The sequence below is a fragment of the Macaca thibetana genome, chromosome 3 (genome assembly GCF_024542745.1).
Source record: "Macaca thibetana thibetana isolate TM-01 chromosome 3, ASM2454274v1, whole genome shotgun sequence".
Taxonomy (NCBI): domain Eukaryota; kingdom Metazoa; phylum Chordata; class Mammalia; order Primates; family Cercopithecidae; genus Macaca; species Macaca thibetana.
Window position 1 is genome coordinate 124539542 of NC_065580.1, and position 72089 is coordinate 124611630.

General features: G+C 36.5%; 1 long non-coding RNA gene and 1 other non-coding gene across 2 annotated transcripts; both read left to right on the top strand.

Moving 5' to 3' along the window:
• Positions 1 to 402: 402 nt before the first annotated feature.
• On the top strand, positions 403 to 19662 carry LOC126950290 (uncharacterized). The gene is made up of 3 exons (XR_007724151.1): positions 403 to 524; positions 17398 to 17469; positions 18721 to 19662. It is a non-coding gene; the product is annotated as an uncharacterized LOC126950290 (long non-coding RNA).
• Positions 19663 to 29667: 10005 nt separating this feature from the next.
• Positions 29668 to 29771, top strand: LOC126951859 (small nucleolar RNA U13). The gene has a single exon (XR_007724702.1). It is a non-coding gene; the product is annotated as a small nucleolar RNA U13 (small nucleolar RNA).
• The last annotated feature ends 42318 nt before the right edge of the window (positions 29772 to 72089 follow it).

The window sequence follows — 72089 nt, forward strand, 5'->3', positions numbered from 1 at the left end:
TCATAAAGGACATTGCAAAGGATTCAAGTGCTAGACAGAGAGAGGAGATGCACAGGGCAAGCAATGTGGGGAGAAGCAGAGCTTCCATGCCCTCTTTTGGATTGGAGCCAACTCCAGGCATCTCTATGTGTTCAGTAATCCATAAGCTTCCTGAACTCAGCCTTTCGGGTTTTTATGGAGGCTTCGTTATGCAATCATAGTTGATTAAATCATTGTCCATCGATGATCAACTCAATCTTCAGTTCCTCTCCCCTTTCTAGAGGTTAGAAAGTGGGGCTGAAAGTTCCAACCCCCTCATTACACAGGTGATTGGTTCCCAGGGAAACCAGCCCTCATGCTAAGGTTATCCAGGAGCCCACTGAGAGCCACGCTGTTAGAACAAAAGGTGTGCCTGTCACTCAGGACATTACAAAGGAGCTCTGTGTCAGAAACTAGGGTTAAAGAACAAATACAGAACAAATGATTCCTTCAGCACCCCTACTGCAAGGATTTTAAGAACTCTATCTCAGGATAAAGATCTGAGGGTAAAGACAACGATATTTATTTCTTATTACAGATACCAAGAAAATAACACATTAATAGTAAATTAATACTCAAACATTATGCAAAAATAGCAAGGAACTGTCACTTTAAATATATTAAAGTGAGAAAGGTAGAAATATAAATATAAATACACAAATAAAATATTTAGCTTGAAGCAAACTCTTTTTAAGATACTTTATATGTAAAAAAATCTTTTATATGTATTTACATATATTTTATATGTATATGTTATATTTATATTTATATGTTTGCATATATGTTTATGTATCTATATTTACATTCATATATGTTTGTTATATATTATATATCAATGTTACATTTTAAATGTAAGTTACTTTATTCTGTCATTATGCATATATACATACATATTCAAATTCAGAAATATGCATATAGATATCCACCTACAGGATTTAAACCTTATTTTCTAATCAAAGTTTTGTAAGCAGTAGAGTTTAGTAATTGTAAATACATAAAAAGAATTTTCTTCTACTAAAGGTCATCATTTCCATATAGAAAGGATCAAAATCCTCATTTTTTTCTAAATACAGCTAAGAAAAAATTATTGTTTAATAGCTAAGCATTTTGAAAGTCTGTGATGTTAAGCCTACTTAGAAGTTACATTAGTACATCAGCTAAGGCTGTAATGAGCTGACTATGCCTGTCTCCTTTGACTGATGGTAGCCATTTGAACAAACAAACAAACAAAGCCTCAAGGCAGCTGTTGAAGTAGACACAGTAACCCATTAAATTATTTTAAGATAAAGCCATAATAAATGTTTCAGATCATAGACTGTTCACATAAGATTTCTCTTATTTTGTTTTAACCGGAAGAAAATTACATACTTCAAACCATTATGTTAAGAACATAGTTTTCATTAACTCTAGATTTTATTTTGAACCAGTTAGCACGCCGGAAAGCAGGAAACAGAGCTAAGTGCTGATCACTGAAAAATTAATACACGTGAAAATGAATAAATTCTGAAACTAATATTGTAATTCTTAATACAAATAGTTTATGATTTTATAAGCATATTAGGTCAAAATACAAAACAAATTGTTCATTCAAAACCTGCATCACATTGTCAGTAGTTGGCTTGTAACGCCAAAAGTGCACTATATGTTTCTTAGTAACTTGACATGAGATTCTATTCCAGGAAACTCTGAGATTCTGCCATTTTAATTACAGGTGCAAGAGCAAACCCTCATTCTCTTGTCCCACCTTAACCTACCTTGAAGCACATATATAAAACCAAATGATTACTTGGGACATTTCAAACTAAACTGCTTTCACTTCAGGCTGTCTCTCAGGAATACCTCATTTACTACTCCACATCTCTAAAATCATTTTAGAAATTGTCTTCAGGGCAATAAGAATAAAAAAGGAATGAAGGCCCATAAGCTGCAGATATTTAACAGATAAATATGCTATTTATAAGCAACAAATTTTTGCACTCCGGAATTTCAAAGTACGTAATGGCTTTTGGGGAGAGATATGCATTTAAGCTGAAGGATCCGAATGCTTTGAGGGACGTATACTCCAGAATGTTCTGCTTCAGAAAACACTGTTTCTAAAAATCACTTTCAGGGAAAGGGCCTATTTTGGCTCACTGTTAAATGATTGCATTTCCAGTTCATTCATCTGACATCCACCGGAATTCTCTGTAGAGTCAGAGAGTGAAGCAAGCTTCAGTTAGTATCTCAGAAGACACATGAGATGTGGATGTCAACTGGGCCCATTCAAATCTACGAGTATGACCAGGAATATCTGGAAATTATGTATCAAGCCAAGAAAGGTAATAGCTTTCTGAAAGCAAATAGTTTAAATGCTTAGAGTACAACATGGAGGAAATAAAGGAAGTGTTTATCTGTGAGAGAGGACACAGTTAATCCACTTAATTTGAATTTGAATTAAAACCACTCTGCAAAGGTATTCCAGATCATTCAGCCAATTGTGTAAGCAAAATATTTTTTATTTGTCTTTCCTTTTGAATAAATTAAAAATGCTTTGAATTTCAGAACAGGAATGACTATAGGGGCATCTTAATAATATTGTAATGACATATGGAATAACTGTCTAAATTGTTTCCTTCAAATGTCCTCTAGCTTTTATTATTTTTTAATTATTAAACATACCAAAATTACAAAATATTTTATCTAGTGTATTTTAAGCTTAAAGAATGATACTAAAACCAATGCATCCATCTTAAGAAATGATGTCACTGTGAGGCCTCCGAGCCCAAGCCAGGCCATAGCATTCCTTGTGACTTGCACGTATTGGCCCAGATGGCCTGAAGTAACTGAAGAATCACAAAAGTAGTGAATATGCCCTGCCCTGCCTTAACTGATGACATTCCACCACAAAAGAAGTGAAAATGGCCGGTCCTTGCTTTAAGTGATGACATTACCTTGTGAAATTCCTTTTCCTGGCTCATCCTGGCTCAAAAATCTCCCCTACTGAGCACCTTGTGACCCCCACTCCTGCCCACCAGAGAACAACCCCCTTTGACTGTAATTTTCCTTTCCCTACCCAAATCCTATAAAACGGCCCCACCCCTGTCTCCCTTCACTGACTCTCTTTTCGGACTCAGCCCGCCTGCACCCAAGTGATTAAAAAGCTTTATTTCTCACGCAAAGTCTGTTTGGTGGTCTCTTCACACGGACGCACATGACAGTCACCAATTCTTTTAAAACCTGCCCTGCACACCTTACATCATATCATCTCCCCACCCCCACCGTGGGGCAAATAGCTGCTAGCCTAGGTTCCTCTAAAATACTCCCTTGAATTTCTTTAAAGGTTTTACCACCTATGAATGATTCTCTAAACAATATGTTGTTCAGATTTGCCTGGTTGGACTTTACAATAAACCAGTCATTTTGTGTGTCTTCTTTTCAAGTCAGGATCTTGCTCTGTCACCCAGGCCAGGCTGGAGTGCAGTGGCACAATCAGGACTCCCTGCAGCCTTGACCTCCTGGGCTCAAACAGTCTTCCCCAACTCAGCCTCCTCAATACCTAGGACTACAGATGTGTGCCACCATGCCTGGCTAATTGTTATACTTTTTTATAAAGAAGGGATCTTGTTATGTTGCCCACGATAGTCTTGAACGTCCGGTCTCAAGCAATCTGTCCGCCTCAGCCTCCCAAAGTGCTGGGACTACCATGCCCAGGCCTTCTGTGACTTTCTTTTTCTGTTCCCCAACATTCGATTTCTGAGTTTGTCCAGGCTGATGTCTAGCTCTGATTCACTATTTTCCCCTCTGGATATATTATGTCAATAAGCCAAAATTTATTCATCAGTTGTTAGACATTTGAACTGTTTCCCCTTGAGGCCATGGCAACCAATGTTGCCACAAACATTCTTTTGTATTTCCACTGGGACACAGACACAATAAATCCCTCACACTAATTACCTAAGAGTGGCATCTTTTACATTCATAAAATTGCTGAGTATTTTTGTTTCTATTCTCTGGAAGAATTTACACAAAATTCTAAGTATTTGTGTATTGGATGTTTGGTTTAAAAAAAAATCACCTATAAAACCATCTGGGCAAGGTATTTGTTTTGGGAAGAATTTTAACTTTGTTTTCTATTTTGATAATTGTGCTGTTTGAATCTAAAGTTGAGTTTCTTGCAAAGCAGACTCAGTTATATTCCCTGTGGATATGAGGTGTCTGGCCCCTGCTTCCAATGTCCAGCACAGCTAAATTGGGGCAAACAACAACAGTTGCAGTGTTGAAGTACATTTCCCAGCCCACAAGTGGAGGATGCATTTCTCATTTGATGTTTCTCCCTTTTCTGCGGCCCCCGGCTGTCATCACTACCGAATAACAAACCTCTTTCCCAGAACCCACATAGGGGCATTCTACCTCAGCGTGGATTGTGAGCAGCCATAGCAATGGCTTGATTTAGCATGTACTATTGATTTCCCATCTAAATGTTGCAGATATTCTCACATTTTAATAAAGGGTAATGTTTTTGTCATATAGCTTTTTCTAAAAATTCCAATTTAATTTTTTCTGCAGTAATGAGTGACTCACAATTTGACTTAATTGTTCGTCTGTTAGTGATTTGCTATGTAGTTATTTCTAAAGGCTAACAGAGCCAATGAGCCATCGTTAAAGAAAGCTGTAGCTTTTAAATGACATTTAAAAAAATCAGTTGCTGATTCTTTTTCCTCATATTTCCTTTTTGCAAATGTATTTTCTGTTTTCCATGTTCTGTTCTGAAAACTGAATATATGTTTGCTAAGTTAATCATCACCACATTCTTTGGAGATAGGAACTAATACTATCTTACACAGATATTAAGACGAAGACTCAGAATGGTCAACAAAATTTTTCAAAATCACCTCACTAGTAAGTGGAAGGGTCAGAATTTAATTCTGCGGGCAGAAATTATGCACAAGACTTTCCGCTGAGGCAACTGTAAGGATATTCTATTTTCAGTGTGTCTATAGGTTTTTCTTTATGGTTGAGCATCACAGAAGGTCTCTGAGTGATCAGTTATAGATTATACAGTAAGTTTCCTTAATATGATTTTTAAATAAACAAAGGTTTTGACTAAAAATGAAAAGGCAGACTAGGAATTGAGCATAGCAGAATGTCTAGCAATATAATAAACAGCATCTGAGACAATTACTGAATTGGAAGTTAGTGTTGAAGAAATTATGTAGAACGCAACCCAAAGATAAGGAAATAAGCATATAAAAGAGAGATGGAAAGGTATAGGAGAGAAAACGAAAAGGTCAAACATACTACTCATCCGAGTTTTAGGAGGAGAGAAAAAAGATAGGGATGGAGCAGGATGATAGTCTAAGAGGTAACATGTGAGATTTGTTTAAAACTAATGAGCAAAATGAATCTTTAAATTCAGGAAAGCTAGCAAACATCACACCAGGTACATGAAAGTACAGAATAAAACTACAAAACAAGCAAAGCAAAGAAAATAATTTAAAACAGCCAAGAGAACAGAGATTTCCTGTAAAAGAATGGTGATTAGACCAACAATGGGCGTCCCCATATACTAATGGAAGCCAGAGACAGCAGGATAATATTTTCTGAATTCCTGGAGCCAGCTGAGAATTGCTCAATGAGATATCCTAGGGATGTTTTGCACAAGTGCATCAGGGGGCATGTACCGGGGTATTTTTTGCAGCATGGACTTAAGCAAAATACTACATCATTTAAAATTCATTGAAGGTATGTAGGAACAGCAACATATGAAGATAAAGGTAAATGGTTAAATCTGGAAGATTCAAAGATATTGGCAGGGATTCAAGAAATTTAGAACAGTTGGTTCCTTGACAGAAAACGAGGCCATGTCACCAATAAGAAAATGAGAGAGAACCTTGAAATAGAGTTTTAAAAGGCAGATTCTCAGAGAAAGAAAAAGATGATTTCAGAGATTATCTAGAAAGACAGATTTTACTTAGAACCTATGCTACTGAAATTACAACCAAACTGAAAGTTCCACTTATTTTGTTCGAGAACGAAGTATTATTTACCATTACTTTGTGATAGGGCCTGAGCATGCTCTAGAGTCTTCAAATTTGACCTTCGTCACCTGATTCTTCTATGCCGATGTTATAGTAAAACTAATATGGCTAGAAATTTACAAGCCAAGAAATAACAATTCTGTTTTTATGTCAGGTGTATGTGTTTGTAAATCTATTCACTTTTTTCCATACCACTTGTAAGTACCTAGAGCAAATAGCTACTACCTTTCACAGAAATTACACAGTAGCTTCTTAATTGTTCTTTGTACTTTCGATCTTGCTTTGTCACAATTAATCAATCCTCCACATAGCAAACATAATTATCTTATAACATAACTAAGATCATGTCATACCCATGGTCAACACATCTCATAAAATTCAACACACCAGCATCCCATTACCTAAAAGTCCTTGCGGGAACTGAATCGACCTCCTTCTCCAGCTTGCCCTGGGCTCCTCTTCTATATCTCACAGCTTCTTTCTATTTCGGTGTCTCTCATGAGGCAAAATGCATGGTACTTGATACATTCTCTCGCTTCTGCTCACAACACTCTTCATAGCTCTCCATCTGGCTAACTGATGCATCCTTCCAGTCTCATCCTAAATACCCTTCCCTGGAGAGGCCCTCCCTAGCCACCCAATTTAAATTACTTCTCACTGTTTAACTCTCTTACAACACCTGGCACATGTTCTTATGTTAAAGGACTATTATAGAGACATTCTATTTTACATGTTTTATATGTGTACTAGAGTATTATATTCCTAATTCCTCCTTCCCATGCCATGTATCATTACCCTCATTCATTTCACTTACACATAAGCTATAATCATAGAATGTATCAGTTATTATTATTTTGAACAATCTGTTGTCTGTTAGCTCAATTGAGAATAAGGCAATGGAAGATTTTATTTTATCTTCACTGATTTCTTCCCTAAAGCTTCCCTTTCTTTATGTAGCTCCAAGTTTCTGATCCGTATAATTATTTTTATCTCTAAAGAACTTCTTTAAAAACCACTTTTTTCAAGGCAAGTCTACTGACAATACATTCCCTCAGTTTTTGTTTATCTGAGAAAGTTTTTGTTTCTCTTTCATTTTTGAAGGGTAATTTTGCACGGTACAGAATTACAGACTGGTGGTTTTTCCTCAATACTTTGAATTTTTCACTCTCTTCTCTTCTTGCTTGCCTGGTTTCTGAGACATCTGATGTAATTCTTATAGTTACTCATCTATAAATAAGATATTTTTCCCTCTGGCTTCAGTCAATATTTTTTCTTTATTTTGAATTTTCCGCAGTTTGAATATTATATGCCTGAATATAAGTGTAGGGCTTTCTCCTTCTCTCCTCTTGTCCTTTTTTTTCTTTTTGGCATTTATCCTACTTGGTGTTCTCTTCACTTCCTGAAATTGTGGTTTGGTGTCACATTAATTGGTGAAGTTCTTAGTCATTATTATTTCAAATATTTCTTCTGTTCCTTTTTCTCTTTCTTTTTCTTCTTGCATTCCCTGTGTTTGTATGTTATGCCTTTTGTAATTGTCTCAGATACTTTAATATTCTATTTTAATTTTTGCTTTACTTTTAAATTTTGGAAGTTCTTATTGACATATCTTCAAGTATGGAAATTCTTTCCGCAGGCATGTCCAGTCCATTAAAAGCATTTAAAATTTTTCTGTGACAATGTTTTTGATTCTAGAATGTATTTAATTCTTTCTTAGAATGTCCAACTCTCTGCTTACATTGCCCATCTGTTCTTGGATGTTGCCTGCTTTTACCAAAAAAGCCTTTAACATTATTCTTTCATATTCCTAGCCTTATAATTCCCACATCCCTGCCATATCTGAGTCTGGTTCTGATGCTTGTTCTGTCTTTTCAAGCTGTATGTTTTGCCTTTTAGTATGCCTTGTAATTTTTTGTTGAAAGTATAACATGAAGTGTCTGGTACTGTTTCCTGCAGAGATTTCTGCTTCACTATGCTGTGATTCTCATTATCTGTTTGTCTGTTTCTCCACTTTTAGGCATAGTGGTTCGTCCTGAGACCTCACTTTTCGGTGGGTCTAAGAAGGACTGTTGATTTTCAGTTCATTCAGCTTTTCACTTGTTGTTAGGATGGAGTAACAACTTCCCAGCTTATTCTCAGCCAGGCAAAAGGCCAGAATCAAATTTCCTTTTAAGTACACAGTTTATAAACAGTTATTTTTGTGGCTTTCTTTCTGTTCTTTTTAGCTTTCTAGGAAAGACATTTAAAAAATAATCACCCTACACTTAGCAACTTACGTGTAGTACTACTCTGAGTCTGAAGTACATAGTAGAAAATCTGTCAATATTTCAGATTTAAGGAAAAAGAAATTAGGTCCTGGATATATTTAGTCACTGCAGCAGATATGTGCTACTACTTTTGTGATCATCATTCTGCTTAGACATTCTCCACTGAGTTACAGCTTTTAAAAACTCCTAACTACTAGTTAAAACTAAGAAACTTTTATTTGTGCTTAGATGCACTTTGATCTCCAGTGGGTGTTCACATGAATAACAGTCATTTTTGAAATTCATATACCAAACTACTCTCTCTTAGATGGTGTTTACTTGTAAGAACACCAGGCAATATGTTCTAATCATTGCCTTAAGGTTTACGGTGGGTTTAACTTCTGTAAACATTAATGAGAATCACTTGGCTGCTTCTATGCATAAAGTACTAGAATCCTGTCCCTAGGTTATGTCGCTTTTGCATTTGTATGGCTAACACATGTCACTAAAACATAATGGTAAACATAACTACTTGGAAATCATGTTTCACCTTTTCCTCCTGTGGATCCCAAATCAAATTGCAACCAATTAATTGTGGTTACAACACCACTGCAGAGTAATTTTCAATAGGAATATATTAAGAGAGCCTGCATCATTTCTGAAGTTTTAACTGATAAGAAGTGACAACTCTCAGAAAGGCAATCCTTACAAATCCACAATATACAAAGATAGGAAAAGTAAATATGATCTTCAATATAATTAGACAAAGAAATTGGCAGATATAGTTAATTCTTAAAAGTTCTGCCAGGACCCTATGCTTAAAAACTGCAGGGTAATTTAAAGTATTCCAATCAAGTTTGGATTCCATTTTTGTGGCTGATCATCCGCAAGTACATTTTTCCTAAATAAAGAAATAATATTTGTAGAACTTTAAAATATCATCTCATCTCTCCTGGCTTTCATGTGCTCTGTGAGAACTTGATTAGCCCAGGGAAGAAGAAGAGATATTTGAGTGGCCTGGACATGGCATGTAAAAATGACTCAGCCAATAGCTGGAAAGAAGCTGCTGGCCTGCAGGTCAGTATTTACTGGGGTGTGGTGAATTAAAACCAAATGTGCAAGCATGGACAGCTGAGGAAATTCTTCTCAGTGCTATTTGCCAGCCGTGTTCCACAAAGCGGAGATAAAAGAGGTGGCAGTCAGGCAAGGTCCCTGTTCTCATGATCCTTACCTTCTAATGGGGAGAGACAGTGTATTTGGCCAGTGAGTACTGCTCCAACTCCTAGGACTGAGGGCCACTTTATACTCTTAAAAATTGAGATCTTGTAAAAACTTTTGTTTATGTGAGTTATATCCACTGATATTTACTGTAGTCAGAATTAACACTGTGGAATTTTAAGATTTTATTTATTTATTTATTTTTAAATAACAAGAAAGTCATTACATATTAACATGAAAATATTTTTATGAAAAAATAACTCCATTTAAAGAAATTAAAACAATGAAAAGAGTGTCATTGTTTTACAATTTTGCAAATTTTTGTAATATCTACTTTCATTGAAGATGGCTGGATTCTCATATTTGTGTCTGCGTTAAATATTGTTATATGTTGTTTTGGATGAAGTATATAAAGAAAATCTACCTTGGAAAGGGTAGGCATATTTTAATAACCTTTAATAACCTTTCAGTTATTATTTGATACTACACTGAAGGGTAGCTTCATAAAGATGAATTGCTATGTGGGATCTGAAGTCGTATCAGCGAAATTTCCAGACTCCTTTATATACAAATCCTTTCATCTTGCACTTTGAATGGATCTTTTACCCATTCATGATTCTGTAAAATCATGTATTAGTCATTTGAAAAATAGTGAATCACAGGTTTATGAAGATCTTCCAAATGTTGACACATTTAATTACACTATATATATAATCGGATTTGTTAGTATCATCTCAAATATCATCAAAAAGACTTTAAATCTTGGGAAGCTGTCAACGGTAGCAAATACAAAGCTTTAATTTTATTATTGGCAACAAAATACCATCAGTTTTATGATAGGCTCGCTTTATTCATTTTCAAAAAAATAAAGAATCTTCAGTCATTTATTCAAGCAAAGATGATTCTTTATGAAAAAGTCTCTAGTCCAGTTCACAACTTAATTTCACGAGCACTTTTCCTCAAGAATTCTGTCATACTCTGGTATGCTGTGGAAGTGCTTAACACAGACTTCTATTTCATAGCACAGGACATTAATAATACCGGTACTAATAGCTCAAAATACAGTGAAGTTAACTTTTTGTGCTTCATCATGAGACTTTTTTTTTTTTTTTTTTTTGAGACAGAATCTCATTCTGTCATCTAGGCTGGAGTGCAGTGGTATGATCTCGTCTCACCACAACCTCCACCTCCCAGGTTCAAGCGATTCTCCTGCCTCAGCCTCCTGAGTAGCTGGGATTACAGGTGCTCACCGCCATGCCTGGATAATTTTTGTATTTTTAGCAGAGACAAGGTTTTGCCATGTTGGCCAGGCTGGTCTCTAACTCCTGACCTCAGGTGATCCACCCACGTCGGCTTCCCAAAGTGCTGGGATTACAGTCGTGAGCCACCACTCACAGCTAACAGACATTCTTAAGTAAAACTGGCTTTATGTATTTATTTATTTGTTTTACTGCAAGTATTGCAAATGAAGAGTTCAATGAGCTGCTAGTACAGCTTGCTGCCACTGCACAACATGCACTGAGCCATCGCAGAGTGCGATGGCTTAGTATAATTAAAAATTGTTTTCAATTTTTGTAAACTTGTTGAAAGTGTTGTGAATACATGGGATACACTTTGAGAACCATTGGAGTAAACAAATAAATTATCCAAATAATCACAGATATGATAAGGGTTGCAATTATAATAAAATATGATGGGGGATGATTGATCACTGGAATACAACTTACTAAAGAGTTCTTTCTGCACTTCCCAATCAAAGCTAGTAATATGTCTGCTAAGTAACCTGGATGACTATTACTTGTCTTGATTAGGCTTGATTAGAACACTCCACAATACAAATTATTTATCAGAAAAGTGACTGATAATTTAGTTTTGTGTAAAAAAAAATTATAAGCTCCATGAATGCATATTTTGTTCTATTAAACTTTTATTCTTAATAACTTATTCTGGATCCGACATAAGTTATATATGTGTGCGTGTGTGTGTGTGTGTGTGTGTGTGTGTGTGTAGAATGAATAAATTATTGAGACCAGAGAGGACATAAATTTGAGAGAAAGAATTGGTTGAGTTCTGTTTCTCCATTATGAACATGAAAGGGGTCTAGGCTGTCTACTTGGCAGATGGCTAATGCAAGGTGGAATATGTGAGACTGGCCCTTAGCAGAGAATCTGGGCTGGAGATAGAGATATGGACACTCTCAGCTTACAGCTGCCAATTAAGACTAATCTCACACAAGACTTGCTAATAGTCTGTAAAGGAAAAATGGCCAGGGATAAAATCCTAAGGCACATTGACATTTGGAGAGTAAGTGAGAATCTTAGAGAATAAATTGAGAAGTGCTTCCCTACACACCTGCCCTAACCCAAAACTATCACTTTTCCTACACTAATTGTTATTTTGCTTATTTATCTAACTCTTCAAAGAACAGATTTTAATTCATTTTACTTTACAGGTTTAACAGATTTTAATATGAGTTTATTTTAATCATCTTTGTATCCCTAGCAACTAGCACAAAATACTCATCAAGTTCGATCTATTTTTTGAGTTACTATTTCAATAAATGTAAGTTTATCATTTAAATTTTTGGGGTTTATTTCACTCAGATTTTCTTTCATTCCTGTTAGGAAACAACCAAGATAAGATTGTTGTTGTAATAGGATTATCTCCAATCATCGGATTGATTAAATGTTCTCTAATCTGTAACTTGCAGTGTTTCTTGAAAAACATCTTTTCTTAGTCCTCGACTTTTTGAAAAAAAAAAAATGGATTTTAGTCAGTGAGCATTAGGAGTTGAAGAAAATGAGTTCATCTTTGGCTGACAAGTCAATAGGATTCTGCTGCTTAGTTTTTTTTTTTTTTTTTTTTTTTAATGTCTCTAAAACTTTCATTCTCAAAATGCATGGGAATAAACCATTCAGAAAGTGCATCAATGACAAAATCATATAGGGCTGTGTATATACATACTTGGTAAAATCTACCTATGATTTTTGAAAATATTTATTAAATTCCAAAACCCAATTCTCTAAACATGTAAGGTCAATATTAATAATTTTTGTTTGATATCAAGAAACATCTTATATCAAACTTGATAAAGGAGTTACTCTCTGAACTACAAAAATCAAATCTAATTTTCAGTGACCTAAAATTAAGAAAAAATAGATCACCATTACCACTAAGTTTGTGTAAAATACAAAATGTCAAATGTATGAATCAGCCTGATATAATTAAGACCTCTGTTCCATGGAACTATTAAAACAGAAATACACTAACATAAGTCAACAAACAAATTGTACAGTGTAAACTATGCATACCCATGTAAACTATGCACATCCATGCATACACACACACTCATATGACAATGTTCCAGAGAAAAATACACTCTTCAATGAACAGCAAATCATGAAATTTAGTTTGCTTTTTCAGTAGCAAATGAAAATATATAGAACTTCAGGAAATGAGAAAGTTGGAGGATTCTTGAAGAGGCCTTGAGCTGTCTTTTAGGGATGAATCATCCCACAAATGCATGAACACAGAAATACCCCATGGATTTTTTACTCACAGTCTGCTGGCCACACAAGGGAGAAGGAGACATGAGATTGTAGGATAGTAGCAGGTACAAAATTGGTACAGGTTGAATAATCCAAATCCAAAAACCCCAAGTCCGAAATGGTACAAAATTCTAACTTTCTGAGTACTGACAAGAAGGCTCTCAAAAAAAAAAAAATACTCATTGGAACAATTCAAATTTTGGATTTTTGGATTCAGAATGCCCAATCAGGAAGGATAATACAAATACTCCAATATAAAAAAAAAAAATCCAAAATTCAAAATACTTCTTCTGGTCTTAAGCATTTTGGATAAGGGACAGTCAACTTGTCCTTTAAATTTAATATGGAAAATAAAATGTTTCATCTAAATTGCTCAGTATTGTACATTATTTTAAATCTGCCATTTCACTGTAGCCTAAAGTCCTCAAGCCAAGGTTGATAAAAATGGTAAATATTAACTTAAATTACAGAATACATTACAGATAAAGTCAATGTCCACATCATGTCTCTGTAGAAGCCAGCTGTTTACAGGCACTAGTGGGATACCTTGCCCTTAAGAGGCTACAGTCTGATGTGAGTTGCTTTATTCTCATCCCGCAAACACTCAATCCTCTCCAGACACATGTACTCAGGGCTGTATCTAGGTTTAGGGGATCTGCCGAAGCTTACACAATTTAGAGAAAACAGCTTAAAACTGGCCAACAAAATTATACCACATCTTAAAATATGTTGCCTTTTGAAACCTAAGCTTCTGGCTGCATGCATTTCCAGCTTTGCGACTCCTCCTCTCCATGTCTGTCCAGCCCCAGCCCTGCAGGACACATCTTCACTGCCATGTCATCTTCGGTTCCTGACCTAGTGACACCAGCTTACCCACTCTTAGTCACTCGATCTCCTCTTCAGCTTTGCCTCAAACTTACACAGACAATTCTGGACTTTCAGACATTTGGATTTTAGAGTTTTGCACATTAGAACTCACAGATGCCACCAGCTTACTTTCTGTTTCCTGTTGTTGATTTCATACGACTTCCTGCGGACCTGAGGGCCAGACTCCTCTCTGATGGAAAACATCCAACCTCAATTGACTGAGCAGGAATGCCTGTACCTGGCAGGGTAGAACATGCGGCCCAATGCTAAGCACGATCTCTGCCTGTGGCTTGTGAAGAATGCTGTTTGGGATCTGATCTATTTACTGGTTGTTCCATATGAGTATATGCAGTTTTCCTTCTCTGAACCTGATGTCATTACTTTACCACCATAGCTTTATCTGGCTGGCTGCCTCCTGTCACACTACCCCGTGCGCTGGTCACAGAAATACACTTGGGCTAGAAAAAAACCAAGGCCTTGAGTGAGCAATTGCCCCATTGGCTAAATCTTGGGCAAGGCTTTCTCCTGGGACTTATTGCTGGAAAATTACACCAAACGTTCTCTACTTGGCTTTGAAAACATTCTTTTGATTTTCATTTTTACCACTATTTAATAATAATTCTGCTCCAAACCAAAGCAACTCAGTTTTAACAATCTGTTAGTACTGTAAACTCGTATACTTTTAAAATGTCCAAAGGTACCTCTTTCATGAGTCAGGCAATAACAAAAAGTCTATATCTCAATATAATCAAATATGTTCTTTAAAGAATTTTAGAAAAGTTACTGGAACAAACAAACGTATGCTCTTTTCAATAACGTTGTAATGGAAGTTGAACATTTTTATAGTTTCTTTTTTTCTAATAGTGATTCCATCAATAGCATCCATGTATACCGTCTAACTTAATCTTCACCTCAACTCTGGGAGTCAGTGAAGGATAATATAACCTCCAATAACATCATTCTCTTGATATTTTGAGAATAATATTTTGGAGATATTATCTGTGCAGTTCAACAGCTTTAGCAAAAGATTTACCTCTTTCAGCAAAGCAGAAATTTAGCCTGACAGAAGTGGGGAGGTAGAGAATTGATGTCAAAAAAGTTTTCCCTTTCCTTTCTCAATTTAGAGGAAGGGTCATGGAATGTGGGTCTGAATGAGAGTCACATAGTTTTGAATTTCATGTGGAGCCCAAAACACCACAAGCTGTATACCCTTCAATCAAAATGAAAATTGTAGTTCTGAGCTGCATTTCTATCAGAGAAAAGCAAATGTTGTGATTTTTGCACTGAAATCAAATTTAACTAGAATGATTCAATAAAATGATAGTGTCATTACAAATGTTGCACTCTTTCTTAAAGTTTGATTAGTCTAGACACCTGAGTTGAAAAATGACTGTTGCCTGATACTTCAAAGCACACTTGACAACTTTGATTAAATATTTATGTTAAATGTAGATGACTTAAAATGGAGTGTGTTCCAATCAAGACACTAGCAAGCAGAACATACGTAACTAGTCAGCACTAGAGTTCTGGTTTCAGGCAGTTTGATTTGAAGTTCAGCCAACTCCAGAGGTGCAGTTCTCCAACTTCCACTACTTAAATGGGGGTCATGGCAGGTCTGCGTTTCACATGGTAGTATCCAAGCAACTCAATATCCAGTAATTCCCTGGAATTGTCGAAAAGAATAAAGAGTAAGCAAGGAGCAGCTTGTGGTATTCTCTCTTCCCTCTTCATATTACAGCCATAAACCCCCAAATATACTCTCTCGTAAACAAAATTTTAGAGCACCGTTGAGGGCAACTCTCTTAATCTTTTAAAACGTTTTAAAAACGTTTGTAATTCCAGTTCTTATTCCTAATTACTTGAGAATTTATATGTGTTTGTTCAATTCAAAACAACCCTATTGCCTTTTCTTTTAAAGTAGGCTATCCATAACATATTTGCATTTATGTTCTGAGAGAAATAATTAATATCGGCTTAATTGCTGAAGTCAGGAACTTGGAAGCCATGTTTAGCTTTCCTTTGTCATTCCTCCCACACTGTAGCTGATGGAAAGCATCATGAAGCCTACCTGACATGCTTTGTATCTGTCATCGTCCACACCAGCCCTAAACGCAGACTGGCTCTCCATGGCCTTGCGTCAGCCTAGACTGTGGTGCCAACTCTAACTCATGCTTTGGCTTGTGTGCATCTCTACACCCCCACAATCTAGCCACACATTCCAGAAAGATCTTAAGCAAATCCAGTCTGACATTTTGGTTGCTTTGAATCTACATTCATTAATTCTAAAGGCATTGCTTACATTTTTACCATTCGACTTTTTTGCTTTTTACCTTTGTATCATATTTTACAAAGATAAGTACATAATTTTTGTTTTGATTGTATTTACTTAAAAAATACATGCTTACTTCACAGAAAATCCAATGACAATTTTTTTTAAAAGTGAAAACTGAGCCAGGCACAGTGCGTCACGCCTGTAATACCAGCACTTTGGGAGGCCGAGGTGGGTGAATCACTTGAGGTTAGGAGTTTGAGACCAGCCTAGACAATGTGGTGAAAACCCATTACTATTAAAAATACAAAAAATTAGCTGGGCATGGTGGGGGTGCCTGTAATCCCAGCTACTCAGGAGGCTGAGGCAGGAGAATCGCTTGAACCCAGGAGGTAGAGGTTGCAGTGAGCCAAGGTTTTGCCATTGCAATCCAGCCTGGGTGACAAGAGCAAAAGTCTTCTCTAAATAAATAAATAAATAAATAAATAAATAAAACAAATAAATAAATAATTTTTTTAAGTGAAAACTGAATGACCTCTACACTGTACTCACTCAAGATTAATCAGTGTCAGCAGAGTATTGTGGCTTCCTATTGCTGACAGCATAAATTTTACCATCCTTAGAATTCTTTTTTGGACCTTCTCTCCCTTTTTCCTTGCGAAGTGGAGCACAGACTGGAATGGGAGAAAAATGCACAATGTGTTTGAACTTTTGCCTCTGTTTACTGCACCCATTTGTTTCTCAAACATGAGATTAAACAACACTTAATCTAGCCAAGCTTTCCTATTGGCTTCTCTTAGTTAGCGCTTTTTGTTTAAAAGAAAAGCAGATACCCAAGCCATCACTAGTTGGGCACTAGCGGTTGCTTTCAGGATATACAGGTTATTTGAAAATGAAGCTTCAGTTATGATAGATTTCATGGAAGCTGCAATTAGCATTGAGACAGCATCATCATCCTTCTTTCTGGTATCTCCATTTTTACCTTACGTCATCTCTGATGCTCTCTGAAGCCAGGCTCTTTCCGGTAGTTGAACACCTTGTATTTGCTGCTTCCTCATAATGCCGATTGGTACATAAGTTTGATTGTCTTGGTCCTGTCTTAAAGTTACACAGGCTTCTGCCTTTTGCCTTCCTGTTTGTTTACCCAGCTTTCATATTTCCCAGTTGAAAATTACTGCAAAAAATACTTTGGGTAAAACGTATATTTTTCCTTTTAGGTCACAAGATGTACATCACCGGCCCTAGCTGGATTTTCCCAGGGTCAGGTGCCCATTCCTACATGATCAAAGGTAAGGATGGAGTTGGCCCTCTGTGTGAGCTGGTGGCGGAGGGGGTGAGATGGTTAATTTCATGTGTCAACTTGTCCAGGTTATGGTGTCAAGTTCTTTGGTCAAACACTAATCCAAATGCTGCTCTGAAGGTATTTTATAAATGTTACAATCAATTGACTTTAAGTAAAATAAAAATCATCCTTGATAATGCAGATGAGCTTCATTCAACCCATCAAAGACCTTAGGAGCAAAAACTGAGGCTTTCGAAGAAGAAGGATTTCTGCCTCCAGATCTTACCACAGAAATCCTGCTGAGTTTCCAGATGTCAGGTTACCTTACAGATGTGGGACTTGCCAGCCCCATAGCTACATAAGCCAATCCAATCCTTAAAATATCTATCTATCTATCTTTCTATGTCTATTTGTCTATCTATCTATCTATCTATGTCTTTTTATGTCTATTTGTCTATCTGTCTATCTCTATCTATCTATCTATCTGTTTTTCTCTATGTTTATTTGTCTATCTGTCCATCTATATCTATCAATCTATTTATCTATTTATCTATCTGTGTCTATTTGTCTATCTGTCCGTCTATCTCTCTATATCTATCTCTGTCTATCTCTATCTATCTCTATCTAGATCTATATATATATATCTATTTATCTATCCATCCACCATCTCTATCTGTCTGTCTGTATCTAGTTGTCTAACTATCTATCTATCTCTGTCTATCTATTGGTGTGTCTAGTTGTCTATCTATTGATATCTCTGTCTGTCTGTCTGTGTCTAGTTGTCTGTCCATTTATTTGTCTGTCTATCTATCTATCTATGAAAATCACATCTATCCTATTGCTGCTGTTTCTCTGGAGACTTTTGACCAATATGTGAAGTAATCTCTGTTTCGAGGCAATAGTGGGTTGGCACCATAGAGCATTCCTTTGACAGTGTTCTGTTGTGTTAACAAGGTAATTTTAACTGCTGTTACAAAAAAACCCGAAAGGTCAGCTCCAACAATGGAGATGAATGCCTTGCACACATAGGCCTACTGCATGTGTTCCTGGTGAGGACTTGGTTTCCACACACTGTGAGGTGCTCAGGCCTCTCCCATCATGGGATTTTACCTTCTCCTAAAGCCTTGGTATCCTTCCATACAGCTGTTGGATGAGGAAAGAGGGTGGAGCCTAACGGAAGAGCTTAACCTTTTCCGTTAGGCTCCCTGGCACAGAAGTGATATTCTTCAATTCTCTTCAAGTTCTATTGATGTAACAGATTATGAGTCCTCACATGTTTTCAAGAGTTTGGAAAATAATCTCCCTTGCCAGGTTGCCAGTCTTCAAAGGGAGGTCTATACTGTGGAAGGAAAAGGAAAAATTTATGTGCATTTACCCTGTTTAATACACTCATCATATATAGCATTTTTCCAACAGCAACAATAATACTCTTGATTTAGTATATAATAATATGTCATATACTTAATATACAAAATATTTTCCTTGCTAACCTATATGATTTCAAATGCCTGGAACAATAAATAATTCATGTCATTATTTGAGAGTATGTAAATTTTAATATGTTAAGATATACTGGCAAAGTTCTAAAAGTCGTGATTTTATTGGAGGCCAAATAATGTACATATTTGTTTGTCTGAAGACTTGAGCCAAAAGGAAACTAATACAGTTTTGAGCTACAATATGGACATAATGTCATGAAGCAGGAACATTACGCTTCATTTCAGGACACTTCTGCTGACCTGCACCTAGAATGCCCTGTTCTGTGCCAATGCCTCAGATGTAAGAATGATGAAGTGCATGGGTTGGAATGCAGAGAACAATGAGAAAAAGAACTGAGTTGTGGGAAGACGTGAGGAAAGGATGTGAGGCTCTTAATAACAGCTGCCAAGTACTGCAGTCGGGAATCCGGAGCAAAGCGATTCGTTCTGACCACTGCCTATAAATAAACGGGATTTTATTTTTCAATACTTTTGTTTAATAGTACCTCCTTCATTACATGTGAACAGCATTCCAGGATAGTAAATCATGAAATGGGAATAAAGCCTGTAATTTTAATTAACATATTTTAAAATGTTTCTAATTTGTATGCATTTGATCAAATTTTCATTTGCATTGAGCTATTTTTTTCTTTCTCATATAATGTTTGACATTACCATTTCTTTCTTTAATGAAATACTAATATTTAATAAAATATTTTACAGTCTTAATATGACTTGTCAGGAATTTTTCTTCCTCAAACATTTGTGTGATGAAAACGAAACCTCACTATGTGTGGAATCTCAGCTGACAAGTAAAAAGAAGCATTTTTGTATTAGCGATATCTTGTTCCCTCTTGCAATGTTTCCTTCCTCTCACCTCCATGTGGCCAAAATAAATGATCAGAGTGGCTCATCCTCACTACTGTCTCCCTTGCAGTGCAGCGCCTGTAATCATGCTCTAGGCAAGCAGGTACTCATCTGGGGACAGGCTGCAGTAATGGAGCATGCAATGCAAAAACTGGCATTAAAACTACATCGGGCACAGTGGCTCACACCTGTAATCCCAGCACTTTAGGAGGCAGAGGGGTAGACCACCTGAGGTCAGGAGTTCAAGACCAGCCTGGCCAACATGGTGAAACCCTATCACTACTAAAAATACAAAATTAGCAGGGTGTGGTGGCAGGTGCCTGTAATCCCAGCTACACAGGAGGCTAAGGCAGGAGAATCACTTGAATCTGGGAGGCAGAGTTTGCAGTGAACCGATATCACACCACTGCACTCCAGCCTGGGCAACAAGAGCAAAACTCTATCAAAAGAAAAAAAAAACAAAACAAAAAACAAACAAAAACTACATCACCTGCAGACATGCTTTCTAAATATTCTTTTTTCTGTTTTTGTTTTTTTGGTCAGATATAAAACATATGTATCTGCTCATTTCATTGCAAATAGAGGCTCTAATTGGTCTCAACTCTGTGCTCGGTGCCCACAAAGGCATTCTGCACTCCTCTGTGCACAGGCATCAACTCCTCATTCAGTCAGCCAGCCAGGCATATTAACAGATAGCTCACCAAACAATGTGCAACACACTGTCCCCACCAGGAGATCTCTATGAGCAAGGATTATGTTGAATTTTCTTAGTATTCCTTGCACTTAATGGGTGCTCAGTTAATGCCTTTTTGCCATAGTGGTAGTTAATAAATGCACCTAAAATTTCAGTATAGAAAAACTACTATTCTTAGGCTTTTAATCATAAGCTTCCTCAACAAACCTTCCCTCTCATCAGTGAGTGCTTCCCTCTGATCTACACCTCTCAGAGTCTTGAAAGGAAAAAGAGACTGACCAATTGCCCCCACCCAAAAGACATTTCATCCCACTTAACATTTCTGCAGAGTTTGCCAAATGCAACTATTCGTTTTCCCAAAGCAGGGTGCGGGAGGGGACGTAAAGAGAGATTAGAAAGAAGAAAAATATTCCTACCATGTTGGGGGACTGGATTTATGTGAAACCCAAAGTGAATCAGTCATTACAGAGTCTGGCCCATAGTAATTTTTCCAAAGGTGTTACCACTATTAGTATTTTGTGATCATTAAAGATGCCAAAAACAAGTATGCCTCCTTGCTTTTAGCCATGTGGATACTAGCGCTTGAGTTGCACTTTTGCTTACATTTTACGTGTTAAAAAGATGCTTCTCTTTAAAGGAACAATCGAAATGTCACTTCCTTTGGTTACTTCCTTGATCCCCTTTATGGGGAAAATCACTGGTTTCTTCCTTAACTCTGTTGTTTCCAATGGAAATAATAATGCTAAACCTTCAGCAATGAGAAGTGAGGTATAAAGTCATGGTGATTTACAATATCTGTCTTCTCTCTAGATGAGCATTAACTGCAGGAGGGAGAAAGTCCAGCAAGGAGGCAGGCTTGGTCTCCCAGTTGCTGAAACACAAAATGTTGAGGTCAGATTACAGTTTTTATTTTTAAAAAGTCAGAATTTTGCTTTGTTTTTACATTACATGATGCCATATGTTCAATGCATAATAAAAATACAAAATTTTAATTTTCAATTTTTTAATGTTTTTAGATTAATTTTAAATCTCATTGCAATTGTATGTGTATGTATATGTATATGTATATATATTTGGTATGTACATATGAAATACACATTATACATTTGTATTTATTACACATATGCAATTTATATTTACATATACTATGTATGAGATATATATATACATTCGAGTATTATATATTGTACATATCTTGTACATGTATATTATATGTATATGCTCATGCATATTTGTATGTGCACCAACAGCATATTGTCTACATTTCTGCATAAGCTTTTAAAAACAATTATTATGGGCCAGGTGCAGTGGCTCACACCTGTAATCCCAGCACTTTGGGAGGCCGAGGTGGGCAGATCACACGGTCAGAGATCGAGATCATCCCGGCCAACTTGGTGAAATCCCGTCTCTTCTAAAAATACAAAAATTAGCTGGGCATGGTGGTGGGCGCCTGTAATCTCAGCTACTCAGGAGGCTGAGGCAGGAGAAACTCGTTTTCAATGTGGATGTTGGGCAAGTCTCCTTCCGGTTTTTAGTGGCTGGGTTGGTGGTGGGCACACTGAGTGGGGAGGACCACAGGCAGGTCTACCAGCCACCCAGGGATACTCATCTCCCTGTGGTTTCCCAGTGGAAGTCAGTGTATTTGTCAATTAATCTTCTACTTATCCATTGATACATCTTTGTTGAGTCCTGTTCTCTATGCTAAAAAGTTAGCAGTGAATAAGACAAAAAATCTCTTTGTTCAGATAGTTTATTTGAGAATTAAGTCAAGTGAGTACTGTGAATAAAAGTAAATAAAAACAATCAAGATAATTTTAGATACAAGCAAAGGTCATGAAGGAAATGGTTTCAGGGGCCATTATCACTCCATGGTGATAAGGTGAGAACTAAAAGGCATTGAGAAAGAGTGTTTTAAATAACATATTTTAAAATAATTTTTTAAAGGCTGATTCTACCTGCTAAGTTACAGCTTACAGTGAAAATTTGATGCAGATAGCAGAGGAGAACTCAAAGAATATCACCAATACAGAAAGCAAATAGAGTTGACCTTTGTGGGCTGTTGTCAGGACGTCTGGTTAAGTGAAGCCTGTGTCCTCTGGACTGTGGACCACGGAAGACAGGAGGACTTGTGAGCTGCAAATAAAACCCTTATCCCCCACCCACTGAATGGGCTCCCTCTTGACCAAAGGGATCCCATAGAAACCTTAAAAACTGAGTTCCCAGCCATGATGGGAAGGGAGGTTGGATACAGCTCATTATAACCCCTCCCTTAAGGAGCTTAGACAAAATTGCCCAGAATTAATGTTAAAATAAATATTATAAGACTAATAGAATGGATTTCATGGACAATAAGATACCAAATTAAAACCAAGATGTAAGGTGATGCCAGACCAGGGTAAGTCCTGCCTGCAGGCCATCAATCTGGCTAAACAGGGCATTTTGACCCAGCATCTTGTGGCTGACTCTGACATAGCATCCTAATCTTAGATATTCCTTTCTGCTGACAGCAATTTTTAGAGAGAGCCGTACTCCTTTAACCAGCTGAAAATTAAAGAATTTCTGAATCCACTTACAACCTGTAAGCCCCCACTTTTTTAGGGCAAGCCAATGTATACATTCCACATACTGACTTACATCCTTGCCTGTCACTCCTGCTTCCCTGAAATGTGTAAAACCAAACTGTAATCTGACCACCATATTTTAAATATGTGTATTTAAAAGAGGTTTAAAATAAACTTTTCTAAAATATTTTAGAGTATAGCTTTCCTGTTAACAGACCTCACCAAGAAGGAAAACTAAGGAGATAAACATTGTGATGATGATACAATCAGTTCAAGTTCCTACAGACAGCACTGTGTATGTTAAAGCTGACAAAATTCTATCAGACCCACCATGGCTTAGTGCAGGCAATAAACTCTTCATTTTGAATTTAAACTTGTGCCTAGAAAAATATATGTATTCGGTTGATCATATGAAGTTTCCATTACTGTAGGTCAAAATCAGTCCGACACTGGTCACTTCATGTGACTCAACCTCATTTATTTGCTCTACCTCATGTAAATGGCTCCACTGCCTACTCAGAATGGTATCCCCTAGCAAAGGCCAAGTCCTTTGGCTTCATAAGTAAGCCTCATATTTCCTAGTTACTCCCTCTTTTTAAAGACATACCTAAGTAGGGCTGGAAGAATGCAAAATTTAGAGCTGGAGACGGAAACATAGTTTAAATTACCCTTCTTTGGAAAGAAGAAAATCTGCATGGAGTTGGTGAGGGAAGATTAGGAAATGAAAGAGATGGGTCTAGAAGGCTTTGACGGCTTTTCCCTGAATCCAGAGGCAGAAAGATGACAGAACTGGCAGCTAAGAAGCTGAAAGGAGCAACTGTGGAGAAGAAAGACTCCTAAAGGAGATGTGAGAAGAGAGGCGCTGTGGTAGCTGGGAGGTTAACCCCCTTCCTTCCTCCCTTTGAGATCTGTACTCAGTTCTGCATGATCAGGGATGCTCTTGTGCAGGCTGAGCCTGGTTAGGAGAAATGGAAAGAGAAGGTGGCATGGCCATGTGCGATACACACATAGAAAGAGGGATTCACTTGCATGGACAGAGTATCTGTCTCTTTCTGGCCCTACCAATGAAATATGGGAGCAGTAGTTTTGATAGTGCCTAGTTATTTGCCTCCTGGGACATTCGCATCTCACAGTCAGTACAGCTTTAAGGAAAAAGATGCAAGCCGCTTTACTTAACATTATAAACTGGATGTCTAAACATGCATTAATTAATAAAAAGAGGAATTGACTAAGCTTGTTTTTCATATATCTAGAAAAATAGATAATTAACATTTGGAATGAACTAGGATTTTATTCGAGTAATTGCTTATTCACAATGCATTATACATCCTAGAAGTAATAGCTCCATAAAAGCCGTTCATTTCCGCTTTTTGCCTAGGTGTGTGACTGGCTGGCTGCTGTTTCCAGTGGGCATGGGTGTGTCTGGATGCTCATACGTAGAGAGGGCTGCTTATGACTCGGGAGAGGCCTCACCTCCCTCCTCTTCCTTCCCTCTTACTTTCCCTTTCCCTTTCCCTGCGTTTCTCTTCTCCCTCTTTTACACTTAAAACAGCCACTACTATTCTTCTAACTTCTTGTACAAAGTATCCGTGAGCGTTTTGTATTTGTGTTTTATTTATTTGTTGCCCATTCAGAGGAAATGAGAGAACCTTATCTTCATTTAATCATGTTAACCAGTGAAGAGTGTTTAGTTTTTTTTTTCAGGGCCATTTGATTATGAAAAAAAGTAATGACATGATTTCACCTATTCTGTATTCAGGGCCACATTTACTTCCCCACTTGCATTGCTATTTTTGAAAAAAGATTGATAATTTTAAATTATTCCTTGTATTGGAGAAATATCAACAATATATAATTTTTTATTCGGCAAACAACATTTAAGTTTTTATCTAACCAAGAACGAAAAAGACGATTACAAAAATCTCAGCAACTGAAAAGGGATGTGCTATTATATCAGTGATCCTGGGGAGAATATTGTGTTTTCAATGGCTATTGTACCTTACTGCATATAAAATGTTATTACTCTTTATTAAAAGTTACAAAGGATGTGTTCAGTTGAAAGCACTATCAACTATCCTTTGACAAATCTGGTAGATCATACCAGTATTTTGCAGTGCGCCATGTTTGACACAAGGGGCCAAACAGAAGTTGAAATATAAAGATATGTTAATCTCTTTTAGTGTAAAGGAGGTGCAAAATAAAATAATTTACTGAATAAGGTAGCCTAAATGAAGTAGCCTGAAAGCAATCCAATAACCCCTGGAATTTTTGTGTTCCCAATTTACTAAGTAGTTCACAAGGTCTGATATTTAAGAAAATGTAATGTAATTATTAGCATTTTGAGATATCTGCATTTGAGTTATTAGAAATCAAATGTATTTAGGGTAGTAATCAAATAATTAAAATATGACTGCATAAGTGGGGACTATTTCATGACTTAATATACTGCTTTGAAAATGTACATATATGCATACCATAGTCTCTAAAATATAAGACATTGAACTACTAAATCTTTCATTCATACATACACACATTGATTCAGTGGAGTGTATCTAGGTACCAAAAAAGCTATGGTGAGCAAATTGTACATTCTCTGCCTTCATAAGGCTCACAGATTTATTATGGAGACAGTAATTTAATAGTGCTATAAATAGTAGTGTTACAAAAGAGAAGTATATGGTGCTGCCAGAACACATAGTGGAACCTCCTACTCATGACATGCAGCCTACCAGACACCTCCAGCTCAGCTCAAAGGAGGAAACCTTTAAGTTCCATATTTCATATACCCATTACAGTATTCAGTCACTCAAACCTCACTGTTGAGCCAACATTGTGACAACCCACAACCCATCAGAGGCAGTGGGAGGATAGTCAGAAGAATCAGAACAAGCCTTCAGCCTTTACTTGCAACTGGGAGGAATGATATTTGGAATTTCCAGCCACAGTGTTTGCCATGATCTTGTAGGCTCCTGGGAATCTTATGAGATGCAGCGTTTGTCCACTAATAGTGAGAAAGTTTTCAGATAGATCTTAAATACGACCTAGATCTAACTATATCTCACCCCAAATGCCACAAGAATACACAAATTTGAAGAATCTCAGCTGAGACTGTAAGCCTCCGTGATCGTTGTAAATGGAAGCTATAAAAATCATTTAAGACAAAAGAAGATGCTTGATATCCCTGGGAGGTAGACATATGGACCATGATGAAGACTACCTCCTTGACAAAGAGAGAATAAGACTGATGGCTGCAGTAACCAGAGGAAGCCGCTGGACCAGTGTTCCTCAGTGGCACACAGGAAAATGGCCTGAAATTCCACTCGAGCGCTTTTGTTATCAAGCTTCCCCAACAGAAAGCACTGTTCTGGGAGAACATACCGCAACCATTTTTCTTTATAGAGGACATCTGTCAAGATTGACCTTGTCAGAGGCTACATTTTGAAAAATAATTAAGATAGAGAAAGCTTCCTCCATTATATAGAGATAGCAAGTGAAAAATTCTTGCTAAAATTATAAATTGCTGATCTCTTCTCCTACCGAGTTAGGCCGTTAGTGAATTTACCACAGCTTTATATATTTTCCCCCCATTTATCAGATTGTGTGTGCAGTGTGTGTGTGCGGGGGTGGGGGGATCTGTCAGCATACCTTGTCAGTCAAGTAGTTTTACTGTCAACTCAGACAAATTCCAAACATTGTACAGATTCACAGAGAAGCAAATTGGTTTTCTGGCCCCAGAAGACTCCCTGGGTTGTATTATATGAGTAGAGGCAAGGCAGGCTCAGGTTGAGCGATTAGTGGGAGATTGCAGGGGCACTTCTGTAGTGCAGACTAAAACAAGAACCTTCCTAGAATGGCAGGGAGCTTGTGAATCAAGTCTTCCTGGATTAAAAGTCATCACAGACTATAAATTCCCAGGACCAGTTCAAATATGTGAATATCATATAATTCATTAGAAATGACTACTGGATCATTTGGTTTTATGGGCGCCATGTTAGTTAGGAAGGTACACTTTAAGAGGAAGATGAAAGTATATATCAATTTCTTCATTTATAATAAAATAAAATTTGCAAAAAGTTACAATATTTTATGTTATATATTAGTCACTGAGTACCCAATAAAAGAAAATTTTCAAAAAAAAAAATGTTTTACAAGTAGAAATAGACTTTATTTGGAAACATGAAATACATACATTTTGCCTCTTACCTGGAAGTATTATCAATATTTTAAGATAGCATTTTAAAATGTTGTGTGTGGTGCCTACTTTATCAAAGTTAAAGGTGTTTGCAAGAAATACACTACTTATTAGGCAGGTTCTAAAGAGTAAAAATCAAACAAGTAAACAAATAACACAATTATGTTGAAAAAGGAAGGGTATCTAGTAAAAGAGAATAACTAGGTATTGTATTCAGTCTTATTCAGATTAGTGAATAGTTTTATTTTCAATTATTCAATGATATAATAAAACAATAATTTTAACTTTAATCATGTGTGTTTTACATGCCATTTCAAATAATATGAACATTGACAGAATTAATATAGAAATTTCTCTCAAGCTATGCTTACTGGAGATGGAGTAATATGGAGAACAAGTTCATTTACTATACTCATGAGATTAAATTCTTCAAGCTCTAAACCTACTGCAAAAAGCCCTTATGTTTGATTCCTGGTTATAGTTCAAATCAATTAAATTAGTGGATAAATAATTAATGCTTCTTGTAAATAATGCAAGGGATTTATTTGGCTAGTATCACATTTCGTCTATGTGAGTGATTCTCTATGTTGTTGGTTATATGACCAAATTCTAACATCTCACAAGAAGAAAACACTTCTAGAGATGTTTCTATTAACAATAATTCAAGTTATTCTGTCCAATATGTATAAACTTGTATATTTTTCTTCATTAATGCATTTATTAAGTTAGTACCTCTACATATATAAATGAACAGTTTTAAAGACAAATATCAGTCTATAGTCATATACTTGTCATTGATTTACCTCAAAGAAAATAAAAAATAATTCTGTGTAAATTTATTATACCTATACTTCTAATATGTGACAAAAAAAAATCCAACTTCATTGATCCCCTAAAAATCACCTCTTTTTTATGTTTTTATCATGTGAAAATTTGTTAAATAAAATATTACTTGGCTACACAAATCAGATACACACTTGGATTTAAGGAGGGGAGAAGGGTAACAGCTGCAATCCAGGGAAAAGAAATTGTATAAACAACAACATAGGAGAGCATACAGGTAGATACATCCAGGAGCTGCTGCATAATAACTGTCATGGAGTCTTGGGCTGCCAGTTGATTCCAAAGCCTGCGGAAGGAATGGGCCAGCTTGGTCTCTTCATAGGATGGCCTGAGTGCTATCTGCTCACTGGAAAGCATCCAGAGGAGAAGCATTCCTAGGACCCATCAGTCACAAATAAGCTCTGCCTCAGAAACCTGCAGGAGGTGGATTCCATGAAAGAGACTGACATTAGCCAAAAGAGGTCAGAAGGACCCTAGGTGAGATAAGTGGCTTCAAGTATCTTAGGCCTAGTGTAGGAATCTGATTTCGAAAAGAAGTAGATACAGTACATATTATACAGGCTTTTCCAGGGGTGAGTACAATTCCTTCTCCCAGGATTGCAACTGTAGTGACAAAGAAATACATGATTCTTAGTCTTAGTTTTGGTTTATTTTTATTTTTATTTATTTATTTTTGAGACAGGGTCTTGCTCTACCACCCAGGCTGGGATGCAGTGGCGCCCTCATGCTTCACTGCGGCCTTGACCTCCCAGCTCAAGTGATCCTCCCACCAGCCTCTCAAGTAGCTGGGACCAGAGGTGTGCGCCACCACACCTGGCTAACTTTTGTATTTTTTGTTGAGCTGGGGATTTTTCATGTTGCCCAGGATAGTCTTCAACTCCTGGGCTCAAGTGATCCTCCCACCTCAGCCTCCAAAGTGCTGGAACTACAAGCATGAGTCACTGCACCTGGCCCTAGTCTGAAAACTAGGGTGTAGACCACCAACTGTGTCATTCATGTCAACAAAGCTGTTCACACAGTAGCTATCTCCTCCCTTCTTCAACAACTGAACTCTGGTTTTCTTCATCTTCCTCTGAGTACTCATGTCCTTTGTGGAAAGCAGGAATCTGCCCAGAGCCACAAGCTGCTTACTCATTAGCTTCGGCCAATTCTGAATGTCTCCTTCTTCAGTCTAGGTGTGTGGTCTGTGTGAAACACACTCTGTCTAATAGATACCAAGGAAAGTTTGCTGGAAGGCTCAGAGAAGGTTTGTCTCATTCATGGTATTAGACAAAAGATGAGTTTTCTCTATTCTGCCCCTTCAGCAGGTGACCATTAGAAGGGGAAAAACCATCCCTGGACTATTAAGGGAACACCAAGAGAATTGCAGAGAAAGTAAACAGTCATTGCCCTCCTATTTTCATACTTCCTTTCTGTGATGTAATAGAGTCTTCATTGTTGATGCCACTTTTAATAAGCCGTCTGTAGTTTATAGACGAGGCATTCTCAGATGTATATTAGGAGGTCAGATGTGAGATGGAAAGACATTAAAGGCAAGTTGAGACAAGATTATGAAGGAGGCAGAAGTCTGATCCTTTCGTAGTTTATAAGCGTGATGATTGGGTTTTCATGCTTATGTGTGAGAAGTGCCATCCTCAAACCTTGTTATGATGTTGGTGCATTACTCATCTGATGAGAAAAAAAGGAGGCAGAGGTCAGACCAAGGGGTATAGGCTTTCCTTGCTCTACAGTGGGGAGCCACTGATGGGGTTTGAGCAGAGGAGCGACATGATCAGCACTGCACTTCAAAGCATTATTTTAAAAGTTGTGCGTGGGAAGGATTTAAGACAAGGCTCAGAACATTTTGCCACTTGGAAGGCATTGTTGAATATTCATAAAAAACTAGTTTATGGCTCAGCATAAATAATTTTTAAACACAAAGTAAAATACAGTATGTGTTGCCATGGAAGTGACAAAGCCTAGGAAGATAATGACAAGCAGAAAAAAAAAACCGGTGCCATTGTAATTTAAATCATTATAAAGCTTTCTAGAATTTAAGTTTGTTTTCAGTCAGAGTATTTTGAATACACAAGGAAAAGATTATGGTTATTTTATCGTTCTTGCTGAGAAAAGAAAGAACAAAAGAGGGGTGTTTCCTTTGTGCACATGAGACCTATAAAGCTAAACAAAATCAAGCTCATGGAATCAAAAAGCTAACTACTGTTTGAAAGACTGAATGAGTCAATTAACAGTGAAGCTCCAGTGCAGAGCACAGTCTGGTGAGGTGCCATTGTTAGCATTGGCTGCAGTCCCCTCATGGTGATAAGAACGGCTAACAGGCATTGTGTCTGATTACATGCTAAGCTCTGCACTGACACACAGGCACGAGGCCTCTCTGTATTCCTCACCATCAACCACATGTGCTGATGGTGATAGTGTGATGTGGGTAAAGAAGACATTGCTGGCCGGGCGCGGTGGCTCAAGCCTGTAATCCCAGCACTTTGGGAGGCCGAGGCGGGCGGATCACAAGGTCAGGAGATCGAGACCACGGTGAAACCCCGTCTCTACTAAAAATACAAAAAATTAGCCGGGCGCGGTTGTGGGCGCCTGTAGTCCCAGCTACTCCGGAGGCTGAGGCAGGAGAATGGCGTGAACCCGGGAGGCGGAGCTTGCAGTGAACCGAGATCGCGCCACTGCACTCCAGCCCGGGCTGGGCGACAGAGCGAGACTCCGTCTCAAAAAAAAATAAATAAATAAAAAAGAAGACATTGCTAAATTCAGAGATATGATAAACACAAATAAATACAAAATAAAGCCATAGAAGAAATAAATGGTTAATGCCAGAATTTCCAAAAGTATGAATTAATAAAAGGTATGAAAAGATGATGGGTATATGGATGTTAATATAAAGGAGATAAGTGTTTCAGAGCTTAAAATTGAAAGAAGTGTTAAGCAATTATTCAAGGGAGAAATTACTGTATGTAAGAGGGAGAGACAGGTTATACAAGCAAAAAAAAAATGCCTCAAATAAACTGAGTGCACATAACAAAAGTTATATTAAGTCAATGCAAGTGAGATTCGAAAGTAGAGAAGAACAAGCACACCAAAAAAAAAAAAAAAAAAAAAAAAAAAAATCAAACTTCTTCTAACATATAACTGAAGACAGTAAGCTCCCAAAACTATTATGGCAAGAAGCTTCGCCTTTCTTAGACTCACCCACTACTATTTCTTGTATGGATGGCAGTGTGGGTACACTTTGCATATCTCCCTTTATGAAACAGCAATAAATGAACTAAAGGCATTAAAACTTGGGAAGGAAACTCCATCAGGGATGAGGGCTCTTCTGACTATAGTCAGCCTATTTCTGTAAACCTGAAAGACTGTTCTAGGACAGGGGATTTTTAGGCTCCGCCCCCACAGGTTCTGATCAGTAGGTCTGAGGCGGGGCCTAAGAATTTTCATTTCAACAAGTTTCCAGGTGCTGCTGCTGCTGCTTCTGCACACTGAAAACCATTGTACGGTATTAGAGGACTCTGAAGCTAGCTGTGTCACCCTCCAAATAACCAGCGGCTGTTCAAACTCCCTCTGTCTTTGACAGTCGCCCTTCTCAAAAGGGCTGTCTAATAACAGAACATCCAGTTCCTTACTCCCATTCCCTCCTCGGGCCACTTGAATCTGGTTTAAACTTTGGACTTGCATCAGAAGTTCTAGTCAGAGTCACCAAGCTCTCCAACATCTAGTTAACCTCTTGATCTCAAGGTGCCTTGAGGACCACTCGACTTTCTGGCTCTCAGTAAGGCACACTCTTCTTGTTCCGTTTCCTGATGCCAGTGCACTGCTTTTCAGTCTCTTTTGTTGACCCAAGATCCTCACTGGTTACCATGTTGTAGCTATATTTACTTAAAAAATGTCAAAGAGATCATAGGAATGCCCTGTTTAAATATTTGAATGACTTCTCCCTTCACTTAGGATCCTTTCACTGTACTGCATTCACAGGACCCCTACAGTTAACCATCAATCATTCTTCAGATCGATCTCCCGGTGGAAAGCAGTCCTTCCTCCTTCTAAGAGCACCTTGAACTTTGTATTGGCTTGCTAGGGGTGCCATACAACAGTGCTACAGATGGGGTTACTCAAATACAGAAAGAACCCCAGCTCTAGAGGCTGGAAGTCCAAGATCAAAGATGTCAGCAGGTTTAATTTCTCCCAAGGCTTCTTTCCTTGGCTTCCAAATGGCCTTTTCTCTGCATGTGAGCATCCCTGGTGTCTCTCAGGATGTCCGTATCAACTTTTTTAATGAGGACATCAATCAGATTGGATAAAGGCCCCTCCAAATAGCACCATTTTAATTTTACCTCTTTAAAGACCCAGTCTCCAAATACAGTCACATTCCGAGGTGTTAGAGGTTAAATTAAGGCTTCAACACATCAATTTGGGGGGAACAAAATACAGTACATAACACACTTCTGCATTGCAGCTTTTATCAGATAGAATTATAAATAAGTTATTGCTGAACTTCCCTGCACTCTCCACTGTGGTGCTCAACACTGAGTCTGCAGCACCTGCCATGTGTCTGCCCCATGGAGAGGTCAAAGTTCACTTGTTTCCTACCGAATGAAATCATAGTCAGAAAAAAACAAGGATACAATGAACTTGGAACCAGTTTTCCCACCACTTGCCTGGAGATTCCCAAACAGACTCACCAAACAAAATGTCTGTGATCCACACAGCTTAGCAGTAACCTCATTTCTCCCCAGAAACTGGGTGACTAGTCAGATGCAAAAGGCAATACCCTACCCCTTCATGGGACAGATGCAATTCCAAGGCAGAAAAGTCGAACAATTCAAGGGGAAGTGTTCAGAATCTAAAAATCCACTTACTGGGCTATGCGAAGTTGATGACCAAACACAGTTCTCTCCCCAGTTCACCTTCTCCAGCAGCTAAATACAAAGAATGCAAATAATCAATATCCAATCTCCTAGTCCAGGTTCTCATTATTGGATCTAATAATGCCAAAGCAAACAAGGGTAGAAGGAAAATCTATTCTTCCTGTGCTGCTGCATCCTTTCTTCTGTCCTTGGTCAGGCTGAACAAGACACACTTCCTTATGTGCAGGCTGTTGTCCAACACCAGATTGTTAGATGTTATGTAGCAATCATATAAAATTAATTTAACTTTTTACTTTATGGTTAAACACAGTTACTGTTCTTTGGAAAGAAAGAAACTTTACACAAATACATATAAGGTAAAAAATGTTGTCATTCAGAAAATTGGCCCTGTTGTCATATTTCCCATGTGTGTCTAATTTTATATGCATATATTAAAATACACATGCATATTTTATGCAAACATATACATTAAACGAAAAGGCAAGTACTCTAGTCAGTGATTTTTCAGATGCTTTATCTTTATAGTGATCTTTCTAATTGTGAGAAACCCTTTAGATCTTTTAGGTTTCACCATTAGATCTATCTCTTGTGTCCATGTACTACTGGTTTTGGTATATTCTGTAATGTAAAGAATATAATTATTCTTTCTTTTTTATCTTTTTAAAATTAAAAAACCTCTTCCTTTAAACGTTTAAAATAAAATATTACTTATTTAAAAACATCAAGTGATTTGATGAACTTTTGGGTAAAATGAGATGATGATCCATTGTTTCCTCTTTCCTCATACGCTAAACCCACCCCTCAGAGGTCATTACAGGTTACATTTTTCATGTAGATTTACAGACATTCTTCTTTTATATCTCATTAGTAGGCTAGTGTCATAGTACCATTCAGGCTGCTATAACAAAGTGCCTTAGATTGGGTAACTTATAAACAATGGAATTTATTGCCCATGGTTCTGGAGGTTGGAAAGTCCAAGATCATGGCCCAGCAGATTTGTATCAGGTGAGGGCCTTCTGCTTCAGGTATGGTCCCTGCTAGCTGTGTGTTCATGTGGTGGAAGGAGCCCTTGGGCCTCATTTATAAGGGCATTAGTCCTATTCTTGAGGATAGTGGTATTATGACCTACTCATCTCCCAAAGGCCCCACCTCTTGATATTATTGCATTAGGAATTAGGTTTCAGCATATAAATTTTAGGTAGACACAAATCAGATCGTAGCAGCTAGTTAGATCTCCTCTTTTTTAATCAAATTTGATCAATAAGTTTTGCTGTAACTTGCTTTTTCATACTTAACACTTGCTTGGTCATTTCATGTTTCCAATGTAATTTATTTCATTTTTCTTTAAAGTTACATAATATTCCAACATCATAGTGAATTTAACTGTGCAGCCATAGATTGGTATTAAATTTGTTTCTAGTTTTGTTTTTTTTTTTTACTATTATAAATAATATTGCAAAAAATATTTCTGTGCATGCTTCATTTTACACAGTGTTGTGGGAAGTCAGGGACCCTGAATGGAGGGACTGGCTGAAGTCATGGCAGAAGAACATAAATTGTGAAGATTTCATGGACATTTATTAGTTCCCCAAATTAATACTTTTATAATTTCTTACACCTGTCTTTACTGCAATCTCTGAACATAAATTGTGAAGATTTCATGGACACTTATCACTTCCCCAATCAATACTCTTGTGATTTCCTATGCCTGTCTTTACTTTAATCTCTTAATCCTGTCATCTTCATAAGCTGAGGATAATGCATGTCACCTCAGGACCCTGTGATGATTGCTTTCACTGCACAAATTGTTTAAACAATGTGAAATCTGAGCACCATGAAAAAAGAACAGGATAACAGCGATGTTCAAGAACAAGGGAGCTAACCATTACGTATGGCTGCCTGAGAGCCAGGTGGAACAGAGCCATATTTCTCTTCTTTCAAAAGCAAATAGGAGAAATATCGCTGAATCCTTTTTCTCAGCAAGAAGCATCCCTGAGAAAGAGAATGCATTGCCAAGAGGAGGTCTCTAAAATGGTCGCTTTGGGGACATCTGTCTTTTACCATTGTAGATAAGGGATGAAATAAGCCCTGGTCTCCTGTAGTGCTCCCAGGTTTATTAGGACAAGGAGATTCCCGCCTAATACATTTTGGTCAGACCAGTTGTCTGCTCTCAAACCCTGTCTCCTGATAAGACGTTCTCAATGACAATGTGTGCCCAAAACTTCATTAGCAATTTTAATTTTGCCCCGGTCCTGTGATCTCGCCCTGCCTCCATTTGCCTCGTGATATTTTATTACCTTGTGAAGCATGTAATTTCTACGACCCACACCCTATTCGTACACTCCCTCCCCTTTTGAAAATCATTAATAAAAACTTGCTGGTTTTACGGCTCAGGGAGTATCACGGAACTTGCCAACAAGTGATGTCTCCCCCAGACACCCAACTTTAAAATTTATCTTTTTTGTACTCTTTCCCTTTATTTCTCAGACCAGCTGGCACTTAGGGAAATAGAAAAGAACCTATGTGAAATAACGTTGAATTATTGGGGGCTGGTTTCCCCCAATAACACAGATGCAATGATGTATGCTGGACTAAATTCTAAGATTTAAATTATCAATTAACTTTTGAAAAAGACTTCCAAACTGGCTCCAAAAAATTTGTATCAACCTACATTCCCACCAATAGTGTATGAGAGTAATCTTTTTTCCTACCTCATCTCAATTCAGCATATTTAAAGTTTTCTTTATTTTTTCAGAATGAACAAAATAGTATCAATTGTATACTTTTCAATCTACCAATGTTTTCTTCTTAGTTTTTTAAATTCTTTGTTTTATATTTGTATTATGTATTCTTATTTCATCTTCTTTAAATTAGGTTTTCAGCTTTAAATTATTTTTCAACTATTTGAAGTTTTTATATTCATTTGTTCACCTTTTGCTGAAAATTGAAATCTTTTTCCTGCTTTATTGATGGCAAATACTTTCACCTGTATATTGTTGCCTATTTACTTTTTTTTTTAAATTCTTTTCACTTTTTATGTAGCTCAGCTTCTTAATTTCATTCTTTGCTTAAAAAAGTCCCACTGTAAGATATACATACATCCCTACATACTTGTGTCTAATAGCTTAAAACCTGTAATTTAAGTTTAGACCTTTTATCAAGTTGGACGTGGCTCTCTTTGCCATGTATGAGTCCAGATGGACCTGCTGTCAGGAAGAGGTCACGCCTGCTCACCCAAGGCCTCTCCTCCCCTTCATGAATCCACTCTAGTCAGGTCTACCAGCTTCTCCAAGGATCTCAACATTGCCAAATCCGATGGTTGCATTTTACTTCCCCTCACATTCTGCCTGATAGGTGTGTTTGATATTGGCATCCTTCCTTTTTCCTGGAACACTTGCTTCACTTAGTGTCTGGAGCTGCACTCTCTCCATTCTGGCCACTGTTCTTCATCTCCTTGGCTAGTCATTGGCCCAACCTCTAAACATTCACATGCACAGGGCTCAGTCCTGGACCCTTTCTCTGTGTCCACATGCTCTTCCTGTGTGAGTTCATCCAGCAAAATGTCTGAGTCTTGGCATATCCAAAAACATATTTATTTTCACATTTGAATTATAGTTTCACCTACATAAATGCATTTTCCTCAAGCCAGTCCAAAGCACAGACTTTGGAATCAGGCTTTCTGAACTTGAATCCTTTCCCACCACTTACCAGCTGTGTGTCTGTGGGCAAGTTATTTAACATCTTTGTGTCTAAACTTCCTTCCCTGAAAAAAGAGGCTAATAATAAATATCTACCTCATTGAGTTGTTAAGAAAATTCAAAGAGAAACATGTACAAAGAAGTTAGAACAAAGACTGTGCTAAATATGTTAGCTATCATTATTATTTGATGACATTATTCTTTAAAATAGCTGGTGTTATTCTGTGCATTGCTACTTTATAAGTAACCTTTCCAAGATTTTCTACTTGGAAAGATTTTATCATTTTTCTTGAAACGTAGACATTTCACTAGGATGGCTCCAAGCGTGAATCTTTTTTCTCCCAACATATTTCACCTGGGTATTTGATAAGCCTTTGGATCTAAAAGTCTGTCTTTCCTTAGTTCTTGAAATGTTTTAACAATCAATTCTTTGAGTTTTGTTTGTTCTCTACCCCTAAGGTTTTTCCTACAGAACTCCTATTATGTAGATATTGAAGTTCTCAATAGATGTTCCATGCCATTTACCTCACTTTTATTATTCAGTTTCTTCTCTTTTTCTTTTTACACTATGTTTTTGAATACCTTTCTGTTTAATCATCCAGATCACCAACATGTAAATACTACCTTTGAATTGTATTCTTTTGGAAATTTTACTTATGATTTCTTAAATAACTTAGGTTGCTTTTTGCATATTACTCTGCTCATTCAGTATACAGAAAAACATTCATATTTTCATTAAAGCCTCTGCTTTTCTGTTGTCAAAAATGTACCAGATAATTAAGGAGATGACTTGATTAAGACTACTGTAATAGAGAAAATGTTCATTAATAAGGAATCTTTCAGAATAAAAGAAAGAAGATCTAGGATTTTGTGGAGACAGATAAATGAGTGAGCCTTGAGAAATGGTGAAGGCAGGTCTTATGTCAAAATATAGAGTGGTCTTTTTAGGTTAGCCATCTCAGAACACAAGAGGGTGAGAAAATTTCTCATCCTTTGCTCCTGCTTTCCAGGAGCAAAGAATTCAGATAACATTGAACACTGTCAACCATACTCATTTTGGTTTTTTGTTTATTTCATCTGATAGTTGAGATTGGTAGCTTTCTTTCACACAAGTGAGTTACCATACATTTATGATAATTCTTTCCTCTATGTCCACTGTGTGAACGTGTGTAAAATGAGAGAATGCTTATAACACCATACCCTTCAGCTATTTTCATCAGTCACACAAATCATCATAGATGCTGCCACACTTTCCAACACCAATAATATGGCTGGCCAGCATTGATATTTTCATCAGTGTCTTCATTTCTTAACTTTGTCACAGTTTCTCTTACTGAGCCCATTCCAGTGTTTCTGTGACAGGCTCCAGTGCTAAAAGTACTGTCAAACTAGCAGCCCAGTGGATCATAGAAATTGTGAGATCCTTCTCTTCCTGTTCCTTTTAATTTGAGTGGCCGTATGTTGTTAGTGAAGTGGAATATAAGTAGAACTTTCCAGATGTCTTTTCAAAAATGCATTAAAATGCCATACACAGGACCGCATTAGTACTGTTCATCAAGCTGGTTGAAGGAGTTCAATTGTATAAATAATAGTCTTAATTTGGTTTCCAGCTTATTTTAGTATTCAAATAAAGACAGTCAAAGATTTCAGGGAGTCATCCTGCCTAATTGCCTCTACCCTACCTAGTATCTGAAAGATACAGACTGTAGATTTCTGTTAATCTCACAGCAGTTCTAAAGGTTGGACTTGTTTAAAACCATGATGACCAGGAGCACATTATGTGTTTATATTTACAGGTGGGCATCCCAATAATTAGTTTCTTGGAAGTGAGTTAGGAAAGTTACACTGCAATGAAAAGTCCACCTGGGAGCCTCCAGGATCAGAATACCCATATTGATTTTTTTTGGTTGTTGCAATCTAATACTGCTGTTAAAAACAACTTTCAAATCCAGATGAAGTACACAGAGAAAAACTTGTCTGAGGGCATTGGAGAGATACTGAACCAGCCAGCACCTAAAAGTACAAAATTCCAGAACAGGAAACTTCCAGAGAGGTAAGCCAGTATTCCTTCAGGGCATTTGCCAATTCTAGGCCTAGTAAAAAAAAAAACTGAGATCCAAAAATAAGGACAAGAACCAGAGAAACCTGAAAAACGTTTACAGGGTGGCAGAGCTAGAGGGAGGGGTTGGAATAAAAACCATTGGAGAAGATAGGATTCTAGAAGCAAAGAGGAAGCTCAGAGAACTCAACACTTAACCCACTCCACAATCTCATTCTCATGTCTGAAGTTGCTTGTTACAGAAGACCAAGAAGTTAAAGAAACAACCTGACATTCTTGAGAACTAAGGAAAAAAGGATTAGCATTATTCAGGATCACTTGAAGGGGAAAAACCCCAGAAACGGGAGAAAATTAGAGAGTGACAGAGTGCTATAAAACTTTGCCTTAACTCAGGGTCGAATTGTATTAGGGTAGTTAACTCCATTGTATCTGCAGGAAGAAAACACTTTATAAATCTCTACAATTTTTCTAATATAATGCACAGCATTTAGAAAACAAATCACTCCAATAAATAGGATCAAATGATCAAAAAAGAAGTATAAAGAACAATTTCAGAGAAACAGTTTCAGAAGTGGTCTAGTTTGTTATTGAAGTTTTGAACAAAGATCTTTAAAAGCTATGTATTACACATTCAGAAAATAGAAGAAAAGATATTTAATTTCTTTAAAAAGATATAGCTAACAATCTAATGGAGGAGTAATGTTGCATAAAATATCTCTTGATTAATCTAATAGAAGAAAAGAAAAATGAAAAAAGACAAATGGTTCAAATATAAAATAATATAAGCTGATAAAAAGATAAATATATCAGTAATTATATTAAATAAAATGCCCTGGTTTAATTAGAAGACTAATACTGTCATGCTAGATTATTTTCAAATGCACTGCTTACAAGAAACATACTTTAAGTATAAAGATTAAAAATTACAAAAGTTTAAGTAAAGATTATAAAATTTAAGTAAGTTTGAAGTAAAGATAAAACTATACCATACAAGAACTAACCAAAAGAAAGCACATGATGCTTTGCTACTGCCAGTAAATAGATATTTTAATGATAAGAGTCCATGCACAAGGGAGATATTATAATTCTAAACTTATATTAACTCAAAAAACATATATACCTTAATACACACACACACACACACACACAAACCCAAAAAAAAGAGAGACAGAGAGAGAACATATAAAACTGGTAGAATTTAGCTAAACATTTGTTTAGGAAAAGTTTATTTTTAAATACAATATGAGAAATTAAAGAAAGTTAGAAATCAATTATCAAACTCTTTGTCTCAAAAACTTAGAAAACAGCAGTAAATTCAATCCAAAGAAAATACAAGGAAGGAAATTATGCGTAAATTTCTTGTTTTTAGAAAAAGAAAACATATAATATAGAAAAATTCAGAAAACCAAATCTGTTTTTTCATAAGACTAACAAAATGTATAGGCTTATATATAACAAACGGAATTATTTAAAAGCATAAATTATCAAAAACAAAAATAAAAAACAAAACATCATTAGAGATCCATTGACATTATACAGTGAGACTATTATGAACATTATTTGAGCAAACACAATTTATGAAACCTGAAATTTGAGGGAATGAAAAATATAAATAGACATCCTTATTTTAAAGTAATTAAATTTGTAATCAAAGACCTATTCATCTTATGAAGAAATCTATATGCCCAGATGACCTCACTGGTCCATTCTTTCAAGCATTAAAATAAAAAAAAAATACACAAACTTTTACGACAATGAAAATGAGGGCAGTTCAGCATTCTATGAGGTTGGAACAAACTTGACACAAGAGATTATCAAGGACATAACAGAAGAATTGTAGATCCATTTTTGTTAAGAACGTAGAAACAGAAATACATGTATATAATATTGGATATCAAATTTAGCAATATAAATATAAGATAATACATCACGACTAGTTGAGTTTATTCCGGGAATACAAGGTCAGCCATCAGTTGAAATTCAGTTTATTTCCACATGAAAAGTTAAATTTTTAAAAAAAGAAAAAATACATAATTATTTCAATATATGCAGTAATATATTTAACATCCATCTATGACAAAAAAAAAAAAAAACTCTTAGCAAACTGGAACTAAAAATTGTCCCTTAGTTGGATAAAAATATTTATAAAATGTTTGCACAAATATACTTAATGGTGAAATAGTGAAAGCTTCCCCCTAGAATTAGGAACAATTCAAGGAGGATCACTATGACTGCTTCTATTCTGTTCTGCAGGAGACTGTAGCCAATGCAATAAGACAAAGAAATAGCAGATGTTGCTTATAAAGAAGAAATTAAGCTGTCACTATTTGCAGAGATTATGATGGTACATATATAAAATTCAAAAGACACTGAAAATAGTCAATTAGAATTAATAATTAAATGTAGCTAGGTGGCTGGACACAAGATCAACACACAAAAATTAATCAATAAATCAATGTATGTATATATATTAGTGACAAACATAAGGAAAAGTTTTCTTCTATGTATCATTTTTAGTAATAGGAAAATATCAGAAATATCTAATGCAAATGTTTTTTTAAAGTATAAGACTATTACTTTAAAATTACAAGACCGTATTAAAAGAAACTTTAAAAAAACTAAATAAATGAAAGGATATGCCAAATTCATGTTTGAAAGGTGGGTGGCAAGAGTGACCTGGACTAGGATGCACCAAGAATATTGTAAACATATGCTTTGCCCCAAACTTGTCTATTAATTCAACTTAATTTTAATTACAATCCCAGCAGGTAGTTTTTGTTGAAGTTGGCAAGCAGATTCTTAAACCTATATGAAAAAAAAAAAGAACCAAGACCACCTAAGGCCAATGTGTGGAAGAATAAAAGTGGATGTTTTCCAATGCCATATACTGAAACATCCTAAGGTAACTAGAACTGATAAATCCACATTAAATTATACATTGTACTATTGGTGCAAGTATAGACAAAAAGACCAAAGAAACAGAACAAGGACCCCAAGAACAGAGCTTGTATATACATGGTCACTAGATTTATAGCAAAGTGACCCTTCAATGTAATGGGAAATGATTTTTAAAAAACTGTAATTAGGTCTACTAGATATTAATATGAAAGAAATGAATCTTGACCCTTCATATCATATGCATAATAAAAACAACAAAGAAAATTTAGGTCTTCAGGTGAAAGATTTAAAAATATGAAGTTTTACAAGGAACAAAGATAATATTTCCATGCCATTAGAGTAGGCATATATTTTTCAAACAATACACAAAAAGCACTTACTAGAGATGAAAATCTTGACAAATTATATTAGACTAAATTTAAGAGCACTCATTTATCAAAAAAGCACCATTAAGAGAGCAAATCAGAGTAGACAAGATCTTTGTAATACACATATTAACAAAGGACTCATAACCATAATATGCACAAAATATCTACAAAAGAATAAGAAAAGGAAATCTAATAGAAAAATGGCAAAAGATTTGAACAGATTTTCACAAAAATGTATATCCATATGAATAATAAACCTAAAAAAGTTGTTCAACTTCATTAGTAGTCATTAATAGCCACTAGACATCCATTAGAATGGTTAAAATGAAAAATGCAGATAATACCAAGTGCTGACAAGAATGTGCAGTGACTAGCATACTTATGCACTCCTTGTGGGAGTGTGTATCAATGCAACCTATTTGAACAGCAATCTGATCACAGCCTCTACACCAAGCGTGTGCAAATCCTGTTATCCAGTGGTTTATCTTCTAGCTGTGTTCTCAACAAAATGCATGCAGCAGTTATTTAAAAGGCCTACACAAGAATGTTCATAGTGACACCATTTATAAAAGACCCAAATCTGAAATATCCTAAATGTTCAATGGCAATGGAATGAATAAATGAGTATTGGAGTGTTCGTTCAATAGAATTCTATAACAAGAATACTATAATAGACCTGTGCCCTGCAGGCCAAATCTGGCCCGCAGCGTATTTTGGTATGGGCCACAACCTAAGAATGTGATTTTAACATTTTTAAAGGTTTGTTTAAAAAATACGTCTTAATAAGACATTCAACAGAGACTGCACACGGCCTGAAGAGTCTAAAATATTTGCTACCTGACACTTTACAGAGGTTTGTCAACCCCTACACAGCACTGACATTGAATGAAATATTGCTGTATACGCTAATCTAAATGAATCTCACTGACTTCATATTGAGGAAAGAAACTAATGACAAAGATACATACTATATTATATACTCCATTTATATGTGTTTCAAAAGCAGGAGAGACTAATCTAGGAGAGCAGATGGTTGTAATAATGGCTAGCTGTGTGGATAAATTCTGGCTGGGAGGAGGTACAATGCAGCCTCTGAAGTGAAATGCCCTGATTTTCCATCTGAAGATGGTTACATGAGTGTGTTTCCTACCTGGGAATTCAATGAGATCCACAATTGGTTTGTGGACTTTTTGGAGGCCGTTTTAATTAAATCAAAATTTAAAGTAGCCTCCTAGACAAATAATGGAGCCTCACTGTCAGAATGTGAGGAATTCAGGGAGCTGCCCACAGTTACCCCATCACTTGCCTAGCACCCCCTTCTCTGAGTGCTGCCTTCTGAAATGTCAGGTTTTTCTGTAAAAGTACACTTTCTTGGAAACCTATCTTCTTGAAGATCTATTTTTGTCCACATAGGATTGCAGGTTCTTGGGTTCCTTTGGGCTTCACGATTAGTTTCGTTGTATTTGATTTATACTTTTCAAAAATTCTTCTCTGTTATAGTTTTCCATCAGCTCTCATATGTACTTTACAACTTTTATATTTTTCTCTTCTTAGCCTTTATTTTGATAAAATGATTTTCAATCTTTTGTTATTAAGTAAAAGATTTGATGTCACTTGAAATATCTTTATATTTAAAATATATATATCTTGTGGTAAGTAGTACTTTATGCTTCACGACTGTTTCATATACATTATGATTCAGAATTCAAATAGAAGAGTAAATAAGAATTGCCAAAGCAGTTTTGAAAAAAGCAAACTGAAATATGTGTGAATGCTGGGAAAGAAGGCTTGGACTAGCATAAAGCAAAATATGTTAAAAAGTTATTGTAATAAAAACAGTATATCTGTGGTATAAGTATAGGCAAGTAGAAGAATCAGACAGAATAAAGAGTTCTGGATGAATTAAAGGCAAGAGGTCGGGGGAGAAATATGAACTTGTTAAGAAAATTGTCTCATCCATTTGAAAAGGGAAGCTTTCCTTAAATATAATTCCAAAGGCCAAAGTATTAAACTTTAAAAAAAACAAAGTAACTAAACTTAGTCACACAAAACAATACCATCTATAAAGTAAAATACACGAAATAGACTAGAAGCTGAGCACGAAGGTTCACGCCTGTAATCCTAGGCCTTTGGGAAACCAAGGTGGGTGGATCACTTGAGGTTAGGAGTTCGAAATCAGCTAGGCCAACATGGTGAAACCTCATCTCTACTAAAAAAAATACAAAGATTAGCTGAGCATGGTGGTACATGCCTGTAATCCCAGCTACTTCGGAGGCTGAGGCAGGAGAATCACTTTAACCCATGAGGCGGAGGTTACAGTGAGTCAAGACTGCACTGCTGCACTACAGCCTGGGTGAGAGAGCAAGACTCTAGCTCAAAAAAAAAAAATAGACTGGAAAGAAATTCACAACATAAATATACATATATATGCCTATACATATATACATAAACTACAAAAGATATGTGCTAAGAATATAGAAAGATATGTCAAAAACTCAAATAAGATCCCACATTTCTCTCCTCATGTGCGGCAGTCTAAACTCTGTGGGAAACATAAGTCCCTGTCTTTGGCCCTTTCTTCCCTCTCTCCCGTTCCTAAAACTCTTCCAATGATCCCTATGTAATACAGTTTGCACAGTCCCCCATATCGTCCTCCTATTTTCTCAATGTTCTGTTCACCTTCTTGATCTAATAGAGTCTTATCCCTTCCCTGCTTTACCTTTCAAACATTGGCTGTTTTTGTTTTCTTTTCTATGACCTCCATGTTGCTAAACATGTAGGTAGAATAAGTGCCTTTCTTGATTTTTTTTCTTTAATTACAGACTACTTTCCCTTTGTGCTCCAAAAACAAGACATAACAAACCAAATCAAAACAAAACACAGTTTTGGATATGTTATCGTATTAAATCACCTCTACCTCTTCACTGTGGCTTTTCCCGGCTGGTTCCAACGGCATCCCCTTCATTTCCCTGAATCGCTAGGCCTATTTAACTCTTAGTAATTTCAATATTCAATGCCTAGGACTCGGTTCTTTGTCCTTGTCGTGATTCTCTCGTTTGGTGAGTTTTCTCCCCTTTCTGCCTCAGCCATCCTCCCATGATCTTACCCTAGCTCTTTCCATCACTGTAACCCTCCTTAGCTTTAATTTAACGCATCCCATTATGCACCCTACCTCCTATTTTTTGTTGTTGTTGTTGTTGTTGTTGTTGTTGAGACGGAGTCTCGCTCTGTCGCCCGGGCTGGAGTGCAGTGGCCGGATCTCAGCTCACTGCAAGCTCCGCCTCCCGGGTTTACGCCATTCTCCTGCCTCAGCCTCCCGTGTAGCTGGGACTACAGGCGCCTGTCACCTCGCCCGCCTAATTTTTTGTATTTTTAGTAGAGACGGGGTTTCACCGTGTTAGCCAGGATGGTCTCGATCTCCTGACCTCGTGATCCGCCCGTCTCGGCCTCCCAAAGTGCTAGGATTACAGGCTTGAGCCACCGCGCCCGGCCCCTACCTCCTATTTTTAACGTATTTCTTCCAGTACCTTAAGCTCAACAATCTTTCAACCTCATGGGAACTTTTCTTCTACTGATTCTACCAACATTTTTCTCAGGCAATTACTCTTTAATGGTCTCACTCCTCTTTCTACCCAACTTCAATTCTACAGCAGGGGTTCCCCAACCCTAGGGCCGCTGATTGGGACTGGTCTGTGGCCTGTTAGGAACCGGGCCACATAGCAGGAGGTGAGCAGCTGTGGGAGAGCATTACTGCCTGAGCTCCACCTCCTGTCAGATCAGTGGGGCATTAGATTCTCGTAGGAGCATAAACCTTATTGTGAATTACACAGGCCAGGGATCTAGGTTGCACGCTCCTGATGAGAATTTAATGCCTGATGATCCAAGGTGGAACCGTTCCATCCCTGACTCCTGGTTCGTGGAAAAATTATCTTCCACAGAACTGATCCCTGGTGCCAGTGAGTTTGGGGATCGCTGTTCTATAGGCAATTGTTAAAATCACTCTTTTTCATAATCCCTTGACAAAACTACAACCCTGGCTCACTCTGTATCTGGGACTACCCCTCACTTGAGCCTGTGTGCTGAATGAGGCTGGAGGAGAGACAACCAAAACTAAGCAGACATGCACTAGCTCATGACCATCAGCCTCAACTTCCAGACAGCTTCTAGCTATGTCTTTTCTCTCTCTTATACATCTATTTTACACTTTCTCCTCTCCCCTGAAATTTTCAACAGCTTCATCTGTTGAAATATCTCACTCTAATATTTCCTGTTGAGAAAATTTAAGGAATCTTAAAAGAATTTCCACAAGCCTCATTTTCACATCTCTGGCCTACCGGTACCTCCACCTACACACGCTGCCTTTTTGCCTGTTACTGATCCATGTTTCTGTCTAAAGCTAATCCCTCCCAATGGCCATAAGGTTCCACCTTCATCAATTAAAAAAAGTCTTTATCGAATCATTCTGCCAGTACACACATATGTTTTTATGTCTCCTTTAAAAAAAAAGAAAATAGTCGAGCATTGTGGCTCACACCTGTAATCCCAGCACTTTGGGATGCCGAGGCAGGTGGATCACAAGGTCAGGAGATCGAGACCATCCGGGCTAACATGGTGAAACCCCGTCTCTGCCAAAAATACAAACAAATTAGCCGGGCGTAGTGGCAGGCACCTGTAGTCCCAGCTACTCAGGAGGCTGAGGCAGGAGAATGGCGTGAACCCGGGAGGTGGAGCTTTCAGTGAGCCATGATCACACCACAGCACTCCAGCCTGGGTGACAGAGTGAGACTCTGTCTCAAAAAAATAAATGAAATAAAATAAAATAAAATAAAAATAAAAATAAAAATAAAAACACTTCTCTTCATTTCCAAACCAGTTTTTCTCTCTCTTACCCTCTTAAACACACTCTGATATGCCCTTTAACCCATCACTTCACCAAAACTTATTTTGCCTTATTTATAAATGACTTCTATGTTGCTAAATCTGTCAATTCAAATACATCATTGAACTTGATCTATCAACAGCATTCAACACAATTTATTTCTTCCTCCTCCTTGATACATTTTCTTCACTTTTCCTCCAAGATCCCACACTTGCCCAGTTTTTCCTACCTCCCAGGTTCTTCTGCTATTCACTTTCCTCCACAGCCCCTTCCTGTTCACCCTGAACTCTTCATGTTGCCCCACCCCAGGCTCGGTCTTTGTTCTTCATTTTCCAATCTACACACACATCCATGGCAGTCTCTTCAGGATTTTATACAATCCCTCAGGATTTTATACAGTTTCTCGGTGCCAAATTCATGTCTACAGTCCGGTACCCCTTCCCAAATTCCAGATATACTCAACATGTACTCGACTTATTTGCAGGTTTTATAGACATTCCAAACCAAACATTTCTGTTACAAAATTATAACTACTATGAAAAAAAAAAAAGGATTAGAGTCAGGAGGACCTGGAGTAAGATGTGGGGTGCTGGTGGAGATGTGTTACTATGTTGATTAGGCGTATGGCAGTTAACACTCATGAGCCAGTGATGGATTCTTCAAGTAGATTCTGTTCTATTCAGAAATACAGCAGTAGAAAGAAGAGGCAAAAACTCTCACCTTCTCGGAATGTACATTCTAGGCAAAAATTTATTTTCAAATTATATAAAGAATTACTTACAAAATTAATAATAAAATATAAATTACAGGCAAGAAATAATGGATAATTAACTATGCTTATTAAATTAAAGGTAAATGAGGGTTTTTTTGGCTGGTTTTTTTTTTAGACCAAGTTTGCTTTGTTACCCAGGCTGGAGTGCAGTGGCGTGATCTCCACTCAATGCCACTTCTGCCTCCCAGGTTCAAATGATTCTTGGGCCTCAGCCTCCTGAGTAGCTGGGATTACAGGTATGCACCACTATGCTTGGCTAATATTTGTATTTTTAGTACAGACAGGGTTTCACCATGTTGGCCAGATTGGTCTCAAACTCCTGACCTCAAGTGAACTGCCTGCCTTGGCCCTCAAAGTGCTGGGATTACAGGTGTGAGTCACTGCACCCAGCCATAAATGAGTTTTTGAAGATACTATTTTAAGAAAGAAAAAAAAAGGACTTTTCATCAGACTTCTGCAGAGTTTATATTTGTTGCATTAAGAAAGATTGATGCAATTCTATCTTAGAGAACTCAACCCCTAAATCTGTAGTATTAACATTAGGAATAAATATGTTTGTGGAAAATGAGCACTTGTTGCTGAAATAACCTGCTGGTAGGAGCAGAGGCAAAGCCAGACAGGAGCTCCAAGCCCTGGGTACAGGGCAGGGTGCCTGCCACACGCTCTGGGTCTGTGTGCTCCACTTTGACCTGAGTAAGTGACTATAGTAGACCCTGGGCAAGTCCAAGCCGCCATGGTCCAAGAGAAGGCACTGCCAACCAATATCCATATAGTAGGAGGACACTGAGAACCTGAAGGAGTCCTGCCGAGAGTCCAAGAGCTCCTGGAGATGGGCAGGGGATGGACACCAGGGATTGGTCTTATTACAGTGACAAAGGGAAAAACTCCAGAGCAGAGCTGCTGAGAGTTGAACTGTATAAGCTCTTGTCTGTGGGTTAGAAAATACTGGCATGAACTAACTCTCCCTCTATGGTCCACCAAATACAACTATAAATATTTTCTTATCTATCTTACTATATCATGACAAGATGAAAACTGAATGATGGGTTATTGGGGATTCTTTTTATTTTATTTAATGGCTTCTGAATATATCAAATTTCCTATTGCATGTAAATAGTAGTATGTATTCTGTTATAATCAGAGAAATAAATAAATTATATATTTAACATTTTTAAATAGCAACCATGCCCTCTTAATTTTTTCCCTAGAATCAAAATCAAGTTCATCAACATTTTTCCCAAAATCAAACTTAAAAAAAAAATCATATGAATACCTATATCTTCACATTTTATCTATGGTAATTAGTAATTAATTACAAATCATACTCAAATTTATTGTAGAGACGGGTAACTGAGAAATATAAGTAGATGTTATTAAAGAAGATTTTTTTTTAATGTCATTTAAAAAGCAGATCTTTTTTAGTTTTCTCCTCTGTCTTCGGGTTCAGTTTCGTTCTAGCTATACTCCATTTATCCTTTTTTATTTTAAGCTTACTCTACAGGGAAGGGAGCAAAATACAAGTTGAATATCATGTTTTCTATTTTTGTAGGACATTATCAATTCATACTCAGAGTAAAACTAAAAGGAGATTTTTATTCCCTTTAATTTATTTTCTCAAGCCTTCATTTATCCTGAGACTTGATTTTCCTGATACTATTATTATAGGTCAGTCCCATTCTTTTGAAAATAGAGAAGGATGACTGTACTATTCCACAGAGTTAAAATTACATTATATACTTATTTTGTTTCAAAATTTTAACAAGAAGACTCAATCTAGTGTTTATGAGTCGTCTATAATTACATCCGGATACCAGTTGTTTGTCCAGCAGATAAATGCACTTCTAATTAGATATGGAGAAAACTGAAAATACACACCAATCTTTTTTACATTTACTGAAATTTTCTTCTTTCTATTCGGAACACATCATTGTTCTGCAAATGAGCATCCATCTGTTATGGTGGGAAGAAAATGTAATCCTGTGCTCTTTAGTTCCTATTTTCCCATTAGGCCATACAAGGTAAGGAAATGAGTTCTAGGCTATACTTTTGATTTATTGCAGAACTGAACACACTTACACAGAGAAAAGTGCTATTTTAATTTTACACACTTCAATAAACACACATACATATGTTTAACCTTTAGATGTAGTCATAAAAATGACTGAGAACTCTGGAAGTAGAGTGAAAACATATAAAACTTTCACTTTTAATCATGCTGTTCAGAACCGTATTGTGCAAAATTAAAGAAAAATCTCTAATATTTTTTAAAGTTCACATTCTTAAATTTAGTCTTCCAAAACTATTTACATATTATATTGTATTATGTTTTCTCCATTATTGTACATTCATACTTATCACACTGGAACAATATGAATACATTCAAAAGATTTTATTTTAAGAGCAATTTTAGGATCACAGAAAAAATAAAAAGAAGGTAGGGATACATGCCAAATATTTCCTACGCCCACTCCTGCCTCGCCTTTCGCAATATTAGCATCCCTCACTGGAGCGGAACACGTGTTATAATTGATTCACCTGTGTTCACACATCATTATCACCCAGAGCCATACTTTACACTGGGGTTCCTTCTTGGTGTTGTGCATTCTATGGATTTCAAAAAATGTATAACGACATGTATCCATCACTATGGTATCATACAGAGTGATTATGGTATCATACAGGGTGTTTTCATGTTTTCACTGCCCTAAACATCCTCTGTGTTGAACCAATACATTCCCCACCCCTCTACCTCTGGAAATCACTGATCTTTTACTGCTTCCATAGTTTTGTTTTTTCTGTTCTGTCATGTAGGTAAAATCATACAGCATATGATGATATGTAGCCTATTCAGACTGGCTTCTTAGTAATACACATTTAAGTTTCCTCTATGTCTTTTCATGTTTTAATAGCTTATTACTTTTTAGCACTGAATAACATTCCATTGTCTGGATGTACCACTGTTTATGTCCCCATTCACCTTCTTAAAGACATCTTCATTATGCTCAACTTTTGGCAATTATGAGTAGAGCTGCTATAAACATCCATATGTTTTTGCATGGACTCCTGTAGGTTTTGCATGGACTCCTTTCAGTAAATGTCAAGGAGTGTAATTGCTAGATTAGATAGTAAGAGTAGGTTTTGTTTCATAAGAAACCGCCAGAATGTTTTCTAAGGTGGCTGTAACACTTTGCGTTCCCACCAGCAATAAGTGAGAGTTCCTGTTCCACATCCTCCTCAATATTCTGAATATCAGCCATTCCCACAGGTGTGTAGTGGGATCTCACTGTGGCTTTCATTTGCATTTACCTTATGACATATACATTTCAGCATCTTTTCATACATTTATTTTCTATCTGCATATCTTCTTTAATGAGGTGTCTGTTCCATTCTTTGGCTCATCTTTTGTGTTGATTTTCTTGTTGTTGAGTTATAGGAGTTCATTATATATTTTTGATAACAGTCCTTTATCAGATATATTAGTTGCAAATACTTTCTTCCAGTTTGTGGCTTGTCTTCTCATTCTCCTGAAAGTATCATTGGAAGAGTAGAAATTTCTAACTTTAATGCAGTTCATATTATCAATCATTTCTTAAATAGATTGTGCCTCTGGTGTTGTAAGTAAAAAGTCATCACCAAATCCTTGATCATCTAGATTTTCTTCTATGTTATTCTATGTGAATTTTATAGTTTTGCATTTTATATTGAGATACGTTATCTATTTTGAGATAAATTTTGTGAAAGGTGTAAAGTGCGTCTAGATTCCTATTTTTGCATATTGATATCTAGTTGTCTCATCACCATTTGTTGAAAAGACTATCTTTTCTCCATTATAATGTCTTTGCTCTCTTGTTAAAAATTAGTTGACTGCATTTATGTGAGTCTATTTCTGGGTTCTCTGTTCTCTTCTATGGATCTACTTGTCTATTCTTTCATCAATATTATGCTGTCTTGATTCCTATAACCTTATAGTGGGTTTTGAAGTCAGATAGTGTCAGTTCTGAAACTTTGTTTTTCTCATTCAATATTGTGTTGGCTTTTCTGGGTCTTTGTCTCTCCATATAAACTTTAGAATAGTTTGGGTCAATATCCACAAAATATTTTGCTGAGATTTTGACTGGGATTGCATTGCATCTGTAGATCAAGTCGGGAAGAACTGACATCTTATTAATACTGAGTTTTCCTATCCATGAATATAACATATCTCTCCATTTATTTAGTTCTTCTTCAATTTATTTCATAAGTTTTGTAGTTTTCCTCATATAGACCTTATAAATGTTTTGTTAGAATTAGACTTAAATATTTCATTATTTTTGTTTTGCTAGTGGAAATGATACTATGTTTTTAATTTCAAATTTTACTGTTCATTGCTAGTATATAGGAAAACAGCTTGCATCTATATATTAACCTCGTATCCTGTAACAGTGAAATAGTGGTGTATTAGTTTCAGCAGTTTTTTTTTTTTTGCTGATTTGTTTTTGTATTCTACATAGCTGATTATGTTATCTGCATTTAATCCAGTTAGTAGCTCCACAGTGTTGCATGAATGCCTCCAACTTATTTTGTAGTCAGATCTTTGGTATCATTGCTAAGATTCCAAATCAGATGAAACATATTTTCTCATAAATGCTTCTCTTCAGAAAATTATTTTTCTTAGAATCACAATGTTTTTTAAAAATACGTTATCATATTATGTTTCTCTCATATTCATCAGTTATTTCAACTGAGACATGCATTTTGAAGGATATTAATAGTTTCCTTACTATCATCTCTCCCTAAAGTTCCAAGATCTGCCTAGGTGTGTATTTCTTTATATAGACAATATACCATTGGTAAAGTTTTTTTTTAAATTTTGGAATCTTAACTTATCCTTTGACTTTGTGCTGTTTTCTTCTCTTACGTACTAATATGGTTTTGCCGTGTCCCCACCCAAATCCCATTTTGAATTGCAGTTTCCATAATTCCCACATGTCGTGGGAGGGAACCATTGAGAGGTAATTGAGTAACAGGGGCAGTTTCCCACCTACTATTCCTGGGATAGAGAGTAAATGCTCACAAGATCTAATGCTTTTATAAGGGACTTCCTGCTTCACTCAGCTCTCATTCTTTTCTCTCCTGCTGCCTTGTGAAGAAGGATATGTTTGCTTCCCCTTCTGCCGTGATTGTAATTTTCCTGAGGCCTCCCATTCCTATGGAACTGTAAGTCAATTAAACCTCTTTCCTTTATAAATTACCCAGTCTCATGTATGTCCTTATAGCAGCGTGAGAATAGACTAATACATGTATTGATTATTCACCTCCTAATGTTAGCCCTGTAATACCTATCACAGCTATTTTGAAGCTCTTGCTTATTTTTGCAATGACTCCTTTCTGTTTGCTCATGACTTTTTTTTATTCTTAACATATAAATTTTCCAGTTGAATCTCATCTGGATTTGCTTTTCATTGTATTCAGTGTGTTTCTAAATGCCTTCAGTGCACTTATTTTTTGGAGGTAATGTTTTCTAATCTCAGTTTGTTCTCTCTACACTAATGAAAAGTATACTTGTATATGATATTTGGGGAATGTCCCATACATTAAAAACACTACTTATTTGCATCAAAGTCTCAAAAACAATCAATAGAAAATAATTTTTGGAATAGTATATGTTAAACCAATGTACATGTCATCTGTCATTTCTGCTCATTAGCTTGTAAAATGATGACTCTGGCTTCTGTGAGGAAAATAAACTGAAGGGGGCAGAACCAGAGGTGGGAGGAAACTGAGCTGGTTGTTAAAATTATTAAAGTGGGGAAGGATGCTGATTTAGGCTGTAGAGGTGGGAGTAGCAACAGAAATGACCTCATTTAAAAAATGTAAATAGAACTGGTAAGACTTAGTGATGGATTAAACTATGACTGAAAAAAAGAAAGCAATATGAAGAATGACTGTGCATGTGTTTGAATTTAAACACTGGGTTGAGAAAGTTGCCTTTCCTTAAAATGTAGAAATAAAAGAGGAGCACGTAAGCAAAAGATCAGGAGGTTAATTCTGAACACCTTACGTGTGAGGCACAGGTTGCACAACCAAGAGGAAAAGTCAAATTGGGAGTGAGAAGGAATATTCCAAGTTTCCAGAGAAATTCAGGCTGGAGTTATAAATCGGAAAGTTATTGGTGTATAGATAATAGAAACAATGAATGCCATTGCTAAGATCTGCTGAGTATCAAGGGACTGTGCTAAGTGCTTTACATGTATTATCTCAATTAATATTCAAAATACCTTTTAACCTAAATATTAATATCAACTCAATTTTACAGATGATGAATCTGAGACACAAAGATTATACAGCACCTAAGTGACTGTCAGGATTCAAAATCTTGCACTCTGACTAAAAGCTCTGCAGGCAAAACCACTGCATTTCACTCATAGTACAGCAGGAGAGGGAAAAAAATAGGACACAAGACTTAATGCTAAGCAACTTGGCATTTAGAAGATGAGTGAATAAAAGTAATAGGGAAAGACAGCTAGGAATTCCTGACCAGAAGAGTAGTTATGTAAACTAAGAAAAAGAAACTTCAAGAAGGAAGTGACATTTACCTGTTTCTATGGGTGTTAAGGTGTGTGGTAAGATGAGAACTGAAAGTGTCCATGAACCTGGTAATAAAAGGTCCACAATGCTCTCAGCCAGGGTAGTTTTGATGGGCATAGAAAAGCCAGATGGAAATGGGTGAGAGCCAAAATGGCAGAGTAGAGTCACTCACTGGACATGTCCTGTGCTTCAAACACATAGATATGACAGATTAAATTTAAAATAATAAAATAAAAGAAAATAATAGTAGTAAAACTAAAAAAGAATAACAGAAACAAGAATAGAACAGAAATGCGAACATGAGGGCTAAGATTGTGAGCATGATGTGTCCCGGGCCCAGGGAACTAAAACTATCACTTAGGATGAAGAAGAGGACTAGCTTCAAGACTTGTAACTAGGGGCTATGGTGTGCCATTCTACTTTCTACCTGGCTGATCTCAAAAGAGAAGAAAATAATCCCATGTCCATTTCAGACGAAGAGTTAAAAGGTTTTAGAAAGCAAGCCCAGGGAAAAGGGTAGCTTTTTCACCAGGAATTCAAGGAAGCTACAGATAGCTCTATAACAGTCTCTGCACAGGGTAAAGCATTTAATTTGCCTTGTGAACACACGGTTAGACTGGGACTTGGTACACCACATGTAAGTAGCTGTGAAAACATTAGCTAAGAAGAGATACGCATGGGTGGAAATGAACAAAAAGGGATAGAAGAGTTCACTGAGAATACAACTAATATTAAAAAGATGGAAATATGTGAAAGAGCAATTAAGAGACATAGAAGATGACTGACAGTCCCCAGTATATCTCTCGGAGCAATTCTAAAAATAGAAGAGTAAGAGAATGAAGAGAAAGGTGGAGAGGCAATATTTGAAGAAATAAAAAATCAGAACTTTAGTGAAAATGGTCATGAGTCTATAAATTAAAAAATATACTAGCAGCACTGAACACAAAACTACATAAAGAGGCAGTTGTAAAAATTACCACAAATAATTGACAACCTTCAGAGATATGTCAATTAGAATTATAGTACAATTCACACTAGCAACAATAAAGCCAAAAGTTGAGTTAGTAAATATATACAGAACACTGAACAAAAACAACTATTACCTAAATTTTAAAATCTGTCATACTAGCATTGAAGAGTAAGGTAAAATAAATAGATTTTCCAGCACAGAGAGACAAATATAATTTAACACAACAGAAATCCTTACTGAGAGAACAAGTAAGGAAAATACTTCAACAAGTAATAAACTATACCCAGAAGAAGAAAAACTATGGGACTCAAAAAAATACTGTTTTTAAATGGCAGTAAATTTAATTATTGAGTATAAATTCTAATACCTTTATAAAAAGGTAAAGGTAAACTTTAAAATGAGGATGGACATCCTTAGAGGGAATTAAAATATTCTAGCAAATAGAAAAGGATGCTAAAAAAAAGTCTCACCTTTGCTAAAAACATTGTAAGTATAGTTAAGTATGCATGTTTGAAAATGTTTAAAAATATTAAAAGAACAAACATAAAATATTTAGCTTTAAAGTGAACAGAATTAACAGAATAGAAAAAACTCAATAAACTGAACAAAAGGCATAAATATTTTACAAAACAAAAGAAAGTAATGAAAAATAATGGTAGACATAAAACAATGCAAGATGGTAAAACATATATATTTAAAAAAACATAACAAATAAAAATGTATTACATTCACTCTGGCCTAAAGCTAGTTGTCTTCCACAGCCTTTTACTTCTTCCTGAGTTTTCATCATCCATTTAAAAGCATGCAGCTATGTGTAGCCATGTAACTAGGCCCTGGCCAACGGTATACAAATGTAAATGCTGTTTGTTCCTCCAGGGTATTTTTAAAACCCTTGTCCTAGAGGATTCACTCCTCTCTGCTGGCTGGAAATGGTAATGACTGGAGCAATCAGTGAAGCTATGTGCTGAGGGTAGAAGAGCCATGATATTACTGAATCCCTGGGTGACCTTGTGGAGTGAAGCCTACCTGGCCCTAGAATGTTATGTGAAAGAAGTAATCTTCTATCTTGTATAATCTAGTGAGCTTTGATTCTCTTTGTTATAGCATATTAGCTTTTACCCTACCAAATTTACTTATACATCAAAAGTAAGAGGTAGAGATATTGATTGGATTAAAAATCAAGTCATAAACTGTTTATAAAAACATCATACAATAATGCCACATAGAAATATTGAAAATAAGTGGATGAAAATTTACATTCAAATACAAAACAACAATTGTGTGGCAATATTAATATCAGACAAAATTTAAGTCAGAAATCTTACTGGATAAGTCATTTAAAATTTTGAAAAAGCAATCTGCTGAAAATATATAAAATAATGATTTTGTGTATACCCAGTAAGCAACTGAAACTACAGTAAAAACTAAACTAAATATTATAAAACACCTGGATTTAAACTGGATATTATAAAATATCTAGTTTCATCAGAAGCTACAAAATTAAGCTCACAAATATAAATAAGGGCACAAAAATATGAAAGCTAAAATCAACAAGCATGATCTGATAAATATATAGAGACCTCATGAGATATTGTATACATACATGTGCATTTCAAGTATTTGTAAAACAATAAAGTAAGCCCAACAAAATTTCAAAGATCCAAAATCATGTTGATCATATTATTTAATTATAAAGTGGTAGGAACAAAGAGGATAATTAATAATTTTAATTTTTCAATTTAATAAATGTTAAAAGCACATAATGTGATAATTTAACAAACCGTACAATAGAATGAGGGAAAAATCTGAATAATAATAGCTGAAATAATTAATAACACAAAAATATTGTGTTTTAGAAGATAAACAAATAATAAAATATGCTACAAAATTTAAAATATTTATCTCTGAGGTAACTAAAATAAAAAAAGAGATAACATGCATACACATTAAAAATGGGAATACAATACCACTACACACAATATAGTAAAATAGCAGTAAAATGAAAATATTCTAGGTATAATATAAATTCCAAAGAAATAACTTGAGGACTTTTTGTGTTGCAAAAACATGCCTGAAAGAAAACAATGAACAGGAATAATCTTTGTATTTATATATATTAGACAAAAGGGAATGCTATATAAAATGGAAAATGAGAACATCTCATATACTGTTGACAAACAGAAATGAGTCCAGCCAGTTTGACAGCAATTTGACAATCTTAAATATGCATGTCCTTTGAATTAAGTCCAGTTTTTTATCACCAGTTAATTCATTATTTTAAACATAACAAAGCTCAAATGTCATAGGAATTGTGTTGCTTTAGGCCAACAAATATATGAAAAAAATGCTCAATATCACTAATCATCAGAGAAATGCAAATTAAAACTAAATGAGATATCATCTCATACCAGTCAGAATGGCTATTACTAAAAAGTCAAAAAATAACAGGTATTAGTGAGGTTGCAGAGAAAAGAGGATGTTTATACACTGTTGGTGTGAATGTAAATCAGTTCAACCCCTCTGAAAAACAGAATGGAGATTCCCCAAAGAACTAAAACCAGAACTACCACTTGACCCAGCAATCTTATTGCTAGATATCTTCCAAAAGGAAAAGAAATTGTTCTATCAAAAAGACACCTGCACTTGTAAGTTTATCTCAGCACTATTGACAATAACCAAGTCATGGAATCAACCCAAGTGCCATCAATTTGGGGTTGGATAAAGAAAATCGTGCATGTACACACTGGAATACTCTGCAACTGTACAAAAGGATGATATCATGTCCTTTGCAGCAATATGGATGCAGCTGGAGGCTATATAGGTGAATTAATGCAGAAACAGAAAATAAAATGCCACATGTTTTTACTTACAAGTGGGAGCTAAATAATTGGTACAAATGAACATAAAAATGGAAATAGGCTGGGCATGATGGTTTATACCTGTAATCCAGCACTTTGGGAGGCCAAGGACTGTGGATCATCTGGGGTCAGGAGTTCAAGACTAGCCTGACCAATATGGCTAAATCCCATCTCTACTAAAAATATAAAAAATTAGCCAGGCATGGTGGCAGGCACCTGTAATCCCAGCTACTTTGGAGGCTGAGGCAGGAGAATTGCTTGAACCCGGGAGGTGGTGGCTGCAGTGAGCCGAGATTGCGCCATTGCACTCCAGCCTGGGCAACAAGAGTGAAACTCTGTCTCAAAAAAAAAGGAAATAATAGACACTGGAGATCACAAAAGTGGGAGGGAGGGAGGAAGAAGGAGGGGAAAGGCTGAAAAACTACCTATTGGATACTAGGTTCATTATTTGGATAGGGGGTTCAGTAGAAGGCAAACCCCAGCACTATGCAGTATACCCACATAACAAATTTGCTTATATACCCCATGAACCTAAAATAACTTGAAAGAAGAGCTGCATTGCTTTCTCAATCTGAAAGGGGATCTTCAGGTTGTATGCCCCAAATTTTACTTAATCCTAATACATTAAGGGACACTACTGAGTTTGCTTCCACTCTACCATAGATTCTCATGTTCTCAGGAGGAGTGGTTTGCAAGTCAGCCTGTCATGCTTCTATCTGGTGATGGTAGCAGCTCAAAAATTCATCAGAGTGGTGGATGATGAGCCTCCCTAGTTACCAGAGATTTTTAAAAAAAAAAAAAAAAAATGATTTTTTTTGCCCTATTTTATAAGCAATGGGTTGATTCAATATAAGACACCTGTCCTCACATTGCCATTTACCTCAAAAATGTTCTCTTGATGATATCTTGAAATATTGCCTATGATTTTGTATTTTGTCTATATGATTACCATCATATAGACACAATGTTATCTCTTTCCTACAGATTTATATACACATTAGTTCCAATATTCCACTAATGTCTTTAACTCTGGTGAACATCAGTGTCATCATTGATATTTTTAGTTACTTGGTCCCTCAGTTTATTCTTCTGTAAATTGGGATGTTGGGCTATGCCTACATATAACTAATTCTAAAACTTTCATCAACCTACAAAAATAAAGAGATATAGAAATGTCCTGTTCTAAGTTATATCAAAAAAATCATCAGTTTCTCACTTTGGAGAAAACAAGGAAAACATAACAGAGGTGTTAAAAATTAGTTGCTCCGGTTTTTACTTACTGTATTTTTTCTTTCTTTGTTATTTTAAATTGTTACCTTTTTTTAAACAAACTTTATTTTTTTAGAATAGTTTTAGGTTTAAAGCATAATTTTAGGTTTAAAGCATAATTTAGGTTTAAAACAACAAATATAGAAAATTTCCCTATATCCCTTGCTTCAACACAAGTCTAGGCTCCCCACTGAACACATCCTAGATGGGTGTGGTGCATTTGTCACAATCAATAACCTTATGTTGATATATCATTATCACCTAAAGTACATACTTTATGATAGGGTTCAATAATGGCATTGTGCATTCTATAAGTTTGGACAAATGTATAATGACATGTATAATGACCATAAGAGTATCATACAGAATAGTTCTACTGCCCTAAAATCCTATGTCACCTACGTTTTTATCCCTCTATCTTCCCTAGCCTCTGGCAACAACTGATCTTTTTACTATCTCCATCGTTTTGCCTTTCCACAATTCCATGTAGTTAGAATCATATGGTATGTAGCCTTTTCAAATTGGCTTCTTACACTTAGCAATAGGCATTTAAGGTTTCTCCACGTCTTTTCATGGCCTGGTAGCTAATTACTTTTTAGTGCTGAATAATATTCAATTGTCTGGATGTAACACAGTTTATTTATCTTTTCACTTACTGAAATTTGCTTCTTTATTGCTTCCAAATTTTGACAATTATGAATAAAATTGCTATAAACATCTGTGTGCAGGTTTTTATGTGGACATAGATGTTCAATTCATTTTGGCAAACACAAAGAAGCCTGATTGCAGGATCACATGGTAAGAGTATGTTTAGTTTTGTAAGAAACTGCCAAACTGTTTTCCAAAGTGGCTGTACCATTTGCATCCCCACCAGCCCTGAATGAGTGTTCCTGTTGTTCTACATCCTTGTCAGCATTTGGTATTGTCAATGTTTTGGATGGGGGCCATTCTGATAGGTGAGTAGTGGGATCCCACTGTTGTTTTAATTTGAATTTCTCTGATGACATATGAATTTGAGCATCTCTTCATATGCTCATTTTCCATCCGGATGTCTTCTATGATGAGGTGTTTGTTTGAGTATTTTGCCCATTTTTTAAAGCTATGTTGTTTATTTTCTTATTGTTGAGGTTTAAGAGTTCTTTGTACATTTTGGACAATAGTCCTTTACTAGAGCTGCCTTTCGAAAATATTTTTTCCCAGACTGTTCCATGTCTTTTCATTCTCTTGACACTATCTCTCACAGAGTAGAAGTTGTTAATTTTAATAAAATCCAGCTTATCAATTATTACTTTCATGGATTTTGACTCTGGTGTTGTATCTAAAAAGTTATCCTATGAAACCTAAGGTCATCTAGATTTTCTTCTGTGTTATTTTCTAGGTGATTTATCGTTTTCTGTTTTACTTTTAGGTTTATCATTTATTTCCAGATAAATCAGGGGGAAGGTATAAGGTCTGTGTCTAGATTGTTTTGCGTTTTTTATCTTTTTTTTTTTTTTTTTTTTTAGCATGGACATCTAGTTGTTTCAGCATCTTTTCTTTTTTTTTTTTTTTTTTTTTTTTTTTTTTTTTTTTGAGATGGAGTCTCATTCTGTTGCCCAAGCTGGAGTGCAATGGCATGATCTTGGCTCACTGAACCTCCACCCATTGGGTTCAAGCAATTCTCCTGCCTTAGCCTCCTGAGTATCTGGGATTATAGGCACACGCCTCCACGTCTGACTAATTCTTGTATTTTTAGTAGAGATGAGGTTTCACCATGTTGGTCAGGCTGGTGTCGAACCCCTGACCTCAAGTGATCTGCCCACCTCGGCCTCCCAAAGTGTTGGGATTTCTGGCATGAGCCACTGTGCCTGTCCAGCATCATTTGTTGAAAAGACTATCTTTTTTTTTTATTATATTGTCTTTGCTCCTTTGTCAAAGATCAGTTGGCCAAGTTTCTTTAAAATGGTGTGCTAAACATTAATAAAGTTTCAACATAAATAAAAAGCGTATACAGTTGATGGCAAAGAACAAACAAGAAGTAAAATATAACAGAGTAATCACCTAGCAAACAAGAGGCTGAGAGCATGTGCTATAGAATGTTAAAAGTAGGGCAGATAGAATGTTCTTTGAAAAATAGGCTCAAGGCTTATAATGTTGGTAAAGTAATGGATGTGTAAAATAGGACTTGCTTTTCAATTCCCAACTACAATCTGTGAGACTTACCTAATGCTAAATTGAAGTTTTAATGACTAGACATTGATTATATTCTTTATACCTCTTTCTGTAATCTTGTCCTGAAAAGGCACTAGTGAGAATAACATGTGATTTCAATGTAGTCGAAATTCTCAGTTAGAGCGTAGATCTGTGAAAAGATGTAAGGGACAGTCCTATATAAATCACCTATTCTAATGAAGTGATTCTATCGAATCATAGTCTAGGTTCAAATATTCAGATGTTAGTTTTCGATTCCTGCTACTTAACTGATTTTTCTTCAGTATTTAACAGCAGGGTTAGACACTGATTCTTACTTTCCCCGACTTAGTTAATATGACTAAAAGAAGCAAGGAGAAACAGGGTTCCCTGTAAGAAGTAATCAAAAAATAAGCATATGATGTCATGTAAAAGAGCATAACCATGTCAAATGAGTGTCATACTGTTCCCAGACCAAACTGAGGTTGGGCTGCTATTTCTCATGGCCCAATAATGAGATGCAGATGAGCCGGGGAGGAAAAGAGTCTTTATTTCGGCAACTGGTCACAGGGAGAAGGCCTGGAAATTATCACCAGACTAACTCAAAATTACAAAGTTTTCCAGAGTTTATATACCTTCTAAGCTGTATGTCTACGTGTAAGTGTGCATTCTCTAAAGACATAGGTAATTAACTTCCTTTAATCCATAACTAAGGTCTGAGTCCTGAAGAGCTTCCTCTGGAACCTCAGTAAATTTACTTAATCTAAATGTGTCCAGGTGCCCGGGAGATCACCCTTATCTTGTCTCCTGCTAAATCATGAAGGTTTGGGGAGTTCCTTCAGACTCCCAGTAAGCTTGTTTGTGGAGGCCTGGGGAGTTTCTTCAGACCCACAATAAAACTTATTTAATCCTAAATGGGTTCTGTTAAGAATTCCTTTGTTATTTTGTCATGACTTAAGGCCCAGGAAAGCCCTAGGCAAAACCCTTGGTTGGCTTTTGTTACAGCACAGGCTTTGTATAAGGGCACTGGCTTTTAATATTTAACTTAACCACTTGGTCAGCACTCAAACCATTGTTATGGAGGCCTGCGTTAGTGAGACCTGGCCTGCCACAATCCCCACTGTCAATCTGTGCATTTCTTTCAGGTTTGTATATTTATTTGTCATGAGAATTGTAGAGAGATGGGGAATCATAATCTTTCTGGCTACTTCCTGCTGAGAGGGGGGGTCACCGTTATGAGGCACCAAACACATCGCTGGACTGGGAGAGGTCGATTTGTTCCCAGTATAACTCTCTGTTTCCGGGGCTTAGAGACAGCACCTGCTGAAACATAATAGCATGCAACAGCAACACACATATATAGGTTGCTGCTGTTTTCTTCTGAAGTTTAAGTTGTCTAGTCCTCAGTTCACAGGGATTTAAGACAGCACAGCTTAGGTTTCAGTAATTTCAAATTAGGATAAATGTGGAAAAAGGAAAAGAAAAAGAAATGAAAACATTATTTTGGAGACTTGTAACCAGAAAAATTAGAATTTAACCCAAACTGTAAAAATAATAAAAACTGAAAAACATCAGGCAAGACTAGAATTTAACAATAGGTGTACTATAGTTTTGAAACATAGTTTTCCCCTCTCCAGTTTCCCGTTTTTATTAAAAGACAAATCATGGTAGGACTAGTTTGATTTATTATACTTGGCCTCATTATTTGTATATAGTGCAGCAAGAATAATTATTTTTCACATAGGCCTTTTAAATTCACTTTGATGGAGCTTTGATCCACAGAAGGAATCTAAGATAAGATCTTTTTAATGCTGATCCCCGCCATGGATTTGTACCCTCAAATACCTATGAGTTGGGTGAATTCCTCTCTTCTTGAGGTTTCAAGATAACTTGGGGTTCCTGGCCTGTCAGAAAGTGCCATTCTTTACTTATCACAGATCAGAAAACCTGTACCAGGACTGTGTACACAAAATACAAGGCCAGCTTTTCAAGGACTTTCTTGGTTTCATAAGTCTAGTTTCATTCCTTAAAGGAGACCATACCATTCCCGTCAAAGCCTTGGCAAAATAACCAGTTTTCTCAATTGTGCCCTCTTTCAAAAGAAAACAGATCCTTATTGCACTTATGCAAATAACTGTATTGCCATAAATTAAGAATACCCACAAATAATTTCCAAATTCTAGAGAAGATAGTTAGAGAGAAACAAATATGCTTCAAATTTTGTTCATAGGTATATACTTGTTAAAAGCAGTTACTAGCTCAAAAGAAAAGTTTCTTTGACTCTGAAAAGCAAAACAAAGGATGAGCAACATTTAAGCAAAAAATCAAAATGATCAGTTCAGTCTCCTATTAGTTCAGTTCATGCATTTAATTCCTGTCCTGCTTGATATTAATGAACATTTTAGCTCTTCAAGAGTCCTGAACATTTTTCCTCTATTCTGATGTCACAAAATCCAAAATTATCAGAAATCTGCTTTCAAGAGCACCTGTAAGAGCTTTATAACTGATTATAAAACCACCTTCTAAAGAGGACCAAAATAAGACAACTGTTTATGAATGACAAAAACTTTTAGGGTAGCCATATTTAAAGACACAATTGACAAGGATATCCATTACCTCTGTGGCACACAATAATTTAACATAACAATTATATTATTACTGGTAACATACACTAAGATATATCAGAATTATAGGAGTTTCACATGATTTTGGGACACATGGCAGTAACATATTTACACAAATATAGCCCAAAGAAAGCCAAACATGATTTCATATTTGACAATGCTTCCTGTATAATTTTTATACCAAATAAGCCAAATTTCATGTTTACATTACTGTACTATTAATGTTAAACTCAATTCTTAATAAAACCTTACAGACATATTTACCCAATTTTAATGTTTGACCATAAGTAAGATTTTCATAGACCTTTTATAACCCTTTACAATTTTTTTAAAGAGCATGTTAGTGCTCTAAGAGATACCTGGTGTGTTTTTATTTTAATGCTCAATTTACAGGAAAAAAAATAGATGATAACTCTTTAACTTTAGTCAATATGTTTACACACAGAACTTCCTTTAGAATCAACCTTCCACAACTTGCTTAAACCTTCAGCTTTATTTTATCCAACTTAAAATAAACCTTTAACCTTTTATCTAGGCAAAAATCCACATTCTCATACCTCCTTATAATCTTTTTACCAAAAGTATATTTTACTTTCTTTACACACCTTGCATGTAAACTGTTTCTTCAATAGTTTCTTTATTTATTTTTTTTTTTTTAAATGGAGTCTCACTCTGTTGCCCAGACTGAAGTGCAATGATGCGATCTCAGCTCACTACAACCTCAGCCTCTTGGATTCAAGTTATGCTCCTACCTCAGCCTCCCGAGTAGTTGGGACTACAGGCGCCCATCATCACGCCCGGCTAAATTTTCTTGTATTTTTAGTAGAGATGGGGTTTCAGCATGTTGGTCAGGCTAGTCTCAAACTCCAGACCTCAGGTAATCAGCCCACCTCGGCCTCCCGAAGTGCTGGGATTATAAACGCGAGCCGCTGCACCCAGCCCGGTAATTCTTAAATATATGTTACACTGTTAACTGTCAGCAACCTTTACTTTTGGTGAAAACCTTGTTAAGTTTGGGGCTTTAATTATGTACTAGGTATGGGGCCCAGGACCTAGACAGAAGTGCAGATAAGGTCTGACTTATTCTAGTGTTTAACCCTATGTGTTCCAGGCCTTACCTACCAGTAAAGCAGGCAAGTTGTATAGCTAAGAGTCATAGTGGTATTTTATAAAGCATTTAAAATATCTAATTACCTTTAAATTGTAAAACAATTCTTGCATAAATCCCCTTTCATAAATTCTTTCATGACTACACAGACAAGCTATGACATGCCTTGACTTTCTGACTTCTGACAACATGCCTCTTTTTAAACAACCAGTTATTTTACTTTAGGAAAAGAAATTACCATACAAGATCCTTTCTTATATAAAATCTCTTTTCTTTAATACCTTTTTGCATAGCTAGGGGCATGGTTAATTTCATATGTCCCCAGGCCTTACCTAGAATTTAACACTCCAAAATAAATTGAACAATTTTTAAGTCAAAGAAGCAGTTTATGGCCTAAAGCATCAACAAACCTAATATTTGACCTGCATAATTTAGACCAAATGTTTACATTTTTAAAGATATTTTTATTTTACCAATAATCTTTGAAACTCTCTTTATTTTTTAACTTTCTTTTACATTGATGTATAGCTTTTAAATAAGTTTTGAATTAGACAAAAGTTAGTTCCCTTCCAAAAGGACACAATTTTTAGAAAGACTATTTTGCTAAAATATATTTTTCTCGGAAAATACCCAAATAATGAAATATCTGTTGTTTAATTTAATATAGCTTTAGATTCTAAATTATGACAAATTTGTTTATGGGTGTCCCATTACATTTATCTAATTATTATTATTATTATTATTATTTTATTTTATTTTTTTTTTTTTTTTTTTTTTTTTTTTTTTTGGAGACGGAGTCTTGCTCTGTCCCCCAGGCTGGAGCGCAGTGGCCGGATCTCAGCTCACTGCAAGCTCCGCCTCCCGGGTTCAGGCCATTCTCCTGCCTCAGCCTCCCGAGTAGCTGGGACTACAGGCGCCCGCCGCCTCACCCGGCTAGTTTTTTGTATTTTTTAGTAGAGACGGGGTTTCACCATTTTAGCCAGGATGGTCTCGATCTCCTGACCTCGTGATCCGCCCGTCTCGGCCTCCCAAAGTGCTAGGATTACAGGCTTGAGCCACCACGCCCGGCCTAATTATTTATTTTAATCATTTACCTAGATTATTTACGAAAACCGTGATAGTCATCATTTAAAGTTATGAAACCACCATTGTAATATTAAAACTGAGACAGTGAAAATGATCCGACCTAACTGACTCCATCTTGTTTCTAACCTCCAAGCTATTCTTGTTCATTAGCTTAGTTTATAGTTTAGCTGTGGAACAAAAATGATAACAGTCCTTTCCCAGAAAAACTTTATTTATGTCTTTGGACTAGACTTCCTAAAGCCACAAGATTAGAAGTTAGGGTATTTTACTAATAATTAAAGATGTAGTTATCATTATTAAACCAATATCAATATTTTACTTAATAAAAATTACACAAGCAAAGATCATTCTGTTTTGGGCTGAGTTATAGTTATAGTGCCCAATTTTGACACCTTAAAGTATTTGGCAGGGATAAGTATGAAATTGCCTGATCAATAAACGCAAACAAAAATGTATGCTGGTAATTTTAAGTCATGTCTTATTACTTTACCAATGATTTTAAAGCTAGCTTATTTATTAAAGACTTTACTTAAGTCACATAAAGTTGAAAAAGGATTTGACTAGTTTTTCTTTTTCTGTTAAAGTATTTAAGCGCTTTTATTTTTGTTTGAGTCAATTAATTAGAACTCTTTTATATATTTTCCATACTAAAACATGGTCTACATAAGACACAAATACATAGACGTATTAGGCATGCCAATAGAAGTACATTTTACAGATTCTTAAGACCTCCTTTTTCCTATCTTAGACTTGCAAACCCTTGATAACCTGGTTTATTACTGTGGAAGTTGTCAGCTAAATAGCACTAAATCTGCATATTAAAGGAAACAACTCTCAGGTGAAAAATCAAATGGCAAGATTTACATCTCAAAGTACACAGAGAAAACGTCTGGGTGGTGCTAGAGGGAGGTTAAAGATGGATGCCAAATCAAACATAAAATTACAGAAATTTATCATAGGACTGTGTAAGGAGATTAACTTTATTTTGATGTTGACTACCTACCCTTTAACTGGATCTTTAAGCACTGGGCAAAGCCCACACTGAATCCTGGGTTTTCAAAAAGGGAGAATTATTATGAGGCTGGACCATGTGATGCTTTTACAGCACACTTAAAAAAATTTTTTTCCAAACAAAGACATTTCTAAGTGTCTAAATTACACTTTTTTTTTTAGAAACCCCAGAGGAGCTTCTGTTGTAATAGCTATTAATGAAGAAAACAGAATCCAGTCAACTGAGAAGAGGAAAAAAAAAAAAAAAAAAAAAAAAAACTTTTTCTCAAAAAAGACAAGGTCCTAGGAGAGAAATAAACAAAACACAAACAAAAACATGAAGGTCTTTTAAATACAAACCTGCACACATAAATATACACATCTTGGAAGTTAGCTTTTAATGAAGCTGACTTTTAATCACTGATCTATTAAAAAAAAAAATTTTTTCCTTCCCAGAGGCCTCTCAACAGGGATGAACCCAATACCTCCCATTTCCAAGTTTACATGGTATCAAAAGAAATAAGACAGATACACAAACAAGTGGAGACAAATTTTGGACAACACAATGGGGAGTGCACTCAAGCAAAACAGACTCAAAACCAGCTCAAAACCTGATTTCAACCAACATGCAAAGCAGGTGTATGAGCAAACCCTATTGCTTCCCTTGGTGGTACTGGACAAATGGCTTAGCCTAGATAGGAAAACAATAGGCTCCCAGCATATGCTCGATTACCTCATCCTTTGAGCGAGTCTGCTCCTGATCTCTGTTCTTCCCCAGCAGTGAAAGGGATGTGCAATTTTGTGCACAGAACACCCCTTGGGAGAGTCCCCAGGGAAAATCTCACTGGCAGCTGCTGGGATCCTCCTGAAGACTGTCTCGTTACAAGCCACTGCCACTGAACACAGACAGCACTGTCCCAGTCTCTTCTGGCTGCTACGCCAAATTTTGTTCCCAGACCAAACTGGGGACTGGGCTGCCATGTCTCATGGCCCGATAATGAGATGCTGATGGACTGGGGAGGAAGACAGTTTTCATTTCTGCAACCAGTTACAGGGAGAAGGCCTGGAAATTATCACCAGACCAACTCAAAATTACAAAGTTTTCCAGAGCTTACATACCTTCTAAGCTATATGTCTACGTGTAAGTGTGCATTCATCTAGAGACATAAGTGATTAACTTTTTTAACCTATAACTAAGATCTTCAGGTCTGAGTCCTAAAGAACTCCCGCTGGAGCCTCAGTAAATTTACTTAAACAGGTCCCGGTGCTGGGGTGATCGCCCTTATCTTGTCTCCTGCTAAATCACAAAGGTTTGGGGAGTTCCTTCAAACTCCCGGTAAACTTGTTTGTGGAGGCCTGGGGAGTTTCTTCAGACCCACAGTAAAACTTGTTTAATCCTAAATGGGTCCTGTAAATAATTCCTTCATTATTTTGTCATGATTTAAGGCCCAGGAAAGGCCTAGGCAAAACTCTTCGTGGGCTTTTGTTACAGCTCAGCCTTTGTATGGGGGCACTGGCTTTTAACGTTTAGCTCAACCACTCGGTCAGCACTGAAACCGTTGTTATGGAGGCCTGCGTTAGTGAGACCTGGCCTGCCACAATACCCCACCAAAAGTGACTTCAAAAATTACTACTGAAATAAAGACAAAAAGAGCTGAAAGAGATCCTAACTGGCATTCAATCATATTGTTGCTAGTGGTCACATTTCATTTGACATTTTGAAACTAGTAAATGTGTATTGTGGAAATAAAGTAAATAAGAAATGTTTTCATGTCATTAGGAACAAATTCAAAATACTGATACAAATTCAAAATTTATTTCTTTCCAAAATCATACAATTATCCAGCTCTGTTTTCCCAAAAGGTTGAGAAGCAAAGACAACCCAGTAGCAATAAATATCCCCAATACTCTAAGCGTGCTCTTCAAATAAGCAATTCCACTAAAACACAACTTCGGGAAAATGTGTGATTCTAAGAATGAGCAAGAAATGAACAAGAAGACCATGAGAAAGCAATGAGATGATCAAATGCAGTCATGCAAAAAGACACAGCAGAATCCCATTTTCTGATCCAACATTAAAAAACGCTTGGAAGTCATCACCCTCATCCTCTCAGCGAGGAACAAGCTGAACAAACTGAAAATCAACAACTTTCTTTAGATACAGCAAAGAATGAAAGTCACAGGGCAAACCACTGACCTGAAAACTGGAGAGACAAGCAGAGGCTGAGAATCATAGCTTATGAAGAACAGAAGTTCAGAGGCAGCAGTCCACTACTATGGCTGTCGTGTTGAAAAGACATAAACTATTATTAAAGAATTACTGATGGCTCAACGTGGAAACCTCTGACAGTTCAAACTCCAGGTGGGGATGAGTTTTATGGGGCCTCAAATTTTTGAGAGGTTTACCCCCAGCAGCCCCACCAGGTTTTGTAAAAAAACTACAGAAAAAATCCCCTGTGATTTCATCAGGAGAGCAAAAAGCTCGCCATTTAAAAATATGCCTGAGCTCTCAGTTCCGTCAACAAAGTACTGCCCTCAAAAGTAACTAATTTACCGGCGCCTCACTGATCCAGGAAAATGGAGGTATTCAAATTAAACCACTTCTATTCCTTGATGTGGGTGAAGAAAAATACCTGACATCAGGCACCAGGCTTTATTGTCTCACCTAGAGACAGTAAAACCAGAGAAGCACTTTTAAAAGTCATAGCACAGGGGCACAAGCTCACTGAGAGACTGGAACCTATCATTTTAATTGCATGGGAATGCATGCAAACATGTACATACTCATATTTGGCAAGAAAGTTGTTCTACTGTTATCAGTTATATCAAGACACCTAGTTTTAAAAAAAATCCTTAATATTATTATAATAATATTAAGAACATATAATATTAAGATATAACATACAAAATTAAGACTAATATAATATTATGATATAATATAATATGTAACATATATTATATAATATTAAAACAGTATTATAAGCCGGGCGCGGTGGCTCAAGCCTGTAATCCCAGCACTTTGGGAGGCCGAGACGGGCGGATCACGAGGTCAGGAGATCAAGACCATCCTGGCTAGCATGGTGAAACCCCGTCTCTACTAAAAATACAAAAAATTAGCCGGGCGAGGTGGCAGACGCCTGTAGTCCCAGCTACTCGGGAGGCTGAGGCAGGAGAATGGCGGGAACCCGGGAGGCGGAGCTTGCAGTGAGCTGAGATCCGGCCACTGCACTCCAGCCTGGGCGACAGACCGAGACTCTGTCTCAAAAAAAAAAAAAAAAAAAAAAAAGTATTATATATAATATATAATTATTATATATAATATGTATATTATTATATATAATTATATATTATATATAATTATTATATATAATATACGATATATTATATATAATAAACATATATATAATTATAATATATTATAATATTAAATATTTTACATCTACAGTGACGTGGCAGTGAGAGATAATGCCACGAGGTTAGGTTTTAGAGTAGGAAAGTTCTGCATTTCAGTCCTGGCTACACATTGAAATATTGGTTAAATATTTAATAGCATAACATGTTTAGAAGTCAGTTTTCTTATTTCTAATGAGGATTCAATGCTGTCTTAGTAGTTTTTTTTTTTTAATTATTAGATTCCTCTGGCTGCTGTAACAAATTGCCATAAATTTAGTCACTTAAAGCAACACAAATATACTGTATTACAGTTCTGAAGGTCACGAGTCTGAAATGAGTTTTAATCGGCTAAAATCCAAGGTGTCAGCAGGGCTTCCTTCTTTCTGGAGGTTCCGGGGAGAACACATTCCCTACCTTTCTAGTTCTAGAGGCTGCCTGCATCCCTCGGCCCACATTCCTTGGCTCTTGGATCCTTCCTCTGTCTCAATATAAGCAATGGCTTGGCCAATACTTTCCCGTGCTGTATCACTTTGACACCCACTCTCCTGCCTCCCTCTTTCACTCTCACCCCTGCGATTACATTGAGACCACCCAAATAATCCAGCACAATCTCTCTATTGCAAGACCTTTAACTTAAAAATATCTGCAAATTCCCTTGTGCCATGTGGGTCATGATTCTGCCTACTGCAGTATTATGGAACAGCTTATAAGAGAACATATGCACAAAATGTTTTAAATAGGCCAGTCATGATGACTCATGCCTGTAATCCCAGTACTTTAGAGGCTAAGGCAGGAGGATCACTTGAGTCTAGGAGTTTGAGACCAGCCTGGGCAACATGGCAAGATCCTGTCTCTACAAAAATTAGCCAGGTGTGGTGGCACATGCCTGTAGTCCCAGCTACTTGGGAGGCTGAGGTGGGAGGATTATTTGAGCCCAGGATTTTGACGCTGCAGTGAGCCATGATCACAACATTGCACTTCAGCCTGGGTGACAGAATAAGACCCTACCTCAAAAAAAAAAAAAAAAGTTCAAAATAATGCTATGACAAAATGATTCCATTCCTCTCTCACACACTCTCTGTTCTCTCTCTCTCTCTCTCTTTCTCTCTCTCTCCCCCTCCCTCCCTCTCCCTCCTGTCTCTTCCTATTATGGCATTAGGTATTTTTAAATAGGTTTTTTGAAACTTTGGTCTGATTTTTATTTGCGGCATTTTTCTTTTCTCTCATTATTTTCTACCCTCTATCTTTCAATATTTATTTTAGCATCCTTGAGACTTACGAAAAGTAATCCTGTTTGACAGTCAGTTTCTGCTTGCTATTCCCTTGTGATTGAACTATTTATATCACCTTGCTATATTCACACATTATTCGCATGCTCTCTATTCAGGCTTTTCTCTGTCACCTCTTAGGATGCAT